Source organism: Lactuca serriola, chromosome 7 (genome assembly GCF_051521515.1).
Source record: "Lactuca serriola cultivar US96UC23 chromosome 7, Lser_US96UC23_V15, whole genome shotgun sequence".
NCBI lineage: Eukaryota > Viridiplantae > Streptophyta > Magnoliopsida > Asterales > Asteraceae > Lactuca > Lactuca serriola.
The window spans coordinates 87,941,309-88,013,397 of NC_136414.1; the positions used below are offsets into that span (position 1 = coordinate 87,941,309).

At 36.5% G+C, this 72,089-nt stretch overlaps 2 protein-coding genes across 3 annotated transcripts; one reads left to right on the forward strand and one right to left on the reverse strand.

Annotated features, from left to right (window-relative positions):
• Positions 1-2,781: 2,781 nt before the first annotated feature.
• LOC145064196 (uncharacterized) lies at positions 2,782-3,270 on the forward strand. The gene has a single exon (XM_079011686.1). It carries the CDS (start codon positions 2,782-2,784, stop codon positions 3,268-3,270), a length of 489 nt encoding a protein of 162 aa, XP_078867812.1.
• A 32,340-nt stretch (positions 3,271-35,610) lies between these two features.
• On the reverse strand, positions 35,611-38,862 carry LOC145062476 (Tetratricopeptide repeat (TPR)-like superfamily protein). 2 transcript variants are annotated; one of them, XM_079010077.1, is made up of 2 exons: positions 38,360-38,492; positions 35,611-38,267 (listed from the first exon to the last, which is right to left on the reverse strand). In XM_079010077.1, exon 2 carries the CDS (start codon positions 38,256-38,258, stop codon positions 35,727-35,729), a length of 2,532 nt encoding a protein of 843 aa, XP_078866203.1. In that variant the 5' UTR covers positions 38,259-38,267; positions 38,360-38,492; the 3' UTR covers positions 35,611-35,726. The 2 variants fall into 2 exon arrangements, with proteins under 2 accessions (XP_078866203.1, XP_078866202.1); XM_079010076.1 differs by having other exon boundaries at positions 35,611-38,862.
• Between the last annotated feature and the right edge of the window lie 33,227 nt (positions 38,863-72,089).

Below are 72,089 nucleotides of genomic sequence, written 5' to 3' on the forward strand. Positions count from 1 at the left end.
GAGAGGTAGATCACTAGTAAGTTCTGTTTATGCTTATGTTTATGTATTGACGATGACATCCCAAACGTTTTAAAAGAAATAAAATACGTTTCTTCGAAAATGTTTTGATAACGTATTTATCATGTTTTTCTGGGAACAAATTCCGCAACATTTTTATGAAAAGAAGTACTCTGATTTTTATAAAGCATAAACAAAATCGGTCTTTTCGGGCCGTGAAAATGGGGATGTCACATATATGCTTCCATAGGTTAGAAGCATTGTATTTAAATTGAGCTTCCATATCAAGTGTCATTGGGATCTAAGGCATAATTAGATGAATAGTCATTAAAAAGACTAAACTAACGTTGCTAGCAAGCAAAAATGGGAGCCATTTAAATACTATAAGGCTTGGATTTGAAGAATATGGAACTAGAGTCAGGTTCATTTCTCTGTAAGAGCAAAAGTACATGCAGTTAAGTTTCAACTCGTTATTTAAAAACTGTTAAAATTGGTCAAAGCCAAACGGTCTTTCCTGTCACAAAAACTGTTAAAACTTGTTTATGTAATATAGCATACCATATTTTTTTTAGAACGACAAATCTACATTACTCCTATACTACTCCTAGTACCACCTATGTCTCCAAAGTGTCCATAAAGTAAACTTGTGTAATAAATATGTGATATTCATTAAAATGAACAAAAAACTTAGTGATAAAATTTGAGAGTTATAAGCATATTAAAGGATAGTTTAATATAACATACCAAGTATATTAACAAGTTTTTATGATTTGGATAATCCAAAAATAGTTTTAACATCTATACCAAATACATATATACTTATAGCATCATACTTTTACTAAGCACTTGTTACAATTTTAGCATCTTTTAGTAAGCTTACATATAGCCTACACTTGCATACTTCTTGGGTGAATTTTAGGCACATATTAAGTGACTTATAGAGCATTTTATTCAACCCTTAAGCTGTGGTTTCAGGAAAAAAACGCAAGGGGTATTGTAGTCTTTTTTATGGCTATTCAAGCTAGTATTCACGTGGTGTTGTAAGCAAAATTAAAAAACATTACATAGGGACTTACGGACCGTTTTAATTCACTTAAAGACAACCCCAATACAATGTTTTGACAGCAAGAATTTCCGAAAAAATAATGAGAATAAAATGTCTTGAATTACCTGGTTTATGTAGACCAAAAGCGAATAAATTCACCAGGTCTTATAGCCTCCTATACAAGAAGGATTAAAGCAGAAAACGGGATGTATAATCACTGAAACATACCTAGAATGAGGCTGGAGGTTTGCCTTAGTAGAAACCCTTCTCCTCCCTCATTTCTCCTTTGGTTTCTTCTTCCCTTGGCACGTTCCTTCCCTTCTTTCCTTCGTTTTTGTTTCTTGATCAATAGCATCCCACAAATGTGTTTTGAGTGAGTTTTTTAGCCCTTCCATGGAAGCCCAATCGTGAAGGTATGCATGATTAAAAGCTCCCGTCGTTTCTTGCCCTCTTGCCCTCGTAATGGGAAAGGCGTATGGGGGCAAAAGAGGGAATGGACTTTTTTTATTATTAAATAGACATTGCAGTAATAATTTGATTCAATGTTTTTTTTGAAATTAATAACATAGAAAGAGGGAATTAATTTTTTTTAATTTATTTGGAGGCAAATAAAAAAAATATATACTCGAGGAAATTAAAATTGATAATGTAACTTTTGTAATTTATAATAAGATTTGCAACTTTTTTTTTTGAAAGTTACACTTTTCAATAAAATTTGTAACTTTTTAAAAAGAAGTTGCAATTTTTAGTAAAGTTTGCAACTTTTAAAAACAAAGTTGCAATTTTTAATAAAATTGACAACTTTTTTAAACAGAGTTACATTAAATCTTCTAATGCAACCTTTTTGTTCAAATCTTCTAATGCAACCTTTTTGTTCAACAAAACCTCTTTATAATCAAATGCAACTCTTGTGAAAAAGTTGCATATAAAATGTCGCATTAGACTCAGTTTTTAGTAGTGTGTATGTGTGGAAAACAAGGAGAATTAGAAATGGTTCATTGAAGATTTTTCAGAAGATTTGCAGTGTTTGAATGAATGAAGTGGTTTGGTTTTAATTTCTGATCAACACAAGGTATGTTTCAAAAAATATTAAACATAGTATAATAAATATTTACATTTCTAACTCCATTCTTTCCTGTTACATATGAAGGGTTTGGTTGAGGCAATCAAAGAAGTATTCCTAGCAGCAGAACATATGCAATGTGCTAGGCATATATATGCCAATTTTAGAAAGAAGTTTAGTGGAGCCAAGTTTGAAAATTTGTTTGGAGAGAAAGCAAGGCAACAACTGAAGCACATTTTAACATAGTCATGACATAGATTGAAAAGTTGATTCCTGAAGCCGTTATGCATCTTATGGATAGAGATCTAAAGACTTGATCTTTAGATTTTTTTAGAGTTCACAATTCATCTTGTGAGTCTGTGGAGAATGGATTTTCAGAGTGCTTTAATAGTGTCATTTTGGATGCTAGGAAGAAACCAATTATCAGCATATTAGAGGACATTCGTATATATGTGATGCAAAGGATGGTGAGTATGAAACTAACAGGTCAAGGATGGAATTGTTACTCTGTTTGTCTAAATATCAGAACAAGATTAAATATTCTAAACTGACCAAAGGTTTGTACACTTATTTATTCATACATACCTTACCTCTCTCAACTCTAAATATTTGAATTACATTATGTAGGCATTGGCGGGATGTATCTTAAGGAGGTATGAAGATTGAAACAAGGAAAATGGATGATTTGTACATTGTTGATGTGATAAAAAAGGAATGCGGTTGCAGGTTATGGAAACTAAATGGCTATGGTTACGTTCATTCAATAGATACATTAGCATATTTAAACGTTACACTTGATGGACCATATGTAGACCCATTGTACCTGGGAGCCTTCTTCCATAATTCCTACAAACAATCCATTAATGGCATGAATGGAATAACCATGTGGCCTTTTACGTACTATATACCTCCATTTCCTCCATTGAAAAGAAGAATGCCAGGAAGACCAACCATGAAAAGAATAAGGGATTCTTCTGAAATGTCTGGAAAACACATGGTTTCAAAGGCATGGAAAAAGGCTTCTTGTGGCATATGCAAACAGAAAGGACACAACAAGACCACTTGCACTCAAGTGCCAAGGCCTCCTAAAACTAATGTCACAAAGAAACAAAAGGTTATGCAAACACAAGAGTCAGTGAATATGCAAGGGGGGGTGGAAAGATGATGTTATGGTTGATGCAGTTGATCCACAAGCTGAGGAAGTTGTGAGGGTAAACGAATCCGAGGAAGTGGTGAGGGTTAATGAAGGTGAGGAACTGGGCAGGGTTAATGAAGTTATTAGGCATGTGTATAGTAGAGGTCAACCAAGCAAGAGGAAAAAGTCTGAGAGAATTCTTAAACTAAAGCTTGCTAAAAGGGTTGATGATGAAGGTAGTAGTGTTGATTCGCTAATGGAATTGGATTAATTACAATCTAATTGTGTGTTTGTTATGTGGATTAGGTAATGTTATTAATGTGGCCGGGAACAAGGGAATTTATGTTATGTTAATCTATGTTATACTAATCTTAAGATTTGATATGTGGATTGGTGTATGTACTTACATTATGTATGATGTTCTTTATATTAGTGTGTACGGGGTACTTTAGTCATTACAAATATTTAAACATGTAGGGGTAGTTTAGTCATTTGAAATACTTTGGGCAGTAATGTTAGTTTAGGGGTAGTTTAGTCATTTGAAGTAGTTAATCCAATTGGTGTATGTTATTTCAAGTAATTAATCAAGTAGGGGTATTTTAGTCAATCAAAGAAGTTAAGCTGTTAGGGGTATTATTGTCATTTTAATTACTTAAACAAATAAGGTATTTTAGTCATTTAAAGCAGGTAACCCATTAGGGGTATTTTAGTCATTTGTATAAGGAAACCCTGAATGGGTGTTGTGGGCATTTTAGTTAGTACTTTTTATGTGACTTAACCCATTAGGGGTATTTCAGGTTTTCCATGTAATTATTCAAGTGGGCATGCACAAAAACAACAAAAAAGAACTTTTCCATGGTTTTCCATTTCTGGGTTAAAGACAAGGACTTTAGAGTGGTCCTAAGAAGATGCCTCGTGTATTAGATTCTTCTATTTTGTCCCTTGTCCCCAACAGAAACATTAGGGCCCTTGTTTTGTTTGTTTAAAGGAGTTTGCCTTTGTCATGTGGTCTTAGGAAGAATATCAACAAATCTGGGTTTTAGTTAATCACATATATGATTAATAGTTTGTTTCTATACAGATTACATGCACATTCAGATCTATAACAACAATATTTTAACTTAACCAACATTTCATTCATGGGTTTGTGTTACATCTCTACATCTATTAGACAAGTTAAAAAAAGATTTATACCTACATCTTACTACATACAACTATCATCACCTGTAATTACCATTAAAAAACTTATCATCACAACAACATGATCACAAAAACACCAACAACAACCACCAAAAACAAAAACACAAGAAACAAAATGTCTTACTAATAAGAAAAATAAACCAGATGCACATCATAACAAAATACAAACCCACGACAGAAATGTTGTAACTAAAGTTCTTCAGTCATTTTAAGAACATGTAGGTTAATACTCCCACAACAACGACACCAAAAAGCCCTAAAACACATTTGACTTTTTTGCACTTGTTTTTACCCAAGACGATGTTGACATACGAGATGCTTGTAATGAACATAAATGCTTATTCAAATCAGCAACTATGTTAGAAAGATTGAGTTGACTGCCCTAACATCATTGACTTCATGGTTTAGGGCGTCCAAGTCTCTAATGACGTTGCGTCGTAGTTCATGAAGGTCGTTTGCAATCTCCTCCCTTACAAGCGACACCTCCAACTATGTCCAGAGCACATTGATCGCCATGTCTTCATTGGTGACTCCACTGGACACATTCTCAACCATGTGCCGACTATAGTTGGGTGACCAGCTGTGATTTGGAGATGATCGTAAATGCATGGTTTTGCTGATTGGGATTGAAGTTAAGGGTGTAGTTAGGGTAACCAGGTTTCGAATTGTGCCATTTTAAGGCACAATCTTCTACTTTTATATGGAGGCGGGTTGAATAGTGCATACTTTCCCTCTACATTTCACATTATAGATGACATCGTTTGGGTCGTTAGGCGTAATTACAATTTTGCCATGTCATTGATGATGTGGCAGGGTAACCGGGTATAATAAGTAATAGAGACTAAATTGTTTGGTTTCCATACACTTAGTTCCCTCGTAAAGCCATTTAAAAAATTAAGTGACTAAAACGATACACCCTAGAAAATTCATAGGGAGTATGTGTAATTTTCCCTAATGAATATATACTGAATTTTGCACTTAACTTACTGTAAAATTAGAAGGGTTGTCCACACCGGACACCAAGTAGATCTGCCCTACTCATATGGGGAAGAAGGCCATGCTTGGTGATTCCATGCAGCTCATCACTTGTATTCTTCGCTTCTTCTTCATGTTCTCTACTTTTTGAAACTCTTCTTGCAGCTTTCTCTTTCTTGCTTTCGGTTTTTCCATTGAATCCGTCACTCCACCATCTCCGATCTTTAAAGCTTTTTCAGAGACTTCCAACTTCCTCTCCATATACAGATGCAGATTCGTTGGCTTTACTTGCTGAGATGTTGGTTCCACAACGCAGTCAACGCTTGATTGGTTCTCTGTCCATTCATCAACTGTACTTTTGCACTCTTTGATGAGTGTCCTTGCAATCTGGTCAACATTCTTCGATGCATGCTTTTTAAGAGGGTCGAAGGATTTTCCTATCTCAGTTGCCTCCAGATTACTATTCACAGATAACATCATTGAGTCAAGCTTCGTTACCAAGTCACACACAGATTCCGATTCGGATTGATCTCCACTCTTGTCACGTATCTTCAGCTTCATCCTCAAGACCTCAACAACGCCTTGACTGTAACCCCTAGTTCCAAGACCGATATCTTTATTTTCAGGAGTTACTGGACCCTTTGGAATTGGGAACTGCGTTTCTGTATTCAACTTGAGTATCGTCGGCCTTTGCTGTTTGCAGGTGGGTACGAGTTGTTCCGTGGGTGGCACTGGCACAACCAATAGGGATTCCGATTCATCTGCGCTCTTATCAAGAATATCCTTCATCATCAAATCCTCGCCAATTATTTTTGTTTCTTCCGTCTGTTTACTCATCTTGGGGCTATGTTTCTTACCATTATCACAACCAGTGCACATCATAAACTCACTGGAGAAGAGAGTCCGAACAATCTCGTGTCTTCTAGTGCGGAACTCCGTTGGGTGATCAGAGGCAGCCACCATGATCGCTCTTTTGATGATCTCAAATATATCTCCCTTTGTATTCCATGAGAAGTTCCTCCAATCCTCCGTCAATGCAGCAGATTTCAAATCCTCCATCAGATAATGTATCTTTCGAGAAAACCCTGATTCGGATGACACCCAGGAATCAAGAACGTAAACGACAGCGACGTTGCATGGAATAAAAAGGAAGTGTTTGTGTGTTGCATGTGGGTGGGGTTTGTGTGCATATTTATTACCTTAAATAGGATCGTTACTGACAACTATATGTAGTCGTTTACTTAAGAGGATGAGGCGGCGATGATTAGTAGTTAATATTCCTGAAGAGAATCTCTTAAAAGATCTCTCACTAGTCTCTACTTTAAACGGTTTTTTAGTAGTTTCCTTATTTGTTTTTAATAACTCTAAGATATCTATCACTCAAGCGACTTTGCGAGTTATTTGGCACGTCATGAAAATTTGTGGGCAAGAAATTCATTTGTATCGTTCTTCCCATAAATATATGGTTAATCATAAAAAATGTATATATTTTATTATTTTGTCAGAACAAATCTTCAGAAAAATCCTAAAATTTTATCCTAATTTACGAAAAAAATCCAAAACTAAATTTTGTTTACGAAAAAACATGAATTACCGGTAAAAATGATGATTTGACATTTTTTTTTCCGGTTTATCGGTTTTATTACTAACTTGTTTCACTAAAATCCCATTATTTTACTCTAATTTGCGAATAAGTCCCAAAATAAAATTTATTGATGATTTGGTCATTTGCTCTATGTAATATATATTATTGGTTTCATTGCTGACTCGGACGCCTAGTTATTAAATGAGATGATGAGATAGATATGTTGAGTTATATAATGTTATGTTTAACATAAAACTTGATATCTTGATGTATTGAATATCTTTTTGGAACATAAAATGCATCCAACGAAGACTACAATAATTACATAAACTAACAACAACTGCATTATTTTTATGTTTATAAGAAATATCAAATTGTCTATCTAATCTTATATAACCCAATATATCCATCTCATCTGACATCAATTCATTTTTCTGCCATTTTTCTTGGAAACACACATTTTATTGATTTCTTTGCTGATGTAGATACATAGTCATAAATTAGCCAATGAGATGAATATCAAATTTTACAGTAAATGTGACATTATATAACTCATCATATTCATCTTATCAGCTAATTTAATGACTAGGTGTCTAAGTCATCAAGGAAACTGATAAAATGTATGTTACATGAAGAAAATGACCAAATCATTAGTAAATTTTATTTTGGGACTTATTCGCAAATTAGGGTAAAATAATAAGACTTTAGTGAAACATGTAAGTAATAAAACGGTAAACCGGAAAAAAGTGGTCAAATCATCATTTTTACCGGTAATTCATGTTTTTTCGTAAACAAATTTTAGTTTGGTAATTTTTCACAAGTTAGGGTAAAATTTTAGGACTTTTCTAGGGATTTCCTTTTTGTTAATTCATATAACATTTTTATTCGTTTAATATCTAACTATCATTTTTATCTTTGAGTAGCATTTTTGTTACATAAGTAACGTTTTACATATTTGATAGAAAATGAAAAAAGGGTTAAATAATATGATTTCATAAATAAAAGAAAGAGTAAATTATAAAAATGGTATATGTGAATTGGTGTATTTGTAGGTTCAGTCAAGCCTTTGAAAAGTTTATAGGTTATGTCTATATATTTATGTTTTCAAAGAGTTGCACCGAGTGGCGGATATAATATGTAGCACGTGGTAGCACAGGCTACCCTTCAAAATTTTCCCGTCAAACGTAAATTTAGTAAAAATTCGTCGAAATCCGTCACAAATTCCTCAGAAATTTGTCACAAATTTGCTGGAAATCTGTCACAAATCCATCACAAACTCTAATGAGTGTGAATTTAGTGTAAATTCGTCAGTTTAATGACGCTTTTTTGACTGAAACTGTGACATCCACATTTTCATGGCCCGAAAAGACTTTCTTTATTCTTATTTTAAAAAATATTAAGGGAAATTGTCATAAAAGCCCTAAGTTTTCCAAAAAGTGTTGGTTTTATCCTTGGATGAGTTTTGGGGTATTAAAGCTGGATACTTTCACTAAATGTATCAAATATCTCATTTAGCATGTTGGACCGTTAGTAGTCGGTTACCCATGTGCTGATTTGGCACTTTAGGTGACATATCAAACAACATAGGCCCCATTTTATAACCCTCTCCCACATAACCCTTCCCCTTGTTTCTTGCATCCTCTCGCATCGCAGTATTCTCCCACGCAAAATGCCAACATCTTCTGCAAAATCAAGCTGGTGTGAAGATTTAGGCCCTAGTTTGTTTCACACACACCATAAAATCCAGGGAAGAAATTTTGGGGGTGCCCTAATTATAAGGTAAAAATAAATTTCCCTTTTCTTTAGTAGGATTGCAGTAAGGGTATTATGCACTGACCTAATTATGTAGGGAGAAGGAGGTTGTGGGTTTTCAGATGGGTTGAAGATGAAGGAGTTCAAAAACTAGATATGATGCTAGAGTCAAATCGGATTACAGAGCAGCGACAAATGATGACATTAATGCAGATGGTAGTTGTTTTGTTAGGGGCTATATTATTCATGCTTGTTCTAGTAGTATATTGTAGGTTTTAATCTTGAAATATGTTTTTAGTTTATTTTAGTATTTGCTTTTATTTTGTGAGTCAAATAACTAGGTAGAATAGGTCATGTTAGGAACGAGTATTTGGGGCCCTGTTAATGGATGATTAAAATTAGGGAACGTGGGCTTAGTTGAGTTTAGTTTGTTTAGCTCCATTAGGTTATGTAGGCTATAAAAGCCTTTTATTTTTCTGGAAATATATGCAGCCGTATGAGTTACAACTACACTTTCTCTTCATCTTATTTTCATACGTAATTAAACAATACAATGTGCATTGTTTGAGAGGGAGTTGAGGGCCTGGTTTCCAACATTTGGTATCAGAGACTAGGATCGATTAGAAGAAGGAGGTGGGAGATTACATGTAAATCGCATGAAGGTTTGAGGACCGGCTGCACAACAGCAAAACTAGTGTGAAGAAAGAAGAAAGAAAGAAGAAAGAAGAAAGAAAGAAGAAAGAAGAAAGAAGATAGAAAGAAAGAAGGAAATAAAGAAATAAAGAAGAAAGAAGAAAGAAGATTGTGACAACCCGTTGTTGTCTACCTGAGAAAGAAAGACACAGAAAGGTACAACTCTTTTTACCAAATTACTTGCAAAAGAAAGAAGAATGACAGGAGGATCAAACCAAGGGGGTTCAAAATAGATTGTAGTTCAAGGTACTGCTGTACCATTTCAATGCCCAAAATTAACAGAAACTAACTACACCACTTGGTCTATTATGATTGAAACTATGTTAAGGGCATATGGACATTGGGATGCTATAACCAAAGATGTGGTTGAAGAGAAGAAAAATTATACCACTAAAGGTATAATTTTTCAAACTCTACCAGAAAATGTTCTCTTGCAGGTTGCTAAACACCAAAGTGCCAAAGAAGTGTGGGAATCAATCAAGGTCCGTTATATAGGAGCCGAACGGGTGCAAAAAGCAAGGCTACAAACATTGAGAAACGGATTGGAGATGATAAAGATGAAGGACAATGAGTCAATCAATGACTTTTCGGGCAAAATAAGTGGTATTGCTGCCAAATTCAAAAGTCTTGGTTCAACTCTTGAGGAGGAGGTGATTGTAAGAAAAATTTTCAATTCGGTTCCAAAGAAGTATTTACCCATTGAACAATATTCCGATCTAGAAACTATGACATTTGAAGAAGCGGTTGGAAGGGTTAAAGCTTATGAAGAAAGGCTTCAAAGCCTTGAAGAAAAGGAAGAAGATAATGATCAACTCATGATGGCGAGTGAACAAAAACATGGTGAAAGTAGTGGACACGGAAGAGGACGTGGAAGAAACTTTGAAAGAGGTGGAAGAGGCTGAGGAAGAGGAAGAGGTCGAGGTGATAAAAGTGGATTTCGGTGCTTTAATTGTGGAGATTTTGGGCACTTTAGTTATCAGTGCACAAAGTGGGATGACAAAGACAATAACAAAGAAGCAAACTTGCTCCAAGAGGAAGAACTGACACTGCTTTGATGAAAAAACGAGTCAAGATTAAGGGGGTGAATGTAGGTTTTAATCTTGACATATGTTTTTAGTTTATTTTAGTATTTGCTTTTATTTTGTGAGTCAAATAACTAAGTAGAATAGGTCATGTTAGGAACGAGTATTTGGGGCCCTGTTAATGGATGATTAAAATTAGGGAACGTGGGCTTAGTTGAGTTTAGTTTGTTTAGCTCCATTAGGTTATGTAGGCTATAAAAGCCTTTTATTTTTCTGGATATATATGCAGCCGTATGAGTTACAAACACTCTTTCTCTTCATCTTATTTTCATACGTAATTAAACAATACAGTGTGCATTGTTTGAGAGGGAGTTGAGGGCCTAATTTCCAACATATACAACATTTAATGGCAGTTGGTTGTTATGCCACTAGTATTATGATCTTAAAAGATGTAGCTTTTGATGGTATTTGATACTTTGCTAGGTATATGTAATGTTAGGATTGTAATTTGTAATGTGTGGATGCTAATTTCAATGTGTGGATGCTAATTTCAATGTATGGATGTTAATTTGTAATGTATAGATGTTAACTGGAGTACAAGTTGGTTTGTTTTGTAAGTATATTGCATAAAATGGTATTGTAGTAATGGATGTTAATTGCAATGTTGGATGATTCATTTCAGTAAATGGAATTTGGAGTAAAAAAAAATGGTAAGTGGTATGAATTTGGAGTAGAAGCTGTTGAATGGTAACAATTGATGAATGGTAATAAATATAATTTCAGTAAATGGAGCAAGTGGTATAAATTTGGAGTGAATTAAATTAAAATGGTAATTGGTATGAATTTGTAGTACAAGTTGTTGAATGGTAACAATTGGTGAATGGTAACAAGTGTTAACTATTTAATAACTAAAAGATTGAACATAATATGGAAACAATTGGTGTGTATTTGCAAGTTTGAATAACATTGCATAAAATGGTCCCTAAAATGGTATATTGCAGAAATAATTGGTGAATGGTAACAATTCTAAAATATTGAACATAATATAGAAGGGGGTGTATCCATTACATATAGTTTAATTACATACTACTAATATATAGCAGTAATCCATTTGTACCAAAATGCCTAAACAATGCACAAAAAAGGCAACCTAAGTGGTAACAATTGGATGCATGCTGCAATCAAAATGCCAAAAAAACAAAGTTTACAAAAGTGGCAACCTATACCATTCCCATTGCACCCCCATCCCCCTTCTTGCTAACAAACTACTCCAAGTTGATTCGCTTTACAGAAGAAGAACCACCACCATCTTTGTCATAGACACCCTTTCCTTAGCTTTATCTTGGTAATCCTAGATGTTTTCCTTGTTCTCTTAACCATTGGGACAGCCTCATGTCCTTCATCATCACCTTGATTTTCCTCATCGACACCTAATTCTTCAACACCACCTTCAGCTCCATCACTATCACCTTCAAGTCCATCACCATCATCTTCATCTCCACCACTATAACCTTCTTCATCACCATCACTAACAACTTCATATCCAACACCATGATCAGGTCTAGCACCATGAACTTCTCCATCACCATCACCAATAGCTTCATCTCCACCATCTAGACCAACATCATCATCAGAATGATGACCATCTATGAAATCATTTACATCCTGTGTAAAAATATACAATTAGTTCACAAAAATCACCAGAAAATTAATAAAAGATAATAGGTATTACCTGTTCAACTGGTGGGGAATCATCCAATTCCACTTGTACCCCTAGCATAGCTTCTATTTCTGCCATGATATAACCAGCTTTTAGCATATTAGCACTATTTTCAGGTCCTATTTGTATCTTCTCTGGGAGAATATCATCCTCTTTGCCCTCAGTAAACTCAATAACCTCATTATCTTCCACCTGTCACCATTTAGTGGACTGGACTTTGTTTTTTTTTTTTTTTTTGTGAATTTTGTTGGATTAGTGTCTAAGGCTGTAACCATATTTGGTAAGTACTTGACTCAGTTATGCATGGTCCTTTTGGGTTGCCTTCACCATAGCAACTTGACAGGATGATTTGTTAAGAGAGAAGAGATATTATTGTTAATATATTATGAGAATAATATATTAAAGGAATAATATTGTTATTTGATTAATATAAGTCATATATTAATTAAGAATTAATTTGATGACTTAAAGAGGTTAATTGAATAAAGGGGCATAAACTGTCAAATGTGTGATAATTGTGTTTTGGGCTATGTATCCTTATGGATATGAGGGTGGACGAAATTTAGGGTTTGGGAACCTTAAAATCGTCCAAGCCGAATATCTAGGAGGATCTTGGATTGCTTAGGGCCTAAGTTATTCAATTAGGGTTAAAGGTGAAACCCTAGTAGCTCATAGTATAAATAGACCCTTAGGGTGAGGGAAATCGGCACTCATGCAAGGCAAGAAACCCTAGGGCTGATTTCTCACCCTCCTCCTTCTCTCTCAAGATCATCTTCTTGCTAGTTGGTGTTTGTAAGCCATTAGAGGAGTGACAATTGTGACTCTAAGCTCCAAGAAGAAGAAGTATCAAGCAAGTAATCCAAGGTATTGTTATTGATCCAACTTCATATGATTAGATTCAATTGTTTACATTAGATCTAGTATTGTAAGTCTTAGATTCAATGCATGTTCAATTAGAGAAACCTAGATCCAAGCAATTAGGGTTTGCATGTGCATATAGGAAAGTTCTTGTTGCTCAAACCTATCAGTGGTATCAGAGCTTTGATTGATTTCTATTGAATTGATGCATTGATTGATTGCTTGTTGCTTGAAAAATTCGATTTTGTGCTTCTGCCTGATGAACTCGGCGAGTTCCACTATGGACTCGGCGAGTAGCTCTAACTCGACGAGTCCATAGTGGGAACTCGGTGAGTTCGAGCGTCAGAAAGAGGGAATTTCGGGATTTGTTGCTGTTTTACTTGAGGAAACTTGCCTTAACTGTTTTGGGTCATTAAAATCCGATTTTAAACATATGTATGAGTATATTCTTGACCAAACAAAAGATAATTACCAATTAGTTGAATAATAATTTCCTTATATGATAACAATTGATTATTTGAATTGAATTGGTGGATTGTCTTGCAAGTAATATTAAATAAGATCAAATTGAGATAATCTAATTAGTTGATTTATATTATTTGCTATTTGATCCTTATGTTTTGAAAAGTTTAAAACTTGTCCTCAAGTTTTGAAATTTAAGTTTTGTAATTAAAAGTCTAATTTGAATAATTTAAATTTCAAACCCTAGAATTTTACAAGTTTAAAATTCAACCTATACTAATATAATATTACAAATTTAATATATTTATATGTATAATTAAAGATGCTAGTCTTACCGTTAGTAGGCCTCATTCACGAAGCCAGACTATAAGGTGGGTATAAGGTTGCTGCCTATAAAATGGCGCTTAATGGGTGTACACTCACACCCACCGCTTGTTTGACTGGTGGAGGGTCGTTAGCCGAACGGGTACGATAGGGCAAACCTTTTCTCATTAATAAGTATAATGAATCTATTTAAAGCAACTAAACTATTTTATAAAATTCCCAATCTTAGTTACTTTAGGAAAAGTGAATTGATGCAATCCCATGAAATTACACTTTGCACCCTTGTTTAGATGTTAGTGGAGCGTGTGTGGTTAACCGACACACTAATTGGTTCTAAGCAAAGGTGGCAAAGGGTGATTCATTGTTTGTCATAGTTCGGTGGAGCGTGTGTGGTTTACCGGCACATCGAATCGGTGATTGTAACAATGAAGGCACCATGTAGATTTGCATGGTTATTCACACCCACTTTGTGATCCTCGGTATCCTAGTCACAAACTAGAGGGGCATATCGAGATTTAAACATGCCATTGAAAAGTTCAATGAATCTCAAAATCTAGGAATTCTCAATACATTTAAAACTTAAAGATTATGTTTTTCATGGTGAAGAATTAGTGAATCGTCATTCACTTACCTCCAAATTATTTGCATATTGGATTACGGTATCCTTTTTCTAATATGTAAATAATGTTGTTGGGTCCTAGCCCTAAATTTCCATTTTGGGTGTTAATTAGGGACTTAACTCTAACCAACTTTGTTCCTTTCTATTTGTAGATGTCTAACGCAAACAACGCTGTTGCTAGCTCATTCACGCTAATGAGCCTTTGTCAAAAAGTGACTTTCGATGGATCGAACTTTAGCGAATGGATAAGATACATTCGCACGATCGCTCGTTACGAGGACAAGGAGTATGTTCTTGATGAAAAGCTCGAAAAGATCAATCCAGAAACTGCTACTCCTGAAGAAATGGATGTGTTTGAAACACATGAGCGTGATGCAACGAAAGTCCATTGCGTCATGATAGCCACTATGAACTCCGAATTCCAAAAGTCCTATGAGGACATGTATCCTTATGAGATGAATCTAGACTTGATGGAGCGATACCACCAAAGCGCGAGGCAAGAGCGCTATGAGATCATAACGAATATGATCACTGCTAAAATGGGAAGTGGAGAGTCTCTAACCGTGCACTTGCAAAAGATGCAAAGGTATGTCGATCGTCTTCGCTAGTTGAATGTCAACTTTGGGGAAGATTTGGCTATCGACATTGTTCTTCACTCCTTGCCCTCATGCTACAATCAATTTAGGATGACCTACCACATGAACAAGGAAGAGATCACCCTAAGCAAACTCCAAGGTCTCCTAAGGACTGCTGAGAGCAACCTAAAGGACAAGTCTGTTGCACCAACTCCCAATCTGTCTGCTGCTCCTGTTTTGGCTATTGGGCAGGGAAGGGGCAAGAAGAGGAAGGCTTCTTCAAAGAACCACCGCAAGGGAGAGTCCCAAGATGGTTCCTCTTCTAGTGGTACCAAGGTTGATCCTGCTAAGCCCAACCCTAACCCAAAAGAGGCAGAGTGCCATCATTGCCACAAAATAGGGCATTGGAAGAGAAGCTGCCCGGAATATCTGCAAGCCATCAAGGATGGAAAGATCAAGCCATCTTTTGCAGGTATATACATAATTAAATCTAATGATTCATCCCATGCTATTTCTTGGGTTTTTGATACAGGGTGTGGTTACCATATTTGTTATGATTTGCAGGGACTAGGAAGAAATAGGGATGTGGAGCTTGGAAGAATAAATCTAATCATGGGGAACAGAAGATCGTCGCTTGTTACCAAGATTGGAGTGTATTCTTTAGTTCTTAGTAATGGATTGAATTTAGATTTAAATAATTGTTGCTACTCGCCAGATATGGCAAGAAACATCATTTCTTTTCATGGTTTGTTTAAACAAGGATTTAGATATTCGTTTAATAATGAGAATGGTTCGATTTATGCTTATCTAAATGGTGTTTTATATTTTGAAGCGATGCCTTGTAATGGAATTTATGAAACTGTTATGGTTGTAGATAACCTAGGAAATGATGTGTTGTGTATGGATTCTTCCAATAGTATGGATAGAGCATCCTTGTGGCATTGCCGTCTTAGACATGTCAACAAGAAGCGCATAGCCCAACTCCAAAAGGATGGAGTGTTGGAGTCATTTGACCTTAGGGAAGATGACACGTGCGGATCTTGTTTGCTTGGAAAGATGACCAAGTCACCCTTCACTGGCACATGTGAGAGGGGTGAGGGTTTATTGGATCTCATACATACCGATGTATGTGGCCCTTAGATCTACCACAAAGGATGGGAACCGCTTCTACGTGACTTTCACCGATGATTATAGTAGATATGGGTATATCTACTTAATCAAGCACAAGTCAGAAACGTTTGAAAAGTTCAAAGAATTCAAACATGAAGTGGAGAATCAATTGGGCAGGAAAATCATGATGCTTCGATCCGAACGAGGAGAAGAGTACCTAAGTCTTGAATTCCATGACTATCTCAAGGAATGCGGAATAGTTTCGCAATTGACGCCACCTAGGACACCACAGTTGAATGGTGTGGCAGAAAGGCGTAATCGAACCCTGTTAGACATAGTGCTTCACTACCTATCTCATTCTGGGGGTATGCCTTAGAGACTGCGGCCCATATCCCTAACCGAGTCCCTAAAAAGAAGGTTGTCAAAACACCTCTCGAGATGTGGACACGGAAAGCTCCCTCGTTGGCACATATCAAGGTTTGGGGCTGTGAGGTTTTTGTAAGATGAGAGACTCACGACAAGCTCGAACCTCGTAGTGAGCGATGTATTTTCATCGGCGACCCGCAGAAATCCTTTGGATATCTCTTCTATAGACCGAGTGACAATGTTGTCTTCGTTGCGAGGAGAGGGTTTTTCCGAGAGCGAGAACTCATAAGCCAAGGAGACAGTGGGAGGCAAATCGATCTTGAAGAGATTCGAGAGTCGAGCGATGAAGGAGCCTCTAACGCTGGCGATCAACCCAAGGAGGAAACTCCGGTTGAACCAATTGACGAGTCCTGACCTCTTAGATGTTCCGAAAGAGTTAGAGTTCAACCCCAATTTTATGGTTTTCATATTACTACCGAAGGGGATACGTATATTAGTGATGGTACACTAATAAATCTATATGAACCTATTAGCTATAAGGAAGCCATGGCAGGCCTAGAGTCTGTAAAATGGAAAGAGGCAATGGACAACGAGATTCAGTCCATGTATGACAACCAAGTTTGGAATTTGGTTGACAATGTACCCGGACGTAAGACGGTTGGGTGCAAATGGATCTTCAAGAAGAAGACCAACGTGGATGGGAAAGTGCACACGTATAAGGCACGACTAGTGGCGAAGGGCTTTACTCAAACTCCCGAAGTTGACTATGATGAGACCTTCTCACCAGTTCCTAAGATAAAATCTATTAGGGTGATGCTAGCCATTGCTGCATTTCATGATTATGAGATATGGCAGATGGATGTCAAGACCGCTTTCCTCAATGGGAAGTTGGCTGAGGATGTTTACATGGCTCATCCATAGGGTTTTGTCGATCTGAAGAATCCTAATAGAGTGTGCAAGCTTGAGAAGTCCATTTATGGACTTAAGCAAGCGTCTCGCACATGGAATCATTGCTTCGATAAGAAAGTCAAAGAGTTTGGATTTGTACGAAGTGAAGATGAATCATGTGTATATGTCAAGGCCAGTGGGAGTATAGTTAGCTTCCTCGTTTTGTATGTCGATGACATACTGCTCATAGGAAACGACGTCCCGACTTTGCAGAAGGTTAAGTCCTGGCTCGGGAAGTGCTTCGCTATGAAGGACTTCAGAGAGGCTTCCTATATTTTGGGAATAAGGATAGTGAGAGAAAGAAGTAAGAGACTAATAGGACTTAGTCAGAATACTTACTTAGATAAGGTATTAAAACGTTTTAGTACGGAAAAATCATAGAAGGGAGAACTACCGATACAAAGTAATGCCAAGTTGAGTAAGACTCAAAGTCCGAGTACATAAACCGAGATAGCTGAGATGAGCCGAGTACCCTATGCTTCCGCAGTTGGCTTAATCATGTACACTATGAATTGTACTCGACCTGATGTGGCCTTTGCTTTGAGCATGGTCAGTAGATATCAAGGGAACCCGGGCAAAGCTCATTGGATTGCGGTCAATAATATACTAAAGTACCTAAGGAGGACCAAAGAATGGTTCTTAGTCCTTGGAGGGAGTGATGACTTAAAGGTGCGAGGGTATAGTGACGCCAGCTTCCAGACCGACAGGGACAACTACCGTTCGCAGTCGGGCTGGGTCTTTACCCTCAATGGAGGAGCAGTGACTTGGAAAAGTTCCAAACAAGAAACCGTAGCTGATTCAACGTGCGAATCAGAGTACATTAGCGAAGTGTCAAAGGAGGCGATGTGGTTGAAGAACTTCATTGGTGATCTTAGAGTTATGCCTATCATAAAGGAGCTTATGGAAATTTTCTGTGATAATAAGGGAGCGGTTGCCTTGACCAAGGAACCGAGGGATCATGGTAGATCTCGGCATATCGACAAAAAATATCACTTTATTAGACATCGAGTAGAAGAAGGACACCTCGTAGTGAAGAGGGTATCGTCAGAAGATAAGCCAACAAATCCACTTACGAAGGGACTGAGTAGGGTTAAGCATTTGCAGCACGCTAGGAACATTGGGCTGAAAGACGGTATTAGTTTAGATTAGATAGTTTTGAAACATGTAATAGATAAATGTAATTGACATTTGATGATTAAATAAAAGAGTATTATTTATGAGTAAAGATATTGTCTTATGTTAATTGTTTAACTGTTGTTTCACTTTGCATGTTTTGACTTCCTGAATAATTAAGTTATTAAGAATAATCGAATTATTCGAATGGTCCACAATCGTTCATATGTTGGAAGTAGGTATGAATGAACATTGTCATGAATTGGTGTGTAGATTGTCTAAAAGGGTATTAGACATAGCAAAGGTTTGCTACAACGTTCATGAGTGATTATGAACAAGTTTTGAGCATTGTAATAAACCCGCGCTTGCTGGAATCACTTTATGGAATGTGACACAAGTGATTACAAGACGATAATATCATATGGTCTTAAAACCAAGATATATGGTTTATTGTTTATTAATTGGTTGTGCATTGATAATGCGAAACCGCATTAGTAAATTGATGTTATAAAACGCATTGTTGTGTATAGTTGATTAGTTGATAGTAAATGCATATAAGTCGAAGTTTATCTGTTACTTTTATCCTAAGAGAATAAAAGCGATATCACGGCCGCTCGATGATTTGATTTGACTTATGTGTCGGGCCCGGTCAGGACTGAATTGATGTGTTCAATTAAGTTCTATGTCAAATGAATCTGAGATCGAAAAACCAACTGCTGGACAATAAGTTCCATAAGATTGTCCGCATAATATCTAAACAGAGGACTGTACGATCCCTTATCTAAAGGACAGGAGATTGATAAGATCAGAGTTGACAGCGTCTTTGAGAGCTACGATTGCTAATCGGTTTGTGTTTGCATATATAGTTACTAGACTTATCCAAGTGGGAGACTGTTGGATTAGTGTCTAAGGCTATAACCATATTTGGTAAGTACTTAACCCAGTTATGCATGGTCCTTTTGGGTTGCCTTCACCATAGCAACTTGACAGGATGATTTGTTAAGAGAGAAGAGATATTATTGTTAATATATTATGAGAATAATATATTAAAGAATAATATTTTTATTTGATTAATATAAGTCATATATTAATTAAGAATTAATTTGATGACTTAAAGAGGTTAATTGAATAAAGGGGCATAAACTGTCAAATGTGTGATAATTATGTTTTGGGCTATGTATCCTTATGGATATGAGGGTGGACGAAATTTAGGGTTTGGGAACCTTAAAATCGTCCAAGCCTAATATCTAGGAGGATCTTGGATTGCTTAGGGCCTAAGTTATTCAATTAGGGTTAAAGGTGAAACCCTAGTAGCTCATAGTATAAATAGACCCTTAGGGTGAGGGAAATCGGCACTCATGCAAGGCAAGAAACCCTAGGGCTGATTTCTCACCCTCCTCCTTCTCTCTCAAGATCATCTTCTTGCTAGTTGGTGTTTGTAAGCCATTAGAGGAGTGACAATTGTGACTCTAAGCTCCAAGAAGAAGAAGTATCAAGCAAGTAATCCAAGGTATTGTTATTGATCCAACTTCATATGATTAGATTCAATTGTTTACATTAGATCTAGTATTGTAAGTCTTGGATTCAATGCATGTTCAATTAGAGAAACCTAGATCCAAGCAATTAGGGTTTGCATGTGCACATAGGAAAGTTCTTGTTGCTCAAACCCATCAAATTTAACCTCTTGTAAAATTGCATCAATACCTTGTTCAATTTCATCATTTATTGATTTAAGCTTCCAACAAATACTACATCCTACTTGCCCAAAAGTTTCACTACATTCCATCGCACTTGTTTGAGTAGTTCCTCATTGCATCATATGACCATCCTGAATATGAATTACTGGAACTTCCTGCACAACACATTCCTACACCACACCTTCTTCTACAATAGTAGGACCTTCTATAACTGGAACTTGTTGAACCACACTTTGGCCCACATTATAACCTTCTTGCATGACATTTTCACCCATCACATTTTCACCCTCATCAGTAATTCGAACTTGTTGAACCACACGTGTCTCAACTTTGGAAGTGTGTTGCCGATGAGTCCGCAGTTGTTTCTTTGGATGACATTCAGGTGGATGGGATCCTAAATTATGTTGAGAAGCTGGTCGCCATCTTAGATAGGAAGACGAAGGGTCTTCGAAACAAAGAAGTGAAGTTGGTAAAGGTACAATGGCAGCACCGGAAGGGCTCCGAATGGACTTGGGAGCCGGAGGAGGAGATGCGGGAGCGTTACCCTAAATTGTTTACAGCTACGGACTTCGAGGACGAAGTCTAGTTCAAGTGGGGGAGAGTCTTAATACCCTAAAGTTAGTATGTCTTGAAACCCTCAAGAATTTCATTTTAGCATAATTTTCCCTTTAAGTACGTTGGGTGTACTTAAGTGTATGCTTAGCACTACACATGAATGGTCACGGAGGAACTGGATGGGCGTACGTGCCAGGGGTTCAAAACCCTAACTTTTGGACATGAGACCTATTTAAGCAACCTTAAGTCCTGTGGACTTAACCCTAGAGAAAATCCACTTCCTTAGAACATCCTTACACTCCAGAGAAACTTGTGAGACCATTTTTGAGCTTTAAAGAGTGCATTGTTGTGACAACCCGAAAATTTCTAATGCTTTGAAAACTCAATCAGTCAACTCAACTTAATGTCATACTCATTCCTGTTATCATTTAGCACAATTTAGAGTCGGTTTGAGCGTTCTGAGCCTTGTACACTTAAGGGATAAGTGTTGGGGTTTATCTGCTGAAACTATAGTACAAAGATCAAGCCTAAATCACCAGGACCAGGAGTTCACAGCCACCACACTAGATTTTACAGCCGTAAACTCTATGTGGGCCGTAAACTCACCCTATATGATCAAGTGTTGGCCATTTGTTCCATTTCTTTCCTTCTTTGGCCGATTTTCCCTTATTCTCTCTCAAGTATCATCCACTTTCCATCCTTAGATCATCAAAAGTGTAAGTATTCTATCCCATGATTAGTTGATACACCTTATTAACTAGCTTCATTCATTGATTTCATCCAAAAAAAATCATGTTTTCATAGATCATCAAGTTTCACCAAGAACACCAAGAACACACACTAGTGTTCTTTGCCCAAACCGACCCTTTCAAGCTCCTATATCATAAGTACTCTTGTCCTAACTTGTTATGTACTAGATTGAACATTTTTAGGACTTAGAAACATCAAGAATCAAAGGTTGGAAGAGAGTTTACGACCAAGGATCTTCCAAGGCCGTAAACTCCCTATACTGGTGCAATGTTGCACTAATTTCTTTCCTTATGCTTAGAACTTGGATTAGAACTCTCCACCATTGAACTAGGGACCTTAAACATCAAAAAGACCATGATCCCATAGAGTTTACAACCGTAAACCCACGAGGAATGGTCCATGGGCCGTAAACTCTATAATGTAGTGCCAATGTGCCATTAATGACTTCCTAAGGCTTAGACATGAAGAAAGGATGCTTCTTTATGACTTAGAGGGCCTCAAAACACAAAATCGTATTAATTACCATGAGTTTACGGCTGTAAACGCATGGGGGAAATGACCTTAGGCCGTAAACTCTTTAATGAGTGGTCCTTGGGACATAAACTCAAATGCAAAGCCCTACACCCTTTAGAAGCAACCCTAATGTACTCCTAGCACTTGAATCAAAGTGTTATCCATGTTTTAGGGTGTCTTTACTTGATTAATTAGTTGTTAAATGAGTAACTGGATACATATATGTGTTACTATATGTAAATCAGGATCCGTGTGTGTGTTCAAGTCTTCACTTAACACTTAGCATCCTATACCATCCGTTCATCCAATCCACTCACTACATGTGAGTCCATACCCCTTAATTAACCTTTTAAATGTTTTTAAATGCTTTTATGGGGGGGGGGGGAATACAAGTTAAATCATACTAGTTATTATATTAATCACATGTGATTAATAACTAGTACACAAATGGATTTACTACGCTTTTAGCTGTTTTACCAAGCATACTATTCAAATGACTTTCTCAAACGTTTTTACACGTTAAACTATTTATCAAACTGTCTTACACACTGTATCCTTCCTTTCAAACTCTGTTACAATTGTGTTTCAAACAAAAGATTCTTATACTTTAAACTGGTAATATCAAAACAAACTGCTTTTAAATCATTTTATAAACTGACATCAAGTGATCAATTCTCACTTATTAATCTATTCAAAGGTTTTACAAAAGTTCTTTTAAACTTTTATATTGTCAAATTCATGCCTATATATATATATATATATATATATAGTTATATAAGTAATGTTTAGGACTGCTAGCTCGCTTTAATTCCTTTTCCTTGTTTGGATGTGGCCTTCGGGTATCGGTTATTTGTCCGAATGTCGTCTAAATATTAGTTATATATTAAGTATACATATATAGATATAAAAGTTCTATCAGTCAATTCAGTACCTTTGAGTAGCAAAGACATACTTTCAGTTATACACGTACATTACTAGTAACTATAATAGATATAGTTAGGAGATACTACTTACTATTCCTAGTACAAGGAATCACACAAGATTTAGTTCATTCATGAGTCTATACTAATACATACTATGAAGAGATACTAATACATACTATGAAGAGATACTAATACATACTATGAAGAGATACTAATAAATACTATAAAGAGATACTAATACATACTATGAAGAGATACTATTACATACTATATGAATAGATACTAATACTTACTATATGGTACTGACCATTCTACACCCGGCTGTTAGCTACATTGGGAAACTACACATCGACGGATGTCTACGGTTGTACTGTTCGGCGAGTTACCATGCCGTATTTATCCTAAGACAAAAGGATATGATATTAAATGATTATATAATTTTCCTATTACTTTTAGCTTGTGACACATTCACATAAACGATAAGGTAGACTATAATTTAATTATATTAGTTGTACAGGGGAAAAACCTTCATTTTTACAGAGAAGCAAACCTTCAAAACAGTTGAGTCTTGGTAGAAGACTACATTTTATACTAGTAGGAAATATGGGATTTTCTAGGGTTTTCATACTTATACAAACTTATTCTTCAAACATTTACAAGTCTTTTATTTACAGTTTTACTAATCAATGAACTAAAATACTTATGGATTCACCAGCTTAAATGCTGATCTAAGCTTTCAAAATAACTTGTATTCTCAGGTCACCAGTAGACAGGTACGATGACCAGGTTTTGAGAAGACGGAGCAGTCAAGACTCGTCTTTTATTTTGATTACTTGTTTTCATGTCTTTTTCTATGAAAGAACACACATGTACTAAAATCTTACTATTAGTGCAATGGATTATGTTGTTGCTTGTTTACTACTTTACACTGTTGTGATACTTTACATGACGTCCTCCGCCCCAGAACGTTTCCGCCGTTCTTGGTTTTTGGGTGTGACAGATTGGTATCAGAGCTTTGTTTATAGTGAACTGAGTATATCAACCCATAAAAGATATACTAACTATAAATACAATGGGATTAAAATACTCTGACCAAGAATTTATACTTTTAAATAATAAAATATTTAACTAAGTATACATGCCTGCATTCATACTAAAATCAGTGTCACAATGACAAAAACAAAAGTATTACGATTGTAGAATATCACAAGTAAACTCGAGGATGTATGGTCAGTTCTGGGAGTGGCATTGCCTGATCAACTATGCTGGTCCGAGGAGTGATTAGCATATGCCCAAGAATGGTTGTGATATGGCAAAAAGTCTAAAAACTTACCATCACTACCACAATGAAGACATTAGGAATATTTTGTGTTACTATAATTGCTTAGTTGAGAATTAAAGATCTTCATTAATAGGTCTATAGTTGCTAAGTGGATACACTAAGGTTATATGTAACTAGGATGACATAGACTTAGAATTTGTGAAATTTTGCTTTACCCTCTGTTCCTTGCGAACTTGGAGTTAAGGCCACTTATTCGAAGTCCTATCCTGTTTTTATTACGTATAACTGGTATGCACTTTACAAGTATTGAAGTAAATGATGATGATTATCATATAATTATCTAGTTAGTACGTCTAGTAATTATTTCTTTACCCCCATTTCTCGCGTAGATAGCATGGCTGGACCCCATCCCCACGGCGACCCATACTTCCCGAACGAAGACAATGTTGGATGGTTTGAAGAAGAGCCAGAAAATGATCATCCAATCCCTTTGGATGATCACCATGCTGAAGGCTTTTCGTATGGTGTTAACTCCGAGCCCGATGTTGAGAACCTACCCCCGGTGGCTCCCAACCCAATTCCTAACCCTCGTCCGAATTTTCATGGCCCGACGCCCCCTTGAGTAGAATGCTTGGAGACATGGAGCGAAGAGCAAGATCAGCCCATGCCATTCAACGAAGACCGAAGCTTCTATAACCTAAGCGACAGAAGCTCAGCAGAGAGGGTTCTGCCAAACCTGGTCCGTAGAGTTGCCCGAAACGAAATTCAGGGCAGGACAGCTCTCCAGCATATCGCAGAGGTTGATGCCAATGCAGGAATGCATACGATCCGCACCAATCGCCTTGAAAGTGCTCGTGAGAGGTCTGAGAGAGACCATGAGGCCCTGCTACAAGCACTAGCTTAAACACGAGCCAAAGTTATAGAACTCCGAGTACACCAGAGGGTGTACGAAAGACACGTGCTTGATATGGAGCGCCAACTTGCTGAACTAAGGGTTCACCAGAGGGGCGACCATCACCGGTAGGAGATGCTTTACTTTCCTTCCTTGTTTTAAGGAATCATTTTCCTGCCTATGTCCTATGTAACTACCTTGTACTATAAGTACTTTTAGTTAGGCCTTTATGCTGCCAAAACTTTTCTACTCCGGATTTGATGTAAGACCTTCTACAAGGTCAATTTTCCCAAACTTATTACGTCATAAATATCAATGATATTGACAGTCGGCTAACTTCTGTGTCAATCTTTGTTCAAATACTTTCATCATACTATCCTTAGAATTGTATCTGAAACTCACTCTAGTCAAGTTATTAAGCTATGGTAATTTAGCTCAGGGATCACTTCCAATTCTTGTCGAAGGTTAGATAGCAATCGTCTTGTAACCATTCTGTGAACTTACTTCTACCCTTTACTAGGACTACATCATAGGGATGTAGGTCAAACTCTCGAGAACTTACTGCTACTCCTTTCATGAATGATTGAAATACGTCTAGATTCAACCATAATCACTCACACACACATTTTCTTATCGTGTAACAGAATCATGCCGTTGAAGAAAAGTAAACAACCCATCAACCAAACGCCAACTCTTCAGATTGATGCATCTACCTTTCAAGTTGCAGTCTTAGCTGTCGTGACAGCTGTCATGACTCACCTAAACGCTAACAATGCAAATGTTAGCGGGATGGTTATGAATAATTCCAATCAAAGTAACAACCAAGTACATCAACGAGTATCAAACTATCCCGACACCTCGAATCGCAAACCCAAGAGTAATAAACGAAAGTTCTGGGATAGATTTAAAGGCAAATCACCCCAAGGGACGAATAAGAGATAACAACCTATGGCAGCCTTCGCGGCCACGACATCTATAACTCCTACTACCATCCCTACAAGTATCCTAGTTATCCCTAACCCAGCCAAGCAGTATGCTGGAAACCTACCGAAGTGCAATAAGTGCAGCTTCCATCATCTAGGTAGTTGTCATCTGTTACACTGTAGGAACTGCAACAAGGACAGACACACTACCCGCTTCTGCAGGGCAAGGATCCAACACATCTTCAACCTCCAATGTCGAAATTTCTCGGGTATGCCATCTATGTGGCATAATGGGACATTTCAAAAGGGACTTCCCAACAGAGAAGAGTGACAGGGGAACAGGAGGAATTTGACCCCAGAACAACAAAAGGCAACAAAGGACCCTACTATAATATAGGTACACTTCCAATCGGCAGTATTTAAGTATACTTTGAAACTGCTAAACACTAGTGCAACTAGAGTCTTATCTTTTGCGAGATTCAGCCAGTCAAGAGGCTCTCGTGTTGCATATACTTGCTTTTTGTAGTATACCTTGTTCGTAGCAATAGTCTTGTAGTTAATCTAAAGTACTAAAACTCTGTTAGGAGTTGCACTAATGTGTTGTTTGTAACATCGTTTATTATCTAAGTCTAATGCCTCTTATTCCGAGTTGCCCGATATTATCATACAACTTGAGTCAATTCGATCCTCACAATACCAGTTTCGTGCGTACATCTCTTTCTCCGTAATCACCCTTCTAGTGAAGTTGTCATTCCAGAACTCCGAGGTACTCATGCATAGAGTACCATATGCTTCATGTCCTTCCCGAAGATACCTCAGCAAACCTCCCCGGAGTACCACTCGTACAATACGTCAAGTTCAACCTGAAGACCCATACGGTTGATCTAACGCTGAAGAAAGTATATGCAAGGGTGGTATATAATCAAGGTTCTACAGACTTAGAATTGATGATTCCGCATTTATTTCTTTTCCTTTTTTGGATGTGAGCTTAAAGAAGAATCATTTATTCGACTGCCTTTTCAATCTTAATTATATACGACTCGTATACACGAAGCTGTGATTGATGAACCAAATATCACTTCTGATATGAACTTCAGGACGAAGACTGCTCAAGACTACAAGTGATCGTACTGCATGCGAATAAACTTAGAATCCAATCAAATGCTACCCCTAGAACCGAATCGCCCTATATTATAACACTACAGAGATACAAGAATTGTCCGGTCAACTTAACAAACTGCTCAGCAATGGCTTAATAAGACTGAGTTTCTCACCCTGGGGAACTCCAGTCTGGTTCATCAAGAATAAAGGCGGATTAGTTAGTATGCGCATCGACTAATGGAAACCTCGACAAGATTTCCATTAGGGATCGTTACCCACTGTCTCGCATGGATGGATTGTTTGACCAACCGCAAGGAACGAATTACCTTTCAAAGATGGATCTGAGATCCGAGTATCGCCAATTACGAGTGTCAGAGGAGGATGTCCCGAGGACAGCCTTCCGAACTCGATACAGACACTACAAGTCCGTAGTGATACCTATCGGATAAGACCAATGCGCCCGTAGTATTCATGAACCTGATGAATAAGGTATGATGTCCTTACCTGGATCAGTTCGTCATTTTCCTTATATATTACCTACTTATCTACTCTCGTAGTAAGAAAGAGCATAGAAGCATCCACGACTCAACCTACCCCGCGAACTCAGTAACGTACATTCTACCTTCCTACTCCTCGAAACTTGAAAAAGTGCCTTTCCGTCAGGACTCTTGTAATCCCACTCGACGAGATCGATATCAACAAGAGCCTCACCTTCGTGGAAGAACCATAGTGACCATGGACCGAGAGGTCAATTAGACGAAACAAAGTTGTATCCCATTAGTGAAGGTTCGTTGGAATGCCAACCGAGGACCTGAATTCACTTAGGAGCACGAGTATCAATCGAATAGGAAGTATCCTCATCTCTTTACTTAATTATCCATACCCACTCCTGTGCCAAAAATCTAATTTCGGGACGAAATTCCCTCTAACGGGGGGATGATTTGACAACCCGAAATTTTCTACTACTTTGAAAACTCATTCAGTCAACTCAACTTAATGTCAGACTCATTCTTGCTATCATTTAGCACAATTTAGAGTCGGTTTGAGCGTTCTGAGCCTTGTACACTTAAGGGATAAGTGTCAGGGTTTATCTGCTGAAACTATAGTACACAGATCAAGCCTAAATCACCAGGACCAGGAGTTCATGGCCACCACACTAGAGTTTACGACCGTAAACTCCATGTGGGCCGTAAACTCACCCTATATGATCAAGTGTTGGCCATTTGTTCCATTTCTTTCCTTTTTTGGCCGATTTTCCCTCATTCTCTCTCAAGTATCATCCACTTTCCATCCTTAGATCATCAAAAGTGTAAGTATTCTATCCCTTGATTAGTTGATACACCTTATTAACTAGCTTCATTCATTGATTTCATCCATAAAATAATGTTTTCATAGATCATCAAGTTTCACAAAGAGCACCAAGAACACACACTAGTGTTCTTGGCCAAAACCGACCCTTTCAAGCTCCTATATCGTAAGTACTCTTGTACTAACTTGTTATGTACTAGATTGAACATGTTTAGGACTTAGAAACATCAAGAATCAAAGGTTGGAAGAGAGTTCACGGCCAAGGATCTCCCAAGGCCGTAAACTCCCTATAATGGTGCAATGTTACCCTAATTTCCTTCCTTATGCTTAGAACTTGGATTAGAACTCTCCACCATTGAACTAGGGACCTTAAACATCAAAAAGACCATGAACCCATAGAGTTTACGGCCGTAAACCCACGAGGAATGGTCCATGGGCCGTAAACTCTATAATGTAGTGCCAATGTACCACTAATGACTTCCTAAGGCTTAGACTTGAAGTAAGGATGCTTCTTTATGACTTAGAGGGCCTCAAAACACAAAATGGTATCAATTACCATGAGTTTATGGCTGTAAACTCGTGGGGGAAATGACCTTAGGCCGTAAACTCCTTAAGGAGTGGTCCTTGGGCCATAAACTCAAATGCAAAGCCCTACACCCTTTAGAAGCAACCCTAATGTACTCCTAGCACTTGAATCAAAGTGTTATCCATGTTTTAGGGTGTCTTTACTTGATTAATTAGTTGTTAAATGGCTAATTGGATACATATATGTGTTATTATATGTAAATTAGGATCCGTGTGTGTGTTCAAGTCTTCACTTGACACTTAGCATCCTATACCATCCGTTCATCCAATCCAATTACTACAGGTGAGTTCATAACCCTTAATTAACCTTTTAAATGTTTTTAAATGCTTTTATGGGGGGGGGATACAAGCTGAATCATACTACTTATTATATTAATCACATGTGATTAATAACTAGTACACAAATGGATTTACTACGCTTTTAGCTGTTTTACCAAGCATACTACTTCAAATGAATTTCTCAAACGTTTTTACATGTTAAACTAGTTATCAAACTGTCTTACACACTGTATCCTTCCTTTCAAACTCCGTTACAATTGTGTTTCAAACAAAAGATTCTTATACTTTAAACTGGTAATATCAAACAAACTGCTTTGAAATCATTTTATAAACTGACATCAAGTCATCAACTCTCACTTATTAATCCTTTCAAAGGTTTTACAAAACTTCTTTTAAACTTTTATATTTTCAAATTCATGCCTATATATGTATAGTTATATAAGTAATGTTTAAAGGACTTAGGTCTGCTAGCTCGCTTTAATTCCTTTTCCTTGTTTGGATGTGGACTTAGGGTATCAATTATTTGTCCGAATGTCGTCTAAATATTAGTTATATATTAAGTATACATATATAGACATAAAAGTTCTATCAGTCAATTCAGTACCTTTGAGTAGCAAATACATACTTTCAGTTATACACATACATTACCAGTAACTATAATAGGTATAGTTAGGAGATACTACTTACAATTCCTAGTACAAGGAATCACACAAGATTTAGTTCATTCATGAGTCTATACTAATACATACTATGAAGAGATACTAATACATACTATGAAGAAATACTATTACATACTATATGAATAGATACTAATACTTACTATACGGGGCTGACCATTCTACACTCGGCTGTTAGCTACAGTGGAAAACTACACATCGACGGATGTCTACGGTTGTACTGTTCGGCGAGTTACCACGCCGTGTTTATCCTAATACAAAAGGATATGATATTAAATGATTATATAATTTTCCTATTACTTTTAGCTTGTGACACATTCACATAAACGACGAGGTAGTCTATAATTTAATTATATTAGTTGTATAGGGGAAAAACCTTCATTTATACAGAGAAGCAAACTTTCAAAACAATTGAGTCTTGGTAGAAGACTACATTTTATACTAGTAGGAAATATGGGATTTTATAGGGTTTTCATACTTATACACACTTATTCTTCAAACATTTACAAGTCTTTTCTTTACAGTTTTACTAATCAGTGAAACTAAAATACTTATGGATTCACCAGCTTAAATGCTGATCTATGCTTTCAAAATAACTTGTATTCTCAAGTCATCAGTAGACAGGTACGATGACCAGGTTTTGAGAAGACGGAGCAGTCAAGACTCGTCTTTTATTTTGATTACTTATTTTCATGTCTTATTCTATGAAAGAACACGCATGTACTAAAATCTTACTATTAATGCAATGGGTGATGTTGTTGCTTGTTTACTACTTCACACTGTTGTGATACTTTACATGACGTCCTCCGCCCAGAACGTTTCCGCCGTTCTTGGTTTTGGGGTGTGACAATTGTGGCGTTTTTAGTGTTCTTTCCAAGAAGTAGTGGTAGATAAACAAGCTTGGAACGAGTTGGTGCTTCATGAACTTACATATTAGGCACCTTGCAAAGCTACTGGAGGAACAAAGCTTGGATCTTTCTTCTTTAATCTTTATATCTAGCTAGGGTTTTCTTCCTTGTCCCTTTTGGTTGATTTTGGACCTCCATTGGTGAGTTATGCAACTCCAAAGGATGGAAATGACAGATTTGAGGTCCCTTAGTCCTTTTTCAACATAAAAAGGAGTCTTAGTGGGTATTTTGACCTCATGCATGGGTTAAGAGCTTTAAAAAGGTCTTAATGAGGGTGTTGGGAGCATATGAGACATGCAAAGGCATAGAGTTGCCAACTTTATGCCTTAGGCCATCTTAATAGAGTTAGATTTGACTTTTGGACGTAAAGGAATCGAGTATTAAGCACTTAATGGAAAAAGTGCTTAAACCGTTAGTACGCTAGGCGTAAACCAGTGTACGCTGCACGTAAGCCCTAGAACCTCAGTACGGTACGCGTATTAGGATGGTACACTAAGCGTACGCATCACAATGGAGCCAAATCTGTTTTGGGCCTTTAAGCTTTTGGGCCTCAGTTGATTATTGGGCTTGGTGGTATTCGGGGAACTATGGGCTATCATTCGTTGTGGGCCATAGTTATATTGATTGGGCCTTACTGAGCCAAGTGGCCCATTAGGGATTTTGGACTTGGACTTTGGGCCCAATAGCAAGGGATGGATAATTGGGCCTTATGAAAGGGTTGGGAGTTTAGGTCTCCCTTTATTATTCAAAGTCTTAACAATATCTAATATTATTATTCAACACCTGTAACACCGTAAAAATTAAAACAATTTTTCACATTTGAAAAACACATTTTAAATAAAACCATTCATTCATAAAATGTCATAACATCATGTTTTTACTTCACAAATGTCTCCCATGATCAAAATACATCCAATCCCATGTGTGTACGAATCAAGCCGGCGCCGTCCCGCGGTCATCACTGGTACCTGAAACACATAACACTGAACACTGTAAGCATAAGCCTAGTGATTTCCCCAAAATACCACACTAACACATAATAGCCACCCGAGGCTGTAACTCTGTTGACCCTCTGGTCAATGTGTCTCAGTGGGGCCCTCCAGCACCAACTCTCTATGGGCCCTCTGGCCCTAACTCTAGGGACCCAAAAGTCCCAACTCTGTAACTCTGAATCATGCATATCACATATCACAACAAATCACATCACATAATAACATGCAATCACACTGGCATATAGCTCTATAATACTCTGTCTCTTAACTCTAAAAGTATAGTGAGAAGACTCACCTCGAGTATCTTGGTAAATCTCTTGAGGTCTTAAACAGTTAAGACCCACGTCCATATTTTAGATCTGACCCCTTCTAAGCCCCTTAATCCATAAAGTTGATGACTTTAAGCCTTTGCATGGCTGAACAAGTCACCAACTCTCACAATGATCCAACCTTCAACTCTAGAAGGCTAAATACACATGCATGACTTCAAACTAACATCCAAGATGGAAACTTTATGGCTCTAAATCACCAATAACACTGAAAGGGGATAGATCTCGGACCATGGAGCACTTTACACTCATAAAGTCTCCACCTTTGGGGTTTTTGGCCCTAAAAAGGGCACATACAACAACAACCAAAAGAAGAGGAAAGTTTTGAACTTTATACCTCCAAGTGTAGCCCTTTCCTCTGTAGATCTTAGATCCAAAATGGCACCTCAAGCTTTAGCTTCCAAGAACTCCCTTCCTTCTTCTTCACCAAGGCACTAAAGCACCAAGAAGCTCAAATCAACACTCACACACACTAAGGACGATGGGGCTCTCTCTTAGGGTTTCACTCACTGATATGGAGGCTAAGGAATGAGCCATAACACCCTTTAAATAGTGCACAAGGAGGATTAGGGTTTTTGCACCTGGGCCGGGTACGCCCGGCATAACTCTAGGTACGCCCAGCGTACCTTGGCAACTCCGCGTCCAAATTAAGCGCGTGAGTACGCGCAGCGTACCCCTCTGGTACGCCCAACGTACTCACTTGCTATAAACCCTCCACTCAAGGACTAAACATGCCCATTCAACAAAGAACAAGGATGAAAGAAATGTACTTGAATCTCGGGGCGTTACAGCACCGGAGGTTGCAGACTGTTAGGAGAGCAGCTTTTGTATTCAGCATACAGAGAGGTGAGTCTCCTCACCATACCAATGGGTCGAAAGCACCAAGGTCGGCCCATTAATTGTTATGTATATGCAATTTGGACTATTTTATATGCAATGTGCTAGTTGTTTCTGTGTATTGTGTATGGAAGACCTCAGGGGGTTCCCGAGGCGCTTAGGTGTAAGACCTTGGAGGGTTTCCTTGGCTTCCTAGGTCAAAGACCTCGGGGGGTTCCCGAGGCACTTAGGTATAAGACCTTGGAGGGTTTCCTTGGCTTCCTAGGTCAAAGACTCCGGGGGGTTCCCGGGGCATTAGGCTAAGACCATGTGGGGGTTCCCATGGTACCCGAAGAAGACCCTGGAAGATTTCCAGGGCTTCCTTATGTGTTGTTTTGCATGGCTTATGTGTTATGTATTGTTGTTTAGCTAGCATGACATGTTGTATGTGTTCTTATGGGTGTGCTCTGGGGAACTCACTAAGCTTCCAAGCTTACCGTTTGTGGATTTGTTGCAGGTACATCTGAGCCCAAGGGCAAAGGCAAGGCGTGCACTCTATCTCTCTTTCTCACTACTATGTTTTGGGACACTCTGATGATTTAAACAAAGCTGTAATGAATGTGGATTTGAAACAATTATGTTTGAATTTCATGGTTTATGCAAGTGTGTTTTCTAATTAAAAATGAGAAATTTCCTTGAAAAAAATTTTGGGTTGTTACATTCTCACTTGAAAAATCTCCTCTGGTATCATTTCTGACTTCGTTCGACGGGTATGTCTAAAATTGCTTCGCTGCTCCCTACTTTCAGGAGCCTTTCTTCTTTAAGTTGACAAGTTTTTCGACTTCAAACTTGTAAACGATATGATACAAATCACAATCCAGATTTTTTATACAACCTAAAATAAACCCTAAACCCTAAACAAACCTGTGATAGCCGGAGAAAGGAGACGACTGCAGATGGGAGACGACGAGACATAGGAGACGACGGGCGAGAGGAGATTGACGGGTAGAGTAGCTGACCTGGAGTTGATGTGAAACGTCGATGGTGTGGATGTTTGTTCTGAGTTTGTGACTCACTGCCTGGCACCGAAGATGGAAGATTGAGGGGGTGCGATGGTGAAGGTTCGTGTCGGCGATGGCGGTGGACAAGGGAGGCCATGACGGCGATGGATGAAGGGGTGGAGACGGTGGTGTAGGAGGGAGGCGACAATGAAATTTTAGGAGTCGTGGTTTTACGAACGATTATGTATAATCATTGTTGTTTCTTTACTTTATAAACATGCCATTATATTTTTATTTATAGCCATTAATTAAACTATATATACTTTGTTTATTTTTTTATTTTTCCTTTAAATTGTAGTATTTATTATGTATCGATTATCATAACAATTTATAAACTAATTTCTTTCTTTCATATTAAAAATTTATCATGACATCATGTAAGTCTAGAAAGAAATAAAATTAAATAACCCCTATATGAATAATAGAAAATATATTAATTTTTACTACATCCATTGATCAAATCTATATTGTATCATAAAAACTCATGATTTTACCTTATAGTTTAATTAAAATTATTTTTTATTTATATCACCCGTGGTGTTCACGGATGATAACCTAATATATTATATATGCAGCAAAGAAGTCTTTTATTATAGATACCTTAAACGAACATAACATTTAAATTTCATTTCACCTAATATAAAATAGTATTATTTTATTAAACTTATAAATAAACCATATCACAATTACACTACTTGGGTGTCATACAAGTGCTAGATAAATATTTCAAAAAGAAAAGAATTCCCAAAGTCACCAATAATCACCACAAGAGCATGCTCCATTGCTAAACCTATGAAACCGATTAGCATCTCTCACCACAATCTCTCTCCCAAACACTTTCATGATGTTGACTCAATATACACATGTTGAATTTTAAAAAAAATTAAATTGCTAGAAAGAATAACGATATAACATTAACTTGAAAAAAAAACTAAAAACAATTTAATCGGCATTCTATTTGAATTTTAAATGATTATTGTGTAATTTTAATTTTGTATGACAATTTGTATATTTTTATAATTATTCAGCAATTTCATCTACCACAATATAGAATAGCAGGGTAATATTGTCATTTTTCATCATTCAGCACATTTAATCAAATATACAATCAAATAACATGATTTATTTCCAAATCAGAGAACTTTCCCATACAGAACTTTTCCAGACAACACTTTCCGGACAGAAACTACCAAACGAGGTCTAAGTCTAAAAAAAGATAAAATTAAATAACCCCTATATGAATAATAGAAAATATATTAATTTTTTACTACATCCATCGATCAATCTATATTGTATCATAAAAACTCATAATTTCACCTTACAGTCTAATTAAAATTATTTTGTATTTATATCACCGGTGATGTTCACGGGTTATAAGATAATATATTATATGTAGCAAAAAAAGTCTTTTATTATAGATACCTTAAACGAACATAACATTTAAATTTCATGTCACCTAATATAAAATAGTATTATTTTATTAAACTTATAAATAAACCATATCACAATTACACTACTTGGGTGTCATACAAGTGCTAGATAAATATTTCAAAAAAGAAAAGAATTTCCAAAGTCACCAATAATCACCACAAGAGCATACTCCATTACTAAACCTATGAAACCGATTAGCATCTCTCACCACAATCTCTCTCCCAAACACTTTCGACACATGCTTTATCGCATTATGACAATCCCCACAAACCCTAAGATTCTTTATCACTCTAATCGTCACACATTCATCCAAATTCATCAACCCAAAAGCAATCGCCAACTTCTCACTATGATAATACAAAGACCTCTCTTTTTCCTCTTCTTCAACATCAAGCAACACATAATCTGTATCAGGAACATACCCATCTTCCTTAATCAACTTCACCAAATCCTCCACCTTTTCATATATCTTCTCACTTTCTAAATGTGATCTATCATCCACAACAAAAACATGAGCTTTTCTTTTCACATTAATCCAACTAAACCCCGGATCTTTCTTCACATTCTTCATCATCATCATTCTCCTAGAATCCGCAACTTCACTCCATTGATTCGAACCCGCATATATATTCGACAAAAGCACATAAGCAGAAGCATCAAATGGCTCTAATTCTAGAAGCTTTTTCGCGACACTTTTTCCTGTTTTCATGTCGCCTTGAAGCTTACAAGCATTAAGTAAAGCTCGATACATTGATCCAGAAGGTTGAAATGGCATGGATTCAATCAATTTCTCAGCTTCTAGAAGACGTCCACCTCGTCCAAGACAATCGACAAGACAAGAGTAGTGTTCGATGTCAGGGACAATTCCGTAATTTTCAATCATTGTGTTGAAATGTTCATAAGCTTCTTGAATCAAACCGGAGTGACTACATGCGGAAAGAACACCGATAAAGGTGACTTTATCAGGGGACAAATTAGCGACAGATTTTAATTCATTGAAAAGTTCAAGAGCTTGTTTTCCATGTCCATATTGAGCTAACCCTACTAACATTGCGTTCCATATAACAATATTTTGGACACGTGTTCTTTTAAATAATTGATAAGATTCTTCTATGTTACCACATTTTGCATAAAAGTCAATGAGTGATGTGTTGACATAAGTGTCAAGAACACAATCTGACTTTATTGCATTTGCATGTATTTGTTTGCCTTGTTCTAATGAAGTTGTTAAAGAGCTTGCTTTGATTAGGGTCGCAAAGGTAAATTCATCAGGAAATACACCAGATTGTCTCATTTTATGGTAGATTAAAAAAACATTATCTTCATTACCATTTTCAACACATCCTGATATCATAGAAGTCCAAGCTACATCATCTGGAGTTGGCATTTCATCGAACACTTTATGGGCATCTGTTATCTCACCACATTTTATATACATATCAAGAAGGCTGCTACTAAGATACAAATCTTGATCAACACCATGTTTTAGAGCATACCCATGAATCTGTTTCCCGTGTTTTGAACTTACTAAAAATGAAGAAGCTTTACACATAGTTGCTAATGTGATCTCATCTGGTTTCTTTCCGTTTTTATGCATTTGAGTAAAAAGCTCCCATGCTTCATGACTATTCCCACTACTTATAAATCCAAACACCATAGCATTCCATGATGCCAAATCGAATTCACTTTTATCTAAAAACAGAAACTTTGCTTCATTTGTTCTACCATTTCTAGAGTATGAATCAACAAGTGATGTGGACACAAAAGTGTCGTTTTCAAGTCCAGTTTTGATTGTGTAAGCATGATTTTGATCTGTTAGAAATGAAGAACATGCTCTTAATACACTTGCTAATGTGAAATTATCAGGCTTTAGTCCATTGTGTAAGAGCTTGATATATAATTTAACAGATTCTTCCATTAATCCACTTTGTACATAACTGTTTATCATTGAGTTCCATGAAACAATGTCGGTTTCCTCCATGTGAAAGAATACTTTTCTTGCTGATGTTAAACAACCTGTTTTTGAATACATGTTAATAAGACTATTGGAAACATTAACAGTGGTTTCAAAACCAGGTTTTATAGACATACAATGAATCTGTTGCCCTAATTTTGGATCATGAAGTGCAACCACAGTAGAAAGGGAGACAATGAATGTCACTTCATCATTTCTCACATTTGATCGATTCATATCAAGGAAAGATTTGATAGCAGATGAATGATCACCAGATTGATGATAATGGGACATGGTTTTATTCCAAGATATTACATTTAGAGAAGTGTCATCTTCATTGGTGAAAGATAACTTAATAGCATATGCTTGCACTTGATCCTTATAGTTCTTGGAACTATCATCTTCTTCAGAAAATCCATTAAGAAAGCATTGCAGACTTCCAATGTCTGGACATACAAACTCATTTCGATGAAAATCTGATAAAAAATGGAATGATTCTTCTTGAAGTCCTGATTTTACATATGCTTTCAGCATGACATTCCATAAGACCACGTCCCGATCATGTTCAGGCATTTCATCGAACACCATTCTTGCATCCCTTACTTTGTCAAACTTGGTATAAATGTTGACAAGAGCTCCAGAAATGAACACCTCCGATTCCAAACCAATTTTCACAGAGTACCCATGAACACATTCTGATGCCCAAACGTAATTTGACATCAAACATAGCTTCAAAACGGGGGCGAAAGTCAGCTTTGTGAGAGAAACATCAGATGATCTGAGAAGAAGCCTAAAAAGACGAAAACCCTCTTCTACGTTACCTGAATGGGAATCGCAACTAGAAGCGTAGGCTGCTAAAATCGAATTCCATGTGACAAGGTCTCGTTGAGGCATTTCATCGAACAGCCAGCGGGCAGAAAGGAGAGCGCCGCATTTTGAATACATGTTGATGAGATTGTTGGTGAGGAATCGGTCTGATGTGGTGTGCCCATGAGTTATGATTAGAGCGTGAGTGGATTTTCCGAATGACAAGTCGTTTCGAGCAATGGCAGTGCGGATGAAGGGGAACCATGGTGATTGTGAAGAGGAAGAGGAGGCGATGGTGCTATAGCAACTCTGGGTGTTTTGAGGGGTAACGTCGGGGAAATGTGATCGGAGATTGGTGGCACTAAAAGGTCTGAGGGACGAAGAACGTCGGAAGTTATAGTGCCGTTGCATTTGCGACGTTGATGTTACTCTGCATCCTGTGTGGTTGACTGCTCTTCCGCCAAATTAAACAAGAATCCGCGTCAAACACATGTATATGATATTCTTTGAAATTTTCACCGACGGCTTGCTCTCATTATTTTTAAAACTGATGTTTTTTACTTTTATATATTTTAAAATACATTATAAAATTATATTACGTCTATTTACTTTTTAAAATGTATTTTGAGCCTTCTCTTGAATTTCAACTTTATAAAAAATAACTTTCTTATCATCTATTTTGTAAACTTTTATGTTCATCGTCTCTAATATATATAATCTGATTTTTCTTAATAATTTCCGTTAGTTAAGTTAAAAATAAAACTAATGGTTTTACATACTTATTTTTATGTATGTGTTGGTATAAATTCGAGTTGGTCAATGCTTAATATAAATTTAGAAAAAGATAACTTGATTTTTTTAAGTATATGTCGATATAAATTCGAATTTGTCTATATTTCGTACATCTTTTTCTAATGTTTTTGTGTTTATTTTTATGTATACTTCCTATTTATGAGTTGGGTCGCATATAATACGTTTTTAATTATTTGAATTTTTATTCTTTAACTTTAAAAAAAGAAATCTTACTTATTTATTTTTATATATGTGTAAGTATAAATTTTAGCTTCTTTATGTTTATGTGCTTATTTTTATGTACGTTTCCTATGTATGAATTTGGTCACATATAACTCATTTTCATTAGGCGGTATATTGGAGTTAGTCAGTGATATCGACATTGTATATTTGTCTACCAACAAATGCAATTGTACATAAATTTTATTAATATAATCATCAACATTAAACTTACAAAACGGATTGGTGTTAGGGTGTCACACCCAACAAATAAAAGGATACAATATAGTCCAAAAACACTATTATATTACACTAAAAAGAAGTACAGTGCAAGCAGGTCGATCCTCAAAGACACAGGAAAAAAGTCTATAACTCTTTTCGTAATGTACTTTGGTCACAAAAGGGGTTTTGTTTTCAAGATGTTAAATAATGTAAATAACAATCCATTTTGAAAACATGTAGAAATGTAATAGATTTGTAAACAATGAATTAAATGGTTCCAATTCCAGTTCTCGTTGTCGTCATTTAACTTGATTATGCATTGATGATATTCATAATTACTATTCTAAGTTGGTACTGAAAGATATTAACATGCTCTAATACCTCTCGCTTGCCAAGTTTTCTAAAAAAAAAATACGCTCTTTGACTAGACCTAGCTTTACTAATCCAACGTAAACACACTCTTAGATTGTATTGAAAAAACGCATTAAGTTCATTAGAAGTTTCCTACCAGTGTTCATTTCTTCTCATCGAAAGTGTAAAAAACATGTGATATATGTTCTACAATAAGAAAACATATTGTTTGTTACCAATTATTAAAGGTGGCAATTGTTGACACGACACGATAAAAATACACGACACGAAACGAAATTGAGACGAAACTGAAATTCGAATTCATGTTTGTGTCGTGTTCGTGTTAAGTGTAAAAAACACGATGTCGTGTCGTGTCGTGTTCATGTTTAAAATTCGACATGAAATTGACACGATTAGCATTTATTTGTCGTGTTTTTCGTGTTTGTCGTATTTTTCGTGTTATGTATGATTAAATATTAATTAAATAAACTAATTTTTTTAGTATGTTATCTTTGTCATGTTGTGTCGTGTTTGTCGTTTTTTAATCGGTTCGTTTTTGTGTTAGTTAAAAAAAACACGACCTCGTGTCATATCGTGTTTGTGTTATATAAAAACTTGTCGTGTCGTGTCGTGTCAGACAAAAACACGACACGATGGCCCGATTTGCCACCCCTACCAATTATTAACTTCACAAGGTGATTAGGTGCCACACAAAGTCAATTAACTACATAAGAATTCAATTCATATAAGTGGTCAATCAAACACAAGTCAAATTCAAGGAATCCAGTTAGAACAAGAACACAATCACTAGAATAGGGTCATAAGCAGAACATCAAGTCATATGTATCAAGTCAGCGATCAACATATTTTGAACAAGAACTAGAAACTTTGGTGTTTTTTGCCACACATGTCTAAAACCAAATCAAACAAAGAGATGAAACTGAATGTGTTTAATACTTACAAACTAAAATTACTAGAATTTGCCATGATTATAAGCCTTCCAAAATCGCCCCTAATTGCTCCCAAAACCCTCTTTATGAAAATTGTCTCTATGAATACATATACCAATAAGTCTTCATGGAAAGCAAGTTATGAGGCTTCAATTCTAGCACCATTTGCAAGAAGGATTGGGAATGGAGAAGGCTAGAAGTCCTCAACACTTTAAGGAAAAGGGAAGAAGAAAAACAAGCATTTTTGTTCACCATATGTTTCCTTATGTACTCAAAAGTAAAAGATAAGGCCATCCCTATATTAAATGTGAGCACCAAGCTTTATAAGAGATTATGGGTTATTATCAAGTCAAACAAGCTGCTTCTTGTCCTTTCATGCATGCTCGCAATTTTATGAAGAAAGAATGGAGCCAAGAAGTGTTCTTCACTCAAACATGTAACTAGTAGTTGGATCTCAACTAAAAAACTTACTCTTAGTGTCTAATAAGTTGTATACAACATATATATTCATTACTTATAATATAACTAGTTTTTTTTTGTTATTATTTCCTAAAAACAATAATTCTAAATATATTGGTAAAATAGTTTTTTCATAAAATAATGTTTTTCGTATAAAATACAAGTGTTAACATTTATTAATAATCAAAATTACTCTAACAAATAATCAATTAGTAATAAATTGCTATAAGGTGTAACCCTATAGGATCATATGTCATTAACAATATTATTCTAATGACTCTTGAGCATAAAGATCTTTCAATCCTTTCCACATTGTTTGGATGGGAGGATCCAAAGTAGAATCCTGGTATGTGTTTTATATATATACAATTTTGAAAGATTTAAATTTATAACCCTTATCTATTTGATTAAACTAAAGCACAAATTAGGAAGTGTACCTAGTCGCGTAGTAGTGTAGTAAAGTAAGTACGGGATCGAACATAAGGAATAAAGTCAGTTTGGAATTTAAAATTGCTAAAACTTAATATAATTATTAAACTAAAAATTAATAAAAAAAACGTTGTTATCTGATTTTGCAAGTTTAGAAAAACTTAATTTACTATTAACTGGAAAGAAACTAAAAATGGGTTTTAACAAGAGAATTAAGACACTTTCATTTATCTTCGAATCCTCTTTTTTTTTTTTCCTATGAGTAATTTTGACTATGGATTACTTCTGTTTGTTACCAATTTTATAATCACTAACTCTCATGGTCAGACTAATTAGCTTACTTTAATTTACGACATTTAATCACAATGGTCATGTAGACTAAGGACACTTAATTGATTTTATCGAATATTCAGACTATAAATGAATAGATCTAGGTTTGCCTTCTTATGGTCAATTCGGACAAATTAGAAATTATTATTGTTAAATAATGATTTCCAGCATAATTAAGCAACAGACTTTATTACCTATACTAGGACATGGTCAATCTCTAGCTCTAGCAATTTAATGGTCATAAACTGTTGGGTTTTTATTCAAAATTAGTTTCAAAACATGATTTAGGCAACTGAAGACTTGATAATTTGAATAACATAAAACAAGTTTAAACCCACCAAGAATCTTCTTGCAAGATGTAGAAAGATTAAAATACCAACCAAAAAATGACAAAGAAATAACAACCTTTGTAGTTCTTTGGGTCCCCTTTGGAGGCTTGGAAGTTGATGAAGAATGATGAACTTTAGAGAAACCACCAATGACACAACTTAATGTAAAATGCTAGTTCTTTTTGTATAAAACTCTTAAGAATCTTAAGATTTATGCTCTTATTAAAATAAGAACATAAAGAGAGCATCAAGAACCAAGTAATCTTCATGTATGAATAAAATATGATAGAGAACCTAACATGCATGCATGTTATGGTTTTGTGAGTGTGCAAGAGTAAGAAATGAAAACTTTCATAAAGGAGCTCTTTTACACACGAGTTCTTAACCATTTAAGCCCTCTCTTGTCACTAGACCACATGTCCCCCATGCTTGTATGGTTAGACATTACTTGTCAATAAATTAACATGAAAGCCATGCCATCGAATTCTTCTCTTAGTTTCGAAAATAAGAGCTAACAATAAGACAAAAAAATTTATATTTAATAAAGAAAGTTTATAAAATATAAACTTAAATTTTTGGTAAAAGACAAAAGAATTTATCTAGTCCAATATGTTGTGCATAAATTATTAATTCATACCATATGAATTATGTAATAATTACTTATTAATGAAAATTATTATTTCCATGATATAAATAACTTCCAATTAATTATAAGAGTTTATCGAATATTAATTAAAACCAATTTCTAATAAATAATCAATTGTATCAGGTTGTTATTAGTGTGACCCATTAGTATTATATGTTAATTAGCAATATCACTTTAATATGATTCTTGAGCATACAAGATCCTTCAATATCCCACTTGCGCAAGACTCATATTAGACTGATATAGAAAGTGGTGAACGTCTAACAACATTTCACTGCCCCCAACCACATATGACTTTGCGTCATTCTATCAACGCCCAATTCCCAAAAAGCTCAAAGCTACAACTAGTGTATAAGGTAAGTTTATCAGTTATCTCTTTTGTCACAAACATCATGTTAAACATGAGATAAGGATCGTGATTAATCTCATTGGGTGTTCAACTTTTGGTAAGGCACCTTAGATGTCTAACTTTCAACACATAAGAGGAACAAATCCCATCATGATTACGTAATCCTCTTCCATAGTTCACACCTTACCTGAAAATGGCTTTTATAACTGGCTGATTAAGGACCAACATGTGACCATATCTAAGCACAATACTCCCTACAGTTAAGTTCCACTATGTATCTCAGGTGTTAAAGATACAAAAATAGTACCTTTTCATCATGTATCATTCATGATAACGATCCATGAGATGATCTTGATGTGGGTTAGTTCAATACCAGGTCTCTGACAAGTACTTATTGTTGAGTTAAATTATGTTGCGTCATGGGCTTGTATTTTGTATCCAGATTGGGCTTGTCCATCCGTGATTATGTAGTAGGGTTATACTATATATATGCATGCATGTATGCATTAGATGATGTTGATTTTGATTAGGTTTATTATTTTGTAACCCTAAACACCTCTACAATCGAAGTTCTTAATCGAGCTCTTCTAAGGTGTTGAAGCATTAATCATACGACACATTCAAAGCCATTCTTGTGTTCATAATTACGTTCTTAATTGTTTGTCTACATAGAATCTAACGATCCTGATTGAACTTTGTTTCAACAATTGGTATCAGAGCAAGAGACTGTGTGATCAATACACATTCCTTCTGTATTCAGAATTCTTTAGGGTTTCCGCTTTTATCGTATAAATAGAAGCTGTCTTCTTCATATCGACGGTAACTTTGTTTTTGATAAAACCCTAATCTCAAGTTTACAGGTTTGATTCTAGAAGCTCACCATGTCTCACGAAGATTCGCAAACAAATCCCATCAACATCTCAAACAACATTGGATCCACTACCAGAATTCTCATTCTTTACACTGAAGACTATGAAGTATGGGCGCATCACTTTGAAGATTATGTGGTTGGATCGGAAGACAATGGTTATCTCATCTGGGAAGCTATCACTCTTGGGCCGTTTGTTCACTTAGGAACGAACACAACAGTTAAGTCCCAAAAGGAATATAATAAGCTAGTGGCGGATGTAGAGAAGATGCCACAGGACGAGAAAGACAAGTTGTTGTGTAATGTGAAGGCAATGAGAATGATCATATTCACCTTGCAGTCTGATACTTTTCGGTTGGTTGGTTCATGGACGACGACTAAAGAAATCTGGGATAGGTTGAAAGAACTTTATTCAACCGATGAAGATCTAAACAACTCCATTCAAACCTTGTTGCTGTCAGAATTTGGAGTTTTCGAACAGAAACCAGAAGAAAAACTCATACAAACTTTCGATCGGTTCAATCATCTCCTAAGTAAGATGATCAAGCACGGAATAAAAAGAAAGTTGATCGAGCAGAAGGTGACCTTCATGAATGGTCTCAGACCAGAATGGATGGTCATGGTCTCAACCGTGAAAGCAAATGAACAGTTTAAATCTTACTCACTAGCGAAACTTATGGGAATACTTAAGTCCCATGAAAGTGTAGTGACCAAAGAAGCAAAGGTAGTTTCAGGTGTGGGGTCGCTGGCCCTTGTCTCAAAAGGAAAAAGCATAGCAGAAGAGGAAGAAGAGTCTGATATGTCTGAATGTGACCTTACAAGCGAGGAGTATGCTTTGATGGTTACCAATCCAAAGAAGTTTGCACGAAGAAAATTTCCTGTCAACAAGAACCAAAATTGGCAGGGAAGTTACAGCTCTAATAATGTGAAGGATGAAGCGAAAAATTCTTCTCAAAAGGATGAAGACAAGAAGGAGAGCAAGCTTGCGGGAGACTCTAGGTTCGACTGCAATTACTGTCACGGCAAGAATCACTTTGCCAAAGATTGCATGCTAAGGAAAATGGCTGAGAAAAGAGATGGTGAAGATGATGAGGCGTACTATATGTGCAAGTTGGAAGAGATCAAGAAAAAGAAAGCAACTAACAGTTCTATGAATTCCTTGATTGTGCAGGAGAATGCAGATGAAGATGAGTTCGGTGGCGTTGAAGTTTGGTCAACCAACTCTGAAGATGAAGAGGTGAGAAAGCCCACTCATGGAAGGGCTTATGTGGCAAAGGAAGTAGGTTTGGCTGGAAGATGTTTAATGGTCACAGCTGGTTCATCAACCGAAAGTACGACTGAGGAACCGAACCTGACTGAGGACAAGTGTTTTGCAGCCAAGTCTGTGAGTAAGAAGATCAACGACTGCGATCGACTGATCAAAAAGGTACAATCCATCCTTGAATCACTTAAAGTTCCAGTAATAGATTATGAAGAAGAATTAAAAGAATTAAAAATCAAATTTTCTAACTTAAGTGGTAGTCTCATGCAAACTCGCTTAGCGAATTCTAACCTAACTGGCCAACTCAGCAGGGTGTCTTCAAAAAGTGAGGAGAGAAGGATGTGGATTGAGCTGAATGAGGCAAAATTAAATAAATATAGGGATGAAAGTATTTATTTGCAAAGAGACAATTTAAGGTTTTTAAAACAAAGGAATGTTTTTTGTTTAATTGCTAAGCGTTTATATACCGATATTGCTCAATTGCATTTAAGTTGTGAGATAGGGAAGAAGATTCATAAGATGATCTTACCCTTGCTTGAATTTAAAGAGGATGAGGTCATTGATGAGTGTGAATCAATAGTGTCGTTAGAAGAGACATCCATGTCTTACAAAATTGGACTGGACAAGATAGAAACCTTCATCGATTCTAAGGAACATAATGTATGCTTAAAAATATTTTGGAGGAAAATGATAGGTTAAAAATTAAGTCTGAAACTATTAAATCTTTTAACACATCAAACACCAAATTAATTTCAGAAAATAAAATGAACTTAGATAATACGTCTGAATTTGATGAGGAAAGTGAGATGAGCGAAATCTCAGTGGAAGACGTAGTCGATTGCTCTGAGTTTATGAAGAGTGAAATCGAAAATGAGAAACCCCTCATATCTGAAAATTCGATTGAATTCGCTCGCCTGTCAAAAGAAAAGCCACATAAACTCAAAGAAAAAGCCATGATCCATCAAAAGGTTCAAACAGTGCCGAATCAGGTCTATGCAGTTACATGTGTCACTGCAAAACAAACGACAGAGTTAAAAATCCTGGTCGACAAAGACAACGCTGAAGGATGTGACGATTACTTCTTGTCAGCTCCTATTGACAACGCAGACGAAACCGTAGGCTTATCTAAGCAAACTTCATGGAGGGTTAAAGGAAGATACGTTGTTGAACCCATCAACAAACCCTCGAGTTTCGACAAACCAAGCACAAGTGGACCCAAAGAAATCCCTGAAGAACCAATGAAAGAACCGAGAGTTCCAACTAAGACAACCGAAACTCAAAAGGAGAAACCAGAGGCTAGCTTCAATATCCATAAATTGCAGAAGGAGTTAGCTGAACAGAAATGCTTAAGAAATCAAAGATACATGAAGAATCTGAATGAGCGAAAACATCATTGGCAATCTCAAAATCCCAACTATGTTCCTCCAAAGAAAGAATCAAGTGATAAAGGAAAGGAAAAACTGAAAGGAAAAGAAAATTTCAGCCTAAATTCCTATTACTCCAAATCTCATAACCGAAAGTCAAGTTTCGATGCCCAAACCGGCTCTTAGAACCGAAAGTCAAGTTTCGGTCCCCAAACCGGCTCTCAGAACCGAAAGTCAAGCTTTAGTCCCAAGTCTAGTTTCGGTCCTTCCAACAAATCAAACTTAGTAAAGGATATCAAAGGAAAGGGAAAGCTCAATTCTGAGATTCATAATAAGAAAAAGTCAGCTAACCCTAGGATTCAAAAGAAAACACCGAAACCATTTAACAACATACCAACTAATACACCAAAGATTAAACAAGATAAAACTAAAATTAAGTTGTATACCATCAAAAGAAAAGATCAATTCACTCTAGTAAAACGAACATATTTAGTTGATATTTCTACTACAATTCCTTTTTCTGTGAAAAACTCACCAGGACCCAAGAAACTTTGGGTTCCTAAATCCACTTAAATTTGCAGGTGATACGTGACGAGCAGTTTGATGATGAATGGTATATAGACAGTGGATGCTCGCGTCACATGACAGGAAAGAAGGAAGAGCTGACGGAGTTTCGGTCCCTAAAGGATGGTGGATCTGTGAAGTATGGCAATAACTCATATGGAACAATCAAAGGATATGGGATGATTACTAACAGAGACTTCTCAATTCGAAAAGTTGCGTATGTGGAAGGATTGCAACATAATCTCATCAGTGTGTCACAATTAGTTGTGGGCACAGGTTTGAAGGTATCATTTGATGATGAGGGCTCTGAGATAATTGATAAACAATCTAAAAAGATTCTGTTGAAGTCTAAACACAAGGGAGAGATGTATCCTTTAAATCTCAATCCAATTCGAGGTAAACCAACAATATGTCTGCTATCAAAGGCGAATACTGATTAAAGCTGGTTATGGCATCGACGCCTATCACACCTGAACTTCAAAGCCATTAATAAGTTGGTGCTTGGTGATCATGTTTGACGCCTTCCTCTTCTCAAGTTTGATAAGGAACATCTGTGTGCAACATGTGAGATGGGAAAACAGAGCAGAAAGAGCCATCCTACACGAATCAATACAAAGATTGTTCAAGCTCTCGAACTTCTACACATTGATTTATGTGGACCTTCAGCTATCGAAAGCTTTGGTGGTAGTAAGTTTATTCTTGTCATTGTAGATGATTTTTCACGCTTCACCTGAGTTTTCTTTCTTAAATAGAAATCAGACGCTACTCCCAAGTTGAAGTTGTTTATCAAGCAAGTTGAAGTACAGCTGAAAAAGACGGTGAGGAATATCAGAAGCGACAATGGGCTGGAATTCAAAAATAAAGAATTTGAGGACTTTCTGGCTGACAAGGGGACAACTCACAACTTTTCATCCCCTTATACACCACAACAGAATGGGATTGTTGAAAGACGAAACCGTTCTTTATGTGAAGCAGCCAGAACCATGCTAAGCTTCGCTTCCCTTCCGTTATACTTCTGGGCTGATGTTGTTGCAACCGCGTGCTACACTCAGAATCGATCCTTGCTCAACAAAAGATTCTCAATCACTCCATATGAGATCTTAAACAATCGAAAGCCCGATGTCAAATTTTTCCATATATTCGGTTCAAGGTGCTTTATTTTCAATTCTAAAGAGAACCGAAACAAGTTTGACGTCAAAGCCGATGAGGGAATCTTTCTGGGTTACTCGCTAACATCAAAAGCATACAGAGTGTTGAACAAACGTTCCAAACAAATTGAAGAAACATATTATGTAACATTTGACGATAATTACATGATGAAAGTTCAAAGGAGCAAAAATGACTTGGGGGAAATTGTTCCTGAATCAGGACAAGTCTCGGTTCCCATATCCAACTTGTTTGAAGAGTACATTCGGTTATTTGATGAACCAGAGAAAGCAGTACACTCGGAAGCGAAAGCGGCAGACAACAAAATCGATAATCTCAAAAAGATTATAAATGAAGCTGCCAAAGAAATAGAAACCGAACCTCCTAAACCGACAGGTGGTCAACCCTCAACTGACTCTCCAAACAGCGGTTCAGTGTTCAAGGGGGAGAGTTCATCAGCACCAAAGACAACCGAAATATCTTTCGAGGGGGAGAATCCAATTTTGTCCCTAACTCATAAAGGTCTAGGCAAGGGGGAACACACAGTTCCAAACCCACTCAATAGTAGTCCAATTGTAACACCTGTGTTTCTGGGCTTGTCATTAATGTTGATATAATAGTCTAGGTTAACCTTTGTAACCCGTTTTGAAATAATAGAAGTGTATTATTTGAGTATTATGTGCTTTGTGCTTAACTGTGTGACTTAATTGGATTAAGAATAAAAATAAGCGTCAAAATGAAATGTTAGATAAACTCGATATCTATGGATAATGTTGTAGTAGTTGAAACGAGGTTTCCGAATATATAAAGAATGCCAAAATCCGAGTTATAACGAAGAAGTTATGACATGTTGAAGTTTCGCGACAGAACCGACAACGCTGAATGACGTAAAAAGTGAAATTTACGTTATAGTGATATTTAGCCTTAGTGATCTAAATGAAATTCGAAGAGTTCGTTAAACCGAGAGCATGCATAAAAAGAACACCCAAATCTGACTTCATATGAGGAAGTTATGATTTTTCTAAGTTTCGACTTAGGAGTATGCAGCCCGAATACTTGATTTGAGACCGAGCGGTTTTTAGCCGAAACAATCTAAACGACAATCGAAGATCTCGTTAATAGTAGTAAAACGATAAAAAGATAGGTGAAAACGGACGTCAGATGAAGAAGTAATGAATTTATAACGGAACTTTCCTGTCCCGGCCTACTAAAAATAAATAATAAAAATAAAGTCAAAATTAGCCGAAGGAGTCTAAACGAAAGTTGTAGAGCGTAGTCTCACCTACGCGGGGATATAAAGAACGTCGAAAACGGAGTTCGTATGAGGAATATATGAATTTTTGAAGTTTATTAAATATTTTCGATATTTAATTTAAATATAAAATAACCGATATTATCCAGGGGGGAGTCAGCGATCCTATCCTTATTATGCCCAGCGTAATTTCATATTACGCCCAACGTAAATCGAAGTTCCAGCCCCCTATAAAAGGATGTTGAGGGCAGCCGAGTTCTTTGCTCATTTCTTCCCTTTCTCTCGCGTTTTTGCATCGTTTTTCGTGCAAGAATTATCCCGAAGCCCCGGTATCATTCCCGAGCCCCGAAGCAAGTCCCGAAGCCCCGAAGATCTCGAGAAGTAAGATTCCCGAGCCGAAGCTCTGCCCGCGAGGAGTCCGGTTTTTGTGAAAATCTTCCAGATCTACCGAAGAATACTACTTCTATAAGCCGTAATGCTGTCCGATCATCTTCTGATCAAGTGAGTGTGTAGTTACTTTCTTCTAACGCATAATTATGAAGTATTTTATATAAAATACGTGTTATGTGTATATTTTGTTGTTATAAGTGTGAATGTATATCCACTTTCTTCTATCTCATAGATCTGATTTTATTCTCTATAAAATACGTGTTATGTGGGTGTGCCTCATCTGTTATGTGGAATATGTATTGAATGAGAATGCTATACAGGTTTTAAACTATGTATAAAAATATATATTTTTATCTACTAATATGTTAGGTAGAACATGGGTAGATAGTTGATGTGTGATAAACAGATGAGAGGCCACGATGTTGTTGTTGTTGATCTAGTTATTCAGCGGAGTATGGATAACGACCGCAAACTCTTTCTAGAAAGTCCTGTGGAACGCTAGCAGGTTCATAACCTTTAGATTTTGTGAACGATGTGTTCACCGGTGTACTCTATCCCCCTCATGGCTGCCTTTAGGATATCTATTGTTGAGGAAACCTCTTAGCAATAATGTCCGTCCCGATGAAAATCCTAGATTAGGTCCCTTGAGATAGATGTTGTTTTAGGGACATAAAGTGAGGATAACGGGAATGGGTAATCGGGTTATTGTTGGTTGGTGAAATTAAATATAATTATTTATTGTGGGTTGAAAACCCTATATGCTCACCAGGCTCCCAAGCCTGACCCACTCAGTTTTATTTGTATTACAGAAAGTGGCGCAAGGGCATAAGATGGATGAATCATCGAGTTGTTTTGTTTACAAGTCTGTATATGTATATATTTGTTGAATGACTTGCAATGTTATCGTTTATGCTTTATGGTCTGTATCAGAACATGACATCCCGAGTTTTGATTATATAATGAAAATGCATCTCTTGATGAAATGCTTTGATAAATATTATCTTATCATATTTTGTTTTGGGAACAAATTCCGCAACTCTTTTAAATCAAAAGGATTTACTCTGAAATTATTTTAAAAAGCATAAATGAAATCGGTCTTTTCTGGCCATGATTTTGGGGATGTCACAGTTGGTATCAAAGCATTAGTTTAAGCGAACTAGGAATTTGTAGGATTTCTAGACTTAAACTTAAAATGCTAAGTGAAGGTTGTTAGATGTGTGCCTATTATAATTCAGACACGAGCACTAGTTTATTTTAGGAAAGTTGCCTAAAATGCTTTTATGTGCTAAATGTTATATATTTCCATATATGATATTAATTATTCGGATCTATGGTCTGTTGCTGACCGGATCCGGAAACCTTATGTGTGTAGGATTCTAAGCGTATGTCTACGGTATTAGAACTAGCATGTAAACGTTTTGGAGTAATAAGGATGATTTGAATATCTATCGTGAATGAGGATCTAATTTCACCTTATTCGGTGCATAGATCAAAAATGGTGAGAACAAGGAGTGGCGTTGGAAACGCGGATGAAAACAGGAATCAACCACCAGTGATTGAGCAAATACATGTTGTAGCAGCAGCACCAGAACCAATAACAATGGTTGGGGTGCAAGCCATGGTTCGGGCTATGTTAGCCGAACAAAGGGAAGAGATGCGACGGATGTTACATGGAAATAGGGACGAACCTATCATACCCATCGAGGAACCTGAATTGATTCCCGAGCAATCGGAGGAAGGGAACAATAGTCGCATTATGAGTCAAGTTGGGACTCAAGGAGAACGAAGGAACGATCCGGAAAGGAGAAACAACAAGGATGGGCGAATGTACAAGAATTTCTTGGGTGCCAAGCCGCCAAGTCTTTCTGGAAGCCTAAAGCCTGTTGAGATTATGGATTGGATCTCCGAAATGGAGATGATATTTGAAAGTTGCAACTGTAGCAACAAACAGAAGACTGTATTTGCAGTTAGACAACTGAAGACTGGAGTCTTGAGTTGGTGGAAGTTGTTGGCAGGTACTATGCCACGAGGAGAAGCCCTGAAAATGTCATGGGAGGAGTTCTTGGAACAACTAAGGGTGCAGTATTGTTCAGAGATAGATCTGAACAATGAGTTCCAAAACTTGAAGAAGGGGAGGATGAGTATAGATGACTATGCTACTGCATTCACTGAGAAAATGAAGTTATTTCCGTACCTAGTGCCAACAGAACTCTCCAAGATTGAGAGGTTCACTAATGGACTGCCTGCCGACTTTGGCCCGACAGTCAAGATGGCAACCACTCTGAAAACAGCTGTTTGAGCAGCTAAGAATGTGGAGGCCCAACAGAAGGAAAAGGGTCTGGAAAGGATAGATGTTGGTGAGAAAAGGAAGTTCGATGGACCTTCAGGGTCCAACAAGAAAAACAAGTTCTCGAAGTCTAGTTCGAGAGGAAGAGGAGGCGAAGCGAAGTGGTGCGAAAAATGTAAGAAGAAGCATCATGGAAAATGTGAGGTAGTGGCCACATGTTTTAAATATGGAAAGCCAGGGCACTATGCCAATGAATGCACCCTCACTAAGAAAGTTTGTTATGGTTGTGGTGAGGAGGGACACATGTCGAGGGACTGCCCGAAAAAGAAGGAGGCAGCAAGACCCAACATTCCACCAAAGCCGAAGGTGAGAGCATTCCAAATGACACTGGAAGCTGCTAAAGATGAAGCTGATATCGCTTCAGGTACCTTTCTCGTAAACACATTGTCTGCCCAAATTTTATTTGATTCTGGAGCCAACTACTCCTTTATTTCCCATGAATTTGGTAGAAAACTAGTTTTGCCTGTCGATAGACTAGATAATGCTTTATTAGTCGAAGTTGCTAGTGGCAAGTTTGTACCTGTTAGCCATCGTATGAAAAACATCTTAATTGACTTAAATGAGAATAAGTTCTGCGACGAATTATTGCCTATAGAACTTAATGGTTTCGACATCGTGTTGGGAATGGATTGGCTTAGCGCCAATGACGCCGAGATATTGTGCAGAAAGAAGATAGTCAAAGTAAACCCGCCAGGGAAAGAGTCATTTATGGTGTATGGGGACAAACGCAAAGTAAATTGGAATCATTTCTCTAATGAAAGCCAAAAAGTGTTTGGCCAAAGGATGTACATTATATCTAGCATTTGTGATCGATGCTAAAAAGGACAAAAAGGTGATGCAGAGCATTCCTGTCGTATGTGAGTATCCGAAAGTATTTCCCGAAGATCTTCCCGGATTACCGCCTGATAGACAAGTGGAGTTTAGAATAGACTTGTTACTAGGGACTACGCCAATAGAAAAAACACCTTATCGATTAGCACCGACGGAGATGAAGGTGCTGATGATGCAATTTCAGGAGTTATTGGACAAAGGTTTCATTAGACCTAGTTCATCACCCTGGGGAGCTCCGGTGTTATTCGTAAAGAAGAAAGACGGGAGCATGAGGATGTGCATTGATTATAGAGAGTTGAATAAAGCAACAATAAAGAATAGATATCCATTACCGAGGATTGATGACCTGTTTTTATCAACTTCAAGGTTCGAGCTATTTCTCGAAGATCGATCTTAGGTCAGGATATCATCAGCTGAAAGTAAGAGAGCAGGATATAGAGAAGACTGCATTCAGAACACGATATGGGCACTACGAGTTTTTGGTTATGTCGTTTGGACTAACCAATGCTCCAACAGAATTCATGGATTTAATGAACAGGGTTTGTAATCCGTTCCTAGATAAATCTGTGATAGTGTTCATAGATGACATTCTGATTTATTCGAAAAGCCAAGAGGAGCATGGCAGACACTTGTGAGAAGTGTTAGAAGTTTTCAAGAAGGAGAAGCTATATGCAAAGTTCTCCAAATGTGATTTTTGGATTCAATAAGTCCAATTCTTGGGTCACGTGGTCAACCAAGAAGGGATAATGGTTGATCCAGCGAAGATCGAAGCTGTGATGAAGTGGGAACAACCGAAAAGTCCCACGGAGATCCGAAGCTTTTTAGGATTAGCCGGATATTACCGAAGGTTTATCCAAGACTTTTATTCGATCGCTACTCCATTGACAGCTTTGACCCACAAATGAGCTACTTATGCTTGGAGTGATAAGCATAAAGAAGCATTCGAGAAGCTAAAGAAGAAACTATGCGAGGCACCGATACTTTCTCTACCCGATGGAGTTGTAGACTTTGTTGTTTATAGCGATGCTTCTGGGGTTGGATTGGGTTGTGTTTTGACCCAAAGAGATAAGGTGATCGCATATGCGTCTCGACAATTGAAAGATCATGAAAAGAACTACCCGAATCATGATTTGGAGTTGGCAGCGGTAGTTTTCGCTCTGAAGGTATGGAGGCATTACCTCTATGGCACGAAGTGCAAACTTTTCACTGATCATAAGAGTCTCCAATATCTCTTTAATCAGAAAGAATTGAATATGAGGCAACGACGCTGGCTAGAGTTACTTAAGGACTACGACTGTGAGATACTTTACCACCCCGGTAAAGCAAATGTTGTTGCTGATGCTTTCAGTCGGAAAGTCAATCTTGAAAGGAAAAGGCCAAGAGCGTTGAGAATTGAAGTTGTCTCGACCATTGTGGAAAGTATAAAGAAAGCTCAAGAGGAAGCTTCTGAGAAGAATGACCGAAAGGAGGAACGTTTAGGCAAAACGTTGGTGTTCGATATGAATAGTCATCGACTGAAGGTGTTCCAAGATCGGATTTGGATACCTAAGACAGGAGGAGTCAGTGATCTTCTGATGGAAGAAGCTCACAAAACCATGTACTCAATTCATCCCGGTAGCACTAAAATGTATAGGGACCTGAAACCCTATTATTGGTGGCCGACGATGAAGCTTGATGTTGCAAGGTATGTGGCCGAGTGTGTGACTTGTGCGAGAGTCAAGACACAACATCAGAAACCATATGGGAGTTTAGAACCTTTACCTGTGCCTATGGGTAAATGGGAAGACATCGCTATGGATTTTGTCACTAAACTACCCAGAACAAAGAATGGTCACGACATGATTTGGGTGGTCGTTGATCGATTCACTAAGAGTGCGCATTTCCTAGCAGCCAAGGAGAAATGGTCTATGGAAAAGCTTGCGAATTCTTACATGAAGGAAATAGTGAGGCTTCACGGTGTTCCGTTAACGATCGTGTCAGATCGTGACAGCCGTTTCACCTCGCGATTTTGGAAAACTCTACAAGAGGAATTGGGTACCAAGTTGTGTTTAAGTACAGCTTACCATCTTCATACTGATGGTCAGAGCGAACGGACGATACAACCACTTGAAGATATGCTGAGAGCATGTACCCTGGAATTCCAAGGTAATTGGGATGAACATTTACCTATGGTAGAATTTTCCTACAATAATAGTTTCCACTCGAGCATTAAGATGGCACCTTATCAAGCTTTGTATGGACAGAAGTGTCGTACGCCGTCTTGTTGGCTTGAGGCTGGGGAAAAGCAGTTTATGGGACCGGAGATAGTCCATCAAACTGCTAAAAAGTTGAAAATAATTAGGGAAAGAATGTTAGCAGCTCAGGATCGTCAAAAGAGCTATGCTGACAACAAGCGAAGACCGATGACTTTTGAAGTTGGAGATTCGGTTTTGCTTAAAGTCTCGCCGTGGAAGGGACTTATAAGATTTGGTAAAAGGGGAAAATTAAGTCCAAGGTTTATTGGACCGTTTAAAGTTCTTCATAGGATTGGGATCCAAGCTTACAAGCTCGAACTACCAGAAGAACTGAATGGAATTCATAACACTTTTCATGTGTGTTATTTAAGGAAGTTCACGGGAGAAGTTCCCGACATGATTCCACTTTCGGAGTTGAAAATCAATGAGAACAAAAGGTTGATTGAAGAACCAGAGGCAATCGTTGACCGAAAGACTAAGAAGTTATGACGCAAGATGGTCGAGTTGGTGCTTGTCCGATGGAAACACACGAATGGGCCGAATCTCACCTGAGAGACGGAGAGTGACATGATGGGTCGCTATCCGCATTTGTTTGTTGATTTGTGATTCCGGGGATGGAATCATTCTAAGGTGGAGAGAATTGTAACGTCTGTGTTTCTGGGCTTGTCATTAATGTTGATATAATAGTCTAGGTTAACCTTTGTAACCCGTTTTGAAATAATAGAAGTGTATTATTTGAGTATTATGTGTTTTGTGCTTAACTGTGTGACTTAATTGGATTAAGAATAAAAATAAGCGTCAAAATGAAATGTTAGATAAACTCGATATCTATGGATAATGTTGCAGTAGTTGAAACGAGGTTTCCGAATATATAAAGAATGCCAAACTCCGAGTTATAACGAAGAAGTTATGACCTGTTGAAGTTTTGCGACAGAACCGGTAACGCTGAATGACATAAAAAGTGAAATTTGCGTTAGAGCGATATTCAGCCATAGTGATCTAAAGGAAAGTCGTAGAGTTTGTTAAACCGAGAGCGTGCATAAAAAGAACGCCCAAATCTGACTTCATATGAGGAAGTTATTATTTTTCTAAGTTTCGACTTAGCGATATGCAGCCCGAATACTCGATTTGATACCGAGCGGTTTTTAGCCGAAACAATCTAAACGAGAATCGAAGATCTCGTTAATAGTAGTAAAACGATAAAAAGATAGGCGAAAACGGACGTCGCATGAAGAAGTTATGAATTTATAACGAAACTTTCCTGTCCCGGCCTACTAAAAATAAATAATAAAAATAAAATCAAACTTAGCCGACAGATTCTAAACGAAAGTTGTAGAGCATAGTGTAACCTACGCGGGGATATAAAGAACATAAAAAACGGAGTTCGTATGAGGAAGATATAAATTTTTGAAGTTTATTAAATATTTTCGATATTTAATTTAAATATAAAATAACTGATATTATCCAGGGGAGAGTCAGCGATCCTATCCTCATTACGCCCAGTGTAAATCGAAGTTCCAGCCCCCTATAAAAGGATGTCAAGGGCAGCCGAGTTCTTTGCTCATTTCTTCCCTTTCTCTCGCGTTTTTGCATCGTTTTTCTTGCAAGAATTATCCCGAAGCCCCGGTATCATTCCCGAGCCTTGAAGCAAGTCTCGAAGCCCCGAAGATCCCGAGAAGTAAGATTCCCGAGCCGAAGCTCTACCCGCGAGGAGTCCGGTTTTTGTGAAGATCTTTCAGATCTGCCGAAGAATACTACTTCTATAAGCCGTAGTGCTATCCGATCATCTTCTGATCAAGTGAGTGTGTAGTTACTTTCTTCTAACGCATAATTATGAAGTATTTTATATAAAATAGGTGTTATGTGTATATTTTGTTGTTATAAGTGTGAATGTATATTCACTTTCTTCTATTTCATAGATCTGATTTTATTCTCTATGAAATACGTGTTATGTGGGTGTGCCTCATCTGTTATGTGGAATATGTATTGAATGAGAATGTTATACAGGTTTTAAACTATGTATAAAAATATATATTTTTATCTACTAATATGTTGGGTAGAACATGGGTAGATAGTTGATGTGTGATAAACAGATGAGAGGCCACGATGTTGTTGTTGTTGATCTAGTTATTCAGCGGAGTATGGATAACGACCGCAGACTCTTTCTAGAAAGTCCTGTGGAACGCTAGCAGGTTCATAACGTTTAGATTTTGTGAACGATGTGTTCACCGGTGTACTCTATCCCCCTCATGGCTGCCTTTAGGATATCTATTGTTGGGGAAACCCATTAGCAGTAATGTCCGTCCCGATGAAAATCCTAGATTAGGTCCCTTGAGATAGATGTTGTTTTAGGGACATAAAGTGAGGATAACGGGAATGGGTAATCAGTTTATTGTTGGTTGGTGAAATTAAATATAATTATTTATTGTGGGTTGAAAACCCTATATGCTCACCAGGCTCCCAAGCCTGAGCCACTCAATTATATTTGTATTACAGGAAGTGGCGCAAGGGCATAAGATGGATGAATCATCGAGTTGTTTTGTTTACAAGTCTGTATATGTATATATTTGTTGAATGACTTGCAATGTTATCGTTTATGCTTTATGGTCTGTATCGGAACATGACATCCCTAGTTTTGATTATATAATGAAAATGCATCTCTTGATGAAATGCTTTGATAAATATTATTTTATCATATTTTGTTTTGGGAACAAATTTCGCAACTCTTTTAAATCAAAAGGATTTACTCTGAAATTATTTTAAAAAGCATAAATGAAATCGGTCTTTTTTTGCCGTGATTTTGGGGATGTCACACCAATCGAGGGGGAGAATCTAAATCCCACTAAGGATGAAAACTCTGATTCTGACAAAGGTTACACTTCGCCAGTCGAGGGGGAGAAAGAGAATGCAACTGACGAAGGTGATCAATCAGAACTTGAAGAGGAAGTAAACGCAGAGTTGGATCCAGCCTATGACCCAAATTATCCTCCTTTAGTGAAATGGACCAAGGATCATCCCAAAGCTCAAATTATTGGAGAATCATCTGAGAAAGTCCTTACTCGTTCTCAGTTGAAAGCGAAACAAACTGCATTATTCTCTAAAGTTGAATTATGTATGTTTAATTCGTTTGTCTCCAAGGTCGAGCCGAAAACGGTTAATGCTGCACTTTATCATTCTGATTGGGTTCAAGCAATGCAAGATGAGCTCCATGATTTCGAACGCAATCGAGTTTGGAGGCTGATTCCCACACCAAAGGATACTTCAGTGGTTGGTTTGAAATGGGTCTTCAGGAATAAATTGGACAAAGAGGGGAATGTTATTAGAAACAAGGCTCGGTTGGTAGTAAAAAGATATTGCCAAGAGGAAGGAATAGACTATGAGGAAACATTCGCTCCTGTAGCAAGGTTGGAATCTGTTAGAATCTTTCTGGCATATGTTGCTCATAAAAACTTTGAAGTCTTTCAAATGGATGTGAAATGCGCTTTCCTGAATGGAGAACTAGAAGAAACGGTGTATGTTGAGCAACCTCCCGGGTTCGTGAACGAGAAATTTCCTGATCGTTGCTATGTGCTGGATAAAGTTGTATATGGTTTAAAACAAGCACTGAGAGTCTAGTATGAAACTTTAACTCGCTTTCTGAAAATGTCAAAATTTAAGCAAGGTTCGGTTGACCCAACCTTCTTCAGAAAGAAAGAAGGCGAACATCTAATGATAGTTCAGATTTATGTCGATGACATCATCTTCGGCTCCACTAATCCTAGCTTAACGGTTGAATTCAGGAAGTTGATGGAGACTAAATTTGAAATGAGCGCAATGGGTCCAATTAACTTTTTCCTTGGTTTGAATATTACACAGGTACCGGAAGGTATCTTTATCAACCAGGAGGCCTATACAAAGAACTTGCTGGCGAAATTCGGTATGATTGGAGATTCGAAAGTGATGGTTCCTATGGCATTTGGAACTAAGTTAACACATTCTCTGGAAAAACCTAATGTTGAGATAACACTATATTGACAAATGATAGGGTCCCTTATGTATTTAACAACTAGTAGACCGGACATAATGTTTTCTGTTTGTTATTGTGCCAGGTTTCAAGCTAATCCAAGAGAGCCTCACATGGTGGCTGTGAAAAATATTTTCCGTTACCTTAAGCGAACCTCATCTCTCGGTCTCTGGTACCCTGTTAGATCTGGATTCTTCATTCAAGCTTTTTCTGATGCTGATCTTGGAGGATGTGGTCTAGACCGAAAAAGCACTACAGGTGGATGCCAATTCCTTGACGGTAAACTTGTTAGCTGGCAGTCCAAGAAGCAAACCTGTGTGTCACTTTCAACAGCCGAAGCTGAGTATATAGCTGCGGCATCTTGTACTTCACAAGTAATATGGATTCAAAGTCAACTAAGAGATTACGGGCTGAGTATGAAGAAGATTCCACTCTATTGTGACTTCGAAAGTGCAATAAGAATATGTCACAATCTAGTGCAACACTCAAAGACAAAGCATATAGCACTGAGATATCATTTTATCAAGGACCATGTAGAAGATGGGAACGTGGAAGTGCATTTCGTTCGGTCCTTTGATCCATTGGCAGATATATTCACTAAAGCCTTACCTGAAGCAAGCTTCAATAAAATATTACAAGGCCTTGGTATGATGGAAGCAGAGTCGGTACCGAATCCTCAAATCTCTCATTAAAAAATTAGACAATCGAAATAGAGCGAACGCTTGGTCTATTTCGGTTCCGGATTTTTCAGGAACCGAAATGAACCGAACGCTCGGTCTATCTCGGTTCCATAATTTTTGGGAACCGAAATGAACCGAACACTCGGTCTATTTCGGCTCTAAAATTTTATGGAACCGAAATGAACCGAACGCTCGGCTTATTTCGCTTCATTATTTTAAGATAAGGTTTCGGTTGTACATTTTGTTTATACTATTAACTATATTTTTTGGGTGTTTTATGCTACTTTATGTTTCTCTTTCTGTTTTTTTTTTCAAAAAATTTCAAAACTTCAAAAATCCAAAATTTTTTTTATCTTTCTTTGTTTTTATTATTTTTTAGAAAATCTCAAAACCTCAAAAATATTTTTTTTATTTATTTTTTTTATTTTTGGTTTGTTTGTTTTGTTTGTGTGGTGTGTTTGTTTGCTTGTTCTTTTACATAGGTCCCAAGTATGTCAGTACAACAACATTTGGAGCTAAGGCTGGTATGGTTTTTTTTCTTTCATTTGAACTAGTTAAGGGTCCCTAGAAGCATGCTGCTGCATGTTGACCAAAGACTCTATGACTAAGAGTAAGGCCTTAATGATTCGATGTATACCTATCGTTTCTTCCCAATCAGGCTGCTACATTTAACTCAAGTCAAGAGCTACCTTACTCTTCTCATATGAGTTAAGAGTTTTCTACTTTGTCATATTTATATAGCAGAGGTACTTTCGATTCTTAAAACCATCCTCCTTCTATTCTCCATCAAGTTTCGGTTCACCACTGTAACCCTTGAGACTCTCGGTGCTTACCAATGAGGTTTATGGTTGCATAAAATCTATGTTTGTGATCTTAGATACGTATACCACGTGCTGAGTGAAACCCAAAATTCAACACCTACAATGCATTGACGGTGAATTATTATATTCAAGCTCTTACTATGTACCTATTGAAATCTCTTTTATTTTTGCGTGGTCCTTTATGAAATCGTCTAACACCAAGGCCTTTCTTCCCAAAAGGAACCAATTTATTTTTTTTGGATTTCTATCACTTTTTTAGTCACTATAAATTATATCCTGCCTACTTGTTCAACAGGCCACATCAGTCTCACAAGTACTTCTACCAACGATCAATCTTATGTTAAGAATTGATGTTCGGTTGAAGATAAGCTACCCTTAGCCTACAAATTAGAAGAAGCCTTTCCATGTTTCTCTATAAACAATTGATTGTATTTTTATGGGAAACCACACAAGCACTTCAAGTCTCTCTTGACTTTGAAGGAAGTGATTCTTGCCCGAAATCATCTGCTTCATGTCTTCTAATAAGACATCACTCACATCCCATACACATTTTGCTTTATTTCTTTATCTTTTGTCACCCTATTGCACGGATTTTTTTTTGTTTTCCTACATTCTGGTTGCTGTTGGTTCGATTTTTTGTTTATTTTTGGAGAGAAGCTGAATTTCAAACAACGATTGAGGATAAGATTTTAGGCACGTGAATTTGAACGGTTACTTAAACCACGCGTGCTGACGTATATCTGGGAGAAACCAACCTGTCATATCGTGCTTTTTCAGGCGACGTTTCAGTGATCTCATCAATATGATGACGATTCTTTCTCTCTCTTGGCAATGGTATATAAAGGAGTTCTAATTCCATTTGTCTCTTTCACCTGCAACAAAGTCTCTATATCTACACGGCGATTCACAACTGTTCAGCTTCTTCATTCAATCAACAATGGCGACTTCTTCATCGGCTCACGATCAAAAAGCCCCATCCCCATTGCTCTCCATCAAGCCAAATCAGAATATGATTATTGAACTTAATCCGTTTCTGTATGATTCGTATATGCTACAAGTGGTTGAATGTTTGAAATATTCACCTTTGGTTATAGCCCTAACACAGGTGGAAGCTGTTCCTATGTCACTTATATCACTAGTTTACTCTACTGCCTCCTATGACAAGAACAAGGAACGAATCTACTTTCAAATCCATTCTAAAAAGGCTTCTATTTCAAAAGGGAGATTTTGTTCCCTTTTGCACCTTGCAGTGGACTCGTCTGTGATTTCACCAAACTTCATCACTACTACTCAACTGTTCTCGATGCTCTACGAGATGGGATAAACTGATGTGCTAACCACGGTTACAAAGGTTAAGAAGTCATGCTTACCGTCCCCATGGAATGGATTGCTTACTTTTCTCATCAAGAGTTTGGCGGAGAGGAGTGGTAGCTCTGATGGCACCAGCAAGGGTTTTCTAACCCTTCTATACGGTCTTTACAATGGTATCAATCTCGACTATGGGTCAATTATCTGGTCTCAAGTGGTGCAAAGCCTCAACACTTATACGAGGCATTCTGAAATTTCATGTGGTCGATCCTGGACTCTCATTACACGAAGGGCGATTAATTCTTTGGAAATTCCGGTCATGAACAATGCCCTAGTTGCGTCTATTGCCACGTTTCACACCAAGAAAATCATAATCTCCGATCCTACGAAGTTCCCTCACATTGGCTCTATCCCGGAGACAATGTATCGGTGTGTTACAGTCGAGAGTAAAGTCATGGCAACTTATCGCAAGCTTCCCCCCAAGGAACCAAGAGTCTTATCTCCTGAACAACAGGCTGCCCTGGATGCTGTGGACAAGCCTGGAAACCGAGGGAAACGAACTACTACCAAGAAGAGACTACAGGTGATGATAAGTCCAAGAAGCGAACGTCCCAGAAAGGAGATTCTTCTCAACCAAAGAAGATTAAGAAGATGGCAAAAAGGTCAAAGATTCCCACTCCTCCCAGTTCAGAAAATGACGAGGAGGATGACGAAGCGGAAATTCATCATGAATCATCGAGAGGTAACACCCCTCCCCGGTCCCCATCTCCAACAAACTCTCTTCATGACAAACTTCCTACACCACCTCCATCACCGAAACAGACAGTTTCAATTTCGGTTGCTCCTGTTCCCCCACCTACCACATCTCAAACACCAACTTCAACAACTTCCTTACCACTATCACCACCGGTTACTTCTGTTCCTATATCCACAACCCCCTTACCACCTCCCATTATTTCCCAATCAACTACCACTACCATTCCTGAACCGACAGTAGACGTCAATGTATCTGATACGGGGTATATAGGAACAGAAGTACCCTTCAAGAGGAGCAAACAAAGTTTGAGGCTGTTCGTTCTTCCATCCAAGCAGAGAACACTTCACTTCTCATTTCTGTGTCTTCTCGGCTGGAATCCCTTTACGCTAATTTGGCAAACGAAACTACTCTGAAGGAAGAACTTGCCCGACAAGCATCCAACATTGAAGTTCAGAAGGTTCAGCTTGCTCAAGCTGAAAAGGAGATTTCTTTGTTGAAAACCGAGCGAGCTGTTTTTAGGAGCTGTGCAGGGGATGTCAAGGATATGCTGACCAACATTATTGGTGCTCATGATCCTATCCTCACTTTGACCATAAGAAATCATCTCACTACAAAATTTCTTCCTGCCCTTGCATTGTTACACGAGATGAAGGGTGTTTTGGAGAGCTTCGTACCTCCAAAACAAAGGGGAGAAAGTGCTCAACCGAAGGCGAAGGTGATTGTGAAAACCGAATCTGTCCAACCGAATGTCAAAGTCACAACCGAACCCAAGGTAATGAAGCTTCGGGTTCTAGTTCGCAAGCTAAGCAGAATGAGATTGAAGATGATAGTGATGATGATGTTGAAGAGACCATTGCTGAGGCTCTTAAAAGAAAGAAGAGAGACAAAGAGTTGAATGAAACTCTAAAGGTTGCGAAGGATGCTGAGGAGAGGGAAAGGAGGAACAAGGAGGAAGAAGAAGCCTTAAACTGCAAAAAGGCCTTATTTACCCTTTGGACAAAAGAGACACTTATCAATCAGGCTATAGAGTTTCCAAGTGTTTACTGGTTGGAACCTGTTGCTTCGTTTGACTGTGACAGTTCTAAGGACTCACAGTTTGACATGCCAATAACACAGAAGGCATTCACATTTCACTGTTTCGATTCGACTGTTGATGTTCCTTTTACTCATCCAAAAGTTGATCGTGAGTTAATCGACTTTTATTTGAAGTATGGTCAACCGCAGTACTTGACATGGAGCGCACAAAAGATGATCATTGTCAATGTACTCAAACCCTCTCCTGCTAGGAAGTTCATAAATGTTAATTTCAAAATCACACGAGGATCAGCAAACTCGGTGTTGATTATTTCTCTAGCAGATCTTCCGAATTTGAATCCTCACGACTGGATTCTTTTGTTTAACATTCTGCTCACTAATCCGAAATAATATGAGCCGATACTGGATCACTTGAAGAGGATGTTGGCTTCCTACATCCATGAGGTTGCTGCTATGGATCAGGAGATAGCAAAACTAATGAACAAGAAACCAACTGCGAAGCCAACACCGAAACCAGGAGATGTGAACCAGATGAAGATGGGCCAAATAGATTCTACACATCTCACTATGATGTTTACAAAAGGTGAAGCTCACAGATTTCTGTTCGCTCTTGTTGATAAACATCCGTTTTCAACAGACTGCTTGGAGCACATTATCAACATTATTCATCGGTGTAAGCAGAACTCAGACGCAGATAAGAAGAACTTCACGGACATGCGGCGGTGGTACATAACGTTTCGTCATCCTCTGTGGCCATCATACCGAAAGTGTTCAAAACAATAAAGAAGTTCCCTGTAGCTCAACCAAAGTGAGCTTTTGGCTCCATTGACGCAAAGTGGGAGATTGTTGAGTTAAATTATGTTGCGTCATGGGCTTGTATTTTGTATCCGGATTGGGCATGTCCATCCGTGATTATGTAGTAGGGTTATACTATATATATGCATGCATGTATGCGTTAGACAATGTTGATTTTGATTACGTTTATTATTTTGTAACCCTAAACACCTCTATAGTAGAAGTTCTTAATCGAGCTATTCTGAGGTGTTGAAGCATTAATCATACGACACATTCAAAGCCATTCTTGTGTTCATAATTACGTTCTTAATTGTTTGTCTACATAGAATCTAACGATCCTGATTGAACTTTGTTTCAACATTTATAAACTTTATTACAACCCATTGTATATCTTCATATGGTGAAAATCAACCAATCCAATTCATATTAGTCTTACTTCATAATTGCTCCCACGATTACAACCGACTATGAGCTTTTAGAAAAATAAGATTATTCATGGATTAAACATGTTAATGTAGAACACAACAACTATTGATGTGATAGTCATATCCTAGTATATCAAAGAACTATATAATAGTTGTTGTTACAATGTTCCAATATCCAGATACTAAATCCAAATCAAAATACCATTTCTAGAATAATAAAGTCTTAAATATTTCTTTCGTGACATAGAGTCTCTTAGCTCGATTAAGTATACTCTCGAAGTCATAAATATTTCTATATGATCCTTGAAAGACAAAAATCAACATAGTTTCTCAATGAACTCATTCATCCAATCATATTAGATTCCAACTTCCAAAGTAGTGTATTCTTATTTTGTAGTAGATTGTGTCATTTTGTTTTGCTTAGACCTCATTCCAACTAAACTTACTCTTCATCCCACAATAAAGTTATAATCCAATTATAATTCATAATTATCTATGTTTTCTTAGAAATTAGAATCTTATGTAGCTCTTTACATGAAGATTTTATTCTAAGCTAATTATCTCATATACATTCTCTTAGTTCTTCTAAAGTACTCTTAGAATTTTCCTATAGCCATTTGGTGACTTAACCATGTATCTCATATTCATTCTCTTAGTTCTTATAAAGTACTCTTAGAATGTTCTTATAGCCATCCGGTGACTTAACCATGTATTCAATTGGTATATTATGATATGCTCATAGTATGATCATATGGCAGGTCTTACGCATTATGTGGCATAAATGATAAATTCATTTGCCAAACAAATCGAATATAAATCATTTAAGCTAGTTCAAACCTATGAGCTAGGTCCTTTTGAGGTTGACTCAAAATTAGTGCCATGTGACAATGTTAAGGTTCCTCCAAAGGAATCTTCTATCTTGATCTCTTTCAAGATATTGTCAATATATGCATAAGGATATAATATTTTTAACATTCATTTTATTTATCTCTATAGATTTTACATTGTAAGAATGTATCTTGTTCTTCCCAAGTCTTTCATTTTATAAACACATTCCGAGTCAAGGTGAAAAGTCTGGCATGGTCTTAATCTAATTTCTTATGATTAAGTATGTCTCACTCATACAAGATTAGGAATGTCACTATGCTCCCACTAGTTCTTAGTAAACACACATGTTCTATTCATTTTAATATAAAAGCATACCTTGTGGTTTTACATTAAAATGATGATTGCAATATTGAGATGCTTGCTTTATATCCACAAGTAAATCTCAATCTCTACATATTTTGTTAGGATAACATGGATAAAGAAAATCTCTAGGCTAATCTATATTGATATCTTCTAGTAGATTTCTATTAATAAAAAGCGGTATTTCTTGAAATTTATTTGCTATATGAAAAAAAATTAATCATAGTCAATGGCATGAGTATAATAAGGATCATAGTCAATGACATGAGTATGAGAAAATTCTATTATAACAAGTATTGCTTTAAATGTCCATGGTTATCCATGTAATGTATATTTTCTAGAAGAATCACTTACTCCTTCCAGCCTTGCTATATAGAGGAAGCTTAATCAAGACCATACTTGATATTACATATATATATATATATATATATATATATATATATATATATATATATATATATATATTACATCTCATGTTCATGACTCTAAGTCATTTATCAGATTCAAGATCTGACATAACATCTTGGTATTTGATGGATTTGCTAGAAATCATCAAGAACAACTTATCAATAAGAGATTCCACATTTTACAAGTCATAGATGATTTCTACCACTAATGCGAACAATTTGTGTTTATGAATAGTTATTATTCAAGTTTAACAATCCTTGTTTAAAACCAGTGCCAACTATTACTAGATCAAGTAATGGTTCTTGAGCTGCTTCAAGTTTCCATGTACCTCCCACTCACTTTGTCATTAGAAGCTTGTTTTATGCTAACTTAGCTATCAGAGGAATAAGAGAACTTATTCTTGGTGGGGTTTGAATATAATAATTTAAGACATATTTAGAGTATAATACAAATATGTATGTAATAGATTTTGGGTTTAAAATCTTTAGTCCAACATAGGCTTTAAATCCATAAAACATTTAAGTAAGATAGGTATGGAGTCTTTCCATACAAAATTTTATGCAGAAAATATTATATCTACTAGTTAGTTGGTATTTGTACTCAAAGTACAATTTATAGTGTTATATGTGTTATCTCAAGGAAATAAAAGGGGAAATTTTCTACATATTAGAAAGTAAATCATACTAAGTAAGATTTAATTCATCCTTTCTATCATTAAGGCTTTAGATAACTCTTATCGGTTTGTATCTGAACTTTATATTTGAAAACTTAAACAAAAATTTCACAATTATGTCTTACCATGTAAAATATAATTATAACTACTATAGTTGTTAATAAAGTTGAATGGGTATCTTATGCTTATTCTTATACATTTATTAGAAAGGAAGTCATAAACTATAGTGTATAGTTCCTTAATAATCTATTTTCTCTACCACTTAGTGAAAATACTATTATGAATCTTTTATATATAAATAAGATTCACATATGTCAAATAAACTACATTATTTTCCTTCAAGGATCCATTTCTTGAAATTGGAATATTTGAATGCCATTTATATAATAAAGATAACAATGTCAAAGGTGAATCTGATTTAAAACAAGTTTAAGTCAAAATATTTTGCATATACAACTTGTTATTTATAAAAAAATGGATATTTACTTTATAATTCTTATTAAGAAATCTAGTCTCATAACCATAATTTTAATCATTTCCGAATATGAAGGTGGTCGTTATGAAAAACGATTTAAGTAAATAGTCAATTATTGATAAATTAAAATAACTAAGACATGTATTTAGACAAGGTAAATTAACACATATATTGTTCCAAAACAAACATTGTTTTATATTACAAGAACATTATGTTCCCAGAATAATTAATAAACTAAACTCTGATAGTATAGTTCCAACTTGATTGTGTGCTCAGCTGGTTACTCTTTTGTAAATATTTGCAAGCCATTTACAAATATTAGATTAAAATTTAAGTAACAATACCTAAGTGTTATATGAAAAGTATAAGTTATATCTAGTAGATACCTAAAGTACTAGCCTCTTCTATAATTTCTTTCCAGATAAGAGCAGAAGATCCTCTTCCAGTGTCCACTTTCTCCACAAAAGAAACAAGATCCATCTATGTGGGCCTTATTGGATTTCTTGGCCTTAAGGTGTTCATTACATAAAACATGGACCTCCTAGATCATAAAAGGTGACTCTTTTTGGCCTTGTATTATTCCCAGTTTGATGTTAGAAACACATTTAGCATCGCAGTGTTGCCTTTACTATGTATCATGTCCATGCTTATTGCTCAAAGCAAATAGTTTAGGACTAGGACCTTTAAGTGTATATAATTTCATATTTCTCATGAGCTTTTCTCTTAAGACATGAACCTATTCATTGAAGTTGTATCTAGTAAATGATATTGTTTCATTAAGTCATTAAAGAAAAATGACAATTCATTGTAATAAGAATGGATTATTTAACCACAAAATTTTAACAAAATTCATTTAGTATTTTCAATATTTAAACTCTTTAATAACTAATACCCTTTTAATTTTCAAAAACATTAATTATCAAAGTCTAAAATCCAAGTTGCAAAACCAATAAATGGTTAGATGACCTTTATCCCATTTATTTGAATCCAACTCGTTAGATATCGATTATCAATTATCTCTTAGTATATAATTCCTAGGTTTATGGGATCGCTAATATAAATTTAATTGGACATGTTTGATCCCATCTATGTCTCATAACTCTTTTGCTTATGTGACCTTCATCACAAAAGATTTCCGATCAACTCATCGAATTTGAAAAGCATATGTAGTTGGCCTATAACTTGGTTATAGAAATCGTGAAGACACCCTGACCGTCAAAAGATAACATTAAGCAGTTAGGCGACCTTTATCCCATTAGTACATACAAGAGATGTGCAAGTGTTTTTCAAGATGGATTGCATAGAAAGGGTCTTTTATATTTTTTATAATTCTAGTTTTAGAAACACACGATATCATAGTTATTATATACATATAAAAAGAAAATCACTTTTAAAGGTACTATATAGAAAGCTAGTTTTTATATAATTTTAACGTAATTAAATTTATTAACCGATATTAAGTTCGAGTGCATTTAAACATTTTATATCTTTAGTAAAACTTCCTTTTATCACTTATGTATTTTGATTTTGTATAAGTTATAAAAATCACCATGTTAAAACTTATATTGAGTATTTTAAAATTTGATATTATTAACATTTTTATAAAATCGGGTTTTATTTTAAAACAATAACTTGTTACATATTATGACCACATTATAAATTTTGAAAACCAAACTTCATGTGATGTTTATTTTGTCCAAAAGTTATTTTAGCATGTAAAAAACTAATTTATCAACCAAACATGATAATTGCATAAAATAAACAACACAAAAATACATAAAAATAAATATGCATAAACATAACCAACTAGTGACATTAGTTGTGAGCCAACACAAAAAATATGAAGTCCATTCCTAAAGGGACATTTTAAGGGACCAAGAAATTTTCTTGTAATATTGTTGTAGAAGCTTTCACTTACAAAAACATTCATTGCTTGCAAAAGATTGAAAGAGCTTCTTAAAAGCAATATTTTAGCAATTGTCACTAAAAGTCCAACAACCCTTAAGAAATAACATTAGTGACACTTTCCAGAAACTGTCACTAACATTCAACATGCTTCTTAATCTCGAAAATTGCTCTTTGGTATTCATAAAATGGATCCAACTTCATTTCTTGTTATATTTTTATACAAATAAATTATTTCTGACAACTAATCTATTACTTACAAAAATAAACCATGAAAACTAACCTATTTAATTTCTTACATACCATATGAATAATTAAATTATTACAACCATTTTTATAATAAAAACAACAAACATAATCTTCCTTCTCTAAATTATGCAAATCATACATATCAACATACACATTAATAAAAAAAAACCTTTGTTTTTCTAAGACAACTTTAAATGACAAAAGATGCATGAAACTTTTATAACATGAAAAAAAGAACAATTAAATTTTTTCATAAAAAATATGTATGAACTTGTTTTTATACAAAACCAAGTTATCTATATTATCCAAAAACTAAGATTTTTCCAAAAATCAAAAAATATAACCAAACATGCAAGGTGGCTCTGATACCATATTGTTGGTTTTTACTCAAAATTAGTTTCAAAAACATGATTTTAGGCGATCGAAGACTTGATAATTTGAATAACATAAAACAGAGGATATTCTTACAAGTTGTTGAAAGGTTAAAACACCAACCAAAGAAAGGATGAAGAAATAACAACCTTTGTAGTTCTTTGGGTCCTCTTGGGCGGCTTGGAAGTGAATGAAGAATGATGAACTTTAGAGACACCAACAATGACTCAACTTGATGTAGAATGCTAGTTCTTTTTGTATAAAACTCTTAAGAATCTTAAGCTTTATGTTCTTATCAAAATAAGAACATAAAGAGAGAATCAACAAGCAAGTAACAAAAGATGAGAGAGAACCTAACATGCATGCATGTTATGGTTTTGTGAGTGCAAGAGTAATAGATGAAAGCATTCATAAAGGAGCTCTTTTACACACAAGTTCTTAACCATTTAATCCCTCTCTTTTAACTAGACCACCATGTCCCCCATGCTTGTATGGTTAGACATTACTCTTGAGTAAATTAACATGAAAACCATGCCATCTTACTTCTTTTTTTATTTTCAATAATAGGATCTAACAAGAAGATAACACCTTTATATTTTATAAACCAAGTTTATTAAATATAAACTTTAACTTTTTGGTAAAAGACAAAAGAATTTATCTAGTCCAAAATATTGTGCATGCCTTATTAATTCATACCATATGAATTATGTAATTGTTACTTGCTAATAAAAATTGTTATTCCCATGAAATAAATAATTTCCGATTAATTATAAGAGTTTATTGAATATTTATTGAAATCAATTCTAATAAATAATCAATTGTATCAAGTTCTTAGTGTGACCCATTAGTCTCATATGTTAATTAGCAATATCATTTTAATATGATTCTTGAGCATATCAGATCCTTTAATTGTCATAAACAACTAGGAATACAAATTCATGCCATCAATGTCCAGATAACCATACAAAATTTAATGGCACAGTAATAAAGATAGAAACATTACCATGCAAGGATTGATCTAGCAACCATAAGTAAAAGCCAACATTAATAATGCATAAATCCAATATTAACTCATAGTAAATTGAGGTTCATCTACACTAAATGAAAGCTAATGGTATTAGCCCATGATTGTAATAGAAAAGAAACTAATCAAATAGAAAATTAAACCAAACATCAGGCAAACTGAATGCTTGAGTCGATTCTTGCTAGTCACTCTTCTTCTCTCTTCCTCTTGGTCGAAAACATATCTTCTAGGGTTTCTACAGAAGTATTATCTCTCAAAAAATTTGTCATCTAGGCCTTATAATTCATCCTATA

What these genes read in the sequence shown, in the direction of transcription:
- LOC145064196 (XM_079011686.1), top strand. Translation starts at nt 2,782, where the DNA reads ATGGATGATTTGTACATTGTTGATGTGATAAAAAAGGAATGCGGTTGC.
- LOC145062476 (XM_079010076.1), bottom strand. Translation starts at nt 38,756, where the DNA reads ATGCAACGGCACTATAACTTCCGACGTTCTTCGTCCCTCAGACCTTTT.